We start from the raw sequence: 72,089 nt of genomic DNA on the forward strand, positions 1-72,089 counted from the left end.
AAGAATTGTATGGGACCTTATTCATCCTTTGCTCAGCAAAGGATATAATTTATATCTGGACAACTTTTACAACAGTGTCCCATTGCTAAAAGTTCTCTCGTCCAGATCCACATTTGCGTGTGAGACAATCCACAAAAATCAGAATGGCCTCCCCAAAACTTTGCTGGCTCAGACACTAAAATAGGGAGAGAGCAGAGCTGTCTGCAGCGACGATCTGCTGCTCCTGAAATATCAAGATAAAAGGGATGTCCTTATACTGACCAGCAGTCATGACAGTAGCTGCAGCCTTGTTCCTGTATCCACCACCCAAGTCCCCAAACCATTTTGCATACAGGAGTACAACAAATATATGGGTGTCAATGACCTATCTGCTTAGGTAATAAAACCATACAACACCATGCGCAAGACAAAGGTGTGGTATTAGAAGCTTTCTGTCCATCTTACACGGATTGCTCTATATAACGCCTTCGTCCTCTGCAGATATGCTGCCAGTAGGGGTACTTTCCTGCAACTTCAGGAAAAAGTAATTAAGGCCCTGCTATTTGCTGACCGGGAAGAGGAGGGCAGTTCATCTGGTCCTTCCGTCAGCAGGATAATTCCCGGCCAGCATTTCCCCACAGAAACCCCCCTCACTGAAAAAAATAGAGCCCCCCCCCAAAAAAAAATGATGGGTTTGTGCCAAGCAAGGCACTTGTAAGGACACCACATACCAATGTGAGATGTGTCCCACAAAGCCCGGTCGGTACATGAAACAATGTTTCAAAATATGGTATATCACACCTCCTTAGATTTTTAATTTATTTATTATTTAGCCACCTTTTCTTTCTCACATATTGGCCGTGACAATTATTATTTTTTAGTGACCAGTCCGATTTAAAATTTGTAAAAAGAAAAACTAAAACAGGACTAAAAATTCTCACTATACCAAGAACCCAAGGTAGTGTCTATCTCACCTAGGTTGCAAATCTGGGTGAGAACAATACATCCAGATGTGATTGGTTGTCTGAGCAAATTTTTTTTGCTGAGGCCTTTGATTTATTTTTTGGGCTGGATTTTATGGAATTGGAGTAGGTTGGTAGTGGGACCTGTCATTCTTTCTAATAATATTTTTTTTTATATAGCACCAACATATTCCGCAGCACTTTAGAATTCAGGGGGTACATTGTACAGCAGACAATATTAGACATTACATAGTGACAAAACAAATATACAATTGAAACAAGAGGAGTGAGGACCCTGCTCGCAAGCGCTTACAATTTATGAGGAAATAAGCAAGACACAAAATGTAAAAAATGCTTGTTTAGTACAATGGCCCAGCCATCTTTTATACACATGGGGTAGTACACATAAAGCTGCATGAGCCCGTCACCAGCCAGTGTGTGTATAACAGACATGAAGTGCATTGGGGTGCAAGGAGTGTGGGGGATACTGCTGAATGAGGGGGTCTAGTTCTCATGGTTAATGTTAAAGGGGGGCAGGGTAAGTAGTCGGATAAGGGAATGTTATAGGCCTGTCTAAAAATATGTGTTTTCAGGGCACGTTAAAACTATGGATATTGGGAATTAATCTGATTGTCTGTGGTAGGGCATTTCAGAGGACTGGTGCAGCACGAGAAAAATTTTGGAGATGAGAGTGGGAGGTTCGGATTTTGGTGGATGTTAATCCAAGGTTTTTGGCGGAATGTAGAGAATGAGTAGGGTGGTAGACAGAGATGAGGGAGGAGATGTAAGGTGGTGCAGCACTGTGGAGAGCTTTTTGGGTGAGTTTAATAAGTTTGAATTTGACTCCGAAGGGTATGGGCAACCAGTGCAGTGACTGTCAGAGGGTAGAGGCATTCGTGTAGCGGTTGGTCAGAGCCTGGCTTCTGAATTAAGGATAGATTGGAGAGGGGAGAGTTTAGTGAGGGGAAGAACGATTAGTAATGAGTTAAAATAGTTGAGACTAGAGTGAATCAGAGCAACAATGGGAGTTCCGGCTGTTTCCACAGTAAGAAAAGGCCGGATTCTGGAGATGTTTTTGAGGTAAAAGTGACAGGAGTGTGTAAGTGATTGGATGTGTGAAGTAAAGCAAAGATCTGAGTAAAAAATAACCCCTCTGCCTCCATTGCGGGTTTTCCAGGTTGTCCTCCTCAGAAACTTAAATTAAAGTAATTAAAAGTTCTTACTATGCCCCTAGATGAATACCTAGAGGGGCGTCACTTCACAAATTAAAAATTCTCACTATAACCCTAGATGAATTCTTTGAGGGGCTTAGTTTCCAAAATGGGGCCACTTTTCTGGGCTTTCTAATATTTTGACACTCCAGAGCCTCTGTTTTTATGAGACAGGGCAGTAAATGCCACCATAGTAGGCCTCAAATGTTGCATTGTGCGCTTTACCTTCTGGGTCCTGCCATGTGCTCAAACAGCAGTTTATGACCACAAATGGGATATTGCTGTACTCAGGAGAATTTATGTAACAAATTGTGTGGTGATTTTCTCCTAATACCCCTAACTAAAATTAAAAAATATTGGCCTGAAACAACAAATTATTGGAAAAATGAATTTTCATGCCCCAAATCTAATAAATTCCATGAAACACCTGTGGGGTCAAAAATGGGCACAACACTCCTAGATTAATTCTTTGAGGGGTGTAGTTTCAAAAATGGGGTTTCTAATATTTTGACAACCCAGAACCTCTGTTTTCATGACACAGGGCAGTAAATGCCACCATAGTTGGCCTCAAATGTTGCATGGTGCTCTTTACCTTCTGAGCCCTGCCATGTCCTTAAACAGCAGTTCATGACCACATATGGTTTATTACGTATTCGGGAGAAATTGCATAACAAACTGTGGCTCCTTTAACCCCTTGTGAAAAAGATGAATTTAGGGCTAAAGCAACATTTTCTTTGAAAATGGCCCACTGTATGAAAAACCTGTGGGGTAAAAAAGCTCACCACACCACTTGAAAAATTGCTTGAGGGGTTTCATTTTCAAAATGTGGTAATTTGTTGGGGGTTTCCACTATACTGGTACCTCAGGGGCTCTTCAAATGTGTCATGGCACCTGAAAACGATTCCAGCAAAATCAGCACTCCAAAAGCCAAATGGTGTTCCTTCCCTTCTGATCCCTGCCGTATGTCCAAACAGCAGTTTATGACTACATTTGGAGTATTTCCATACTCTGGAGAAGTTGCTTTACAAATGTTGGCGTGCTTTTTCTCCTTTATTTGTTAAAATGCCCAATTCGCATAAAATCTATGAAACAACTGTGGGGTTAAAAAACTGACTACACCTCTAGATGAGTTCCTTGTTGGGTGTAGTTTCTAAAATGGTTTCTTTTTTGGGGTGTTTCCTTTGTTTTGGCACCACAAGACCTCTTCTAATCTGACATGGTGCCTAAAATATATTCTGAAAAAAAGAAGGCCCTAAAATCCACTAGTTGCTACATTGCTCCTGAGACCTGTGTTTCAGTCCAGTACCACAATAGGGCTACATGTGGGATATTTCTAAAAACTGCGGAATCAGGGCAATAAATATTCAGTTGTGCTTCCTCAGTAAAATATTCAGTGTTACAGAAAAAATTGATTAAAATTGCATTTTTTAAATAATACATTTGCATATTTCCATTCCACTTTGCTTTAATTCCTTTGAAACGCCTAAAGGGTTAAGAAACTTTCTAAATGTTGTTTTAAATACCTGGAGGGGTGCAGTTTTTAAAATGGGGCGATTTATGGGGGTTTCTAAGATATAGGTCCCTCAAAGTCACTTCAGAACTGAACTGGTCTCTAAAAAAAATTCTTGAAAATGTGAGAAATTGCTGCTAAACTTATAAGCCTTGTAATGTCCTAGGAAAATAAAAGGAAATTCAAAAAACAATGCCACCATAGACATATGGGAAATGTTAATTATTAACTATTTTGTGTGATATAACTATCTGTCTTACAAGCAGATACATTTAAATTGAGAAAAATGCAAATTTGTGCAAATTTTCACCAAATTTTGGGGTTATTTACAAATAAGGAATGAATTCATTGACCAAATTTTACCCCTGACAGAAAGTTCAATGTGTTACGAGAAAACAATCTCAGAATCGCTTGAATTGGGTTAAGCATTCTTTATTACAACATAAAGTGATATGTCAGATTTTAAAAATGGGGCTTTGTCATTTAGTCCAAAAGTGGCTGCGGCGGGAATGGGTTAAACAAAATAACCCATCAACAGCCATTTTAAGCATAGTTTCTGGCTGGATTGTTTCTTCAATTCCATGTTGATACGTATAGTTCTCGATGATGCCATTGCGCCGCTTGCGTAGCTCAGCTCCAGCAGACTTAGTCAGAAAAGACCAGGCCTGCATTGCTAGAGGACTGTGCGTGAACGGGATCAGGTGAGTATATAAAGTTTATTTTTTATCTACAGGGGACTCTATCTACAGGCTGGCTTTATCTACAGGGGACTCTATATACAGGGGATTCTGGGATGGCAGTATCTACAGGGTGTGTGTGTGTGTGTGGGACACAGTGTATGGGGGCTTTTATAATCAGGGACAAAGTGAATGGCGCTATTATATTTAGGGGTGTAGTGTGTGGCACCATGAGAATTTTATCTTCATTTATAGGTGTGAAAATGTTTGAAAAATGGGAAGCTGGAGATATCTGAGCACCAAACTGCATGGGCCGTGGCCGGGAGAAGTCATAATTAGGTCCTGACCGGATGGAGAAGAAAAGAGAAAAAGAACGAACTCCAATATGAGATGTCACCTGTGAGTCACTCAATTTAAATGTTTATTCTGCCTCTCATCAGTACTGTAGTCACTGTATGATCTGCAGCGAGATGATGGTTGGTATGATTTTTTTTTTTATGTGAAACCTCAACTCCCAGCATATCCTTACCATTTTTCGGGTCATGCTGGGAGCTTATGGCATGGGTTACACTGAATTTTCAAATGATCTTTGTACTGAGCTGTATTTGTGCTGGTACTGTATTTATGTACTAAGCTTGGGTCTGGTTCTGTATTTATGTACTAAGATTGGTTCTGGCGCTGCATATATATATTGAGCTTGGTTCTGGTGCTCTATATATGTACCGTGTTTGTTCTGGTGCTGTATATATGTACTGAGCTTGGTTCTGGTGCTAAATTTATGCACATAGCTTTGTTATGATGCTGTATGTATGGCAGAGCTTCGTACTGGTGCTGTGATTATATAGGATATATTTATAATAACAAAATTTCAAGGCAGATAGAATTGTTGCAATTCATTGTCTATTTAATGGGAAACTGTCAGGTAGTTTTAACCCCTAAAACCGCCACCCTGCAATAATACACGACCTGACCATATTTCCAAACATTTCCCTGTATGTTTTTTTCAGATGCAGCAATATCTATAAATAAAACTTTTAAAAACAGCGCACGCTATATGCTAATTACTCATTAAAGGGTGATGTTGCGGTGCCGCTATCCTGAAAAGTCACACAGATGTGACTCCAAACCCATCATTCCATGCTTGGTTGAAATATTTCTCACTGTTCTACATCCCTACCAGTCTCCTCGAGCTTTCTCAGATGCGCCATTGCCTTGTACTCCATGGGCAGGCACCGTACAGCGAGGTGTACTTGCAACAGCGCATCCGCAAGAATTAGATGAGGCTGGTAGTGATGTAGAACAGCCAGGTGGATCTCAGTCAACATCAGGGGGCGCCATCTAAATTTTTACCTCAGGCAGAAGAAAAGCTAGAATCGACCCTGAGTGACACTTATCCTTTTACTCGAACCTGATATAGACTCCATTCACTGTTGATCGTGTCGACCAATCTCTTTATTAAACTTGCAATATTAAATCCTCACAGTAGATTAATCAAAGTAATTCTATTAACTATTGGCTTTGACCAGTCTGTTTTTTTACAGGACCGTACTATGCCTGATGACATTAGAAGGGTGAAAATTGTAACTCAGGTTGAAGTGGCTCTTGGTGAATCATGGGCCTTGGCATCTTTAGACACAGCAAAGGCCTTTGATTTCCTGGAATCGTCATTTCTATAGAAGGTTTTGAAAAATTTTACTTTGGTCCGCAGTTCATCAAATGGATTATTTTATTATACTATGAACCACATGCTAAGCTCTTTCTTAATGGTATGTACTCTCTATTTTTCCCGCTACTCAGAGGCACAAGACAAAGCTGTCACCTCTCCCTCCTATTATTTATTTTGACCATTGAATCTTTGGCACTTAGAATTAGACCATATTCCCTTTAGAATGCTGTTCGAATAGGCCCACATTTTATTTGTGTCCCAAACAGCTTCTACCTTACCACATGCCACAGATGCCATTGTTTTTTTTTGGCCAGTATTACAGGCCAGAAAAATAACAAAGTCCCCATTAAGGATGGGAATTTTCTCACACCCTTACAAGTGTTCTGAGCATGCTCTGTGCCATGTGTAGAATCACTGTGCAGGGAGGTGGAGGTTTTGTCAATGTTGTGATCCTGTGTTATCTGCCTTTCGCTGTATAATACAGGTGTTGCCTGTGATTATAATAAAATAGATGCTAAAAAATTATCTCTACAAAACAGGGCTCACTGGTTTGAGTACAATTTCAAGATTTCAGGAATTTTAAACAAAATGTTTTAAAAATATGTTTCATAAAAATTTAAACAATAGGTTGTTTTATGATATTGCATTCACTACAGGTCTGCATGTTGAGGACAGAAATTATATGTGATGTGTTATTCCTGTAAATTGTTCTCTATTCTGACAACAATGGGCCTAATTTATCAAGACTGTCTAAAAAGAAAATGTTTTTTTGCCCATTGAAACCTATCACAGTGCAGCAATTTTTCCAGAGCAGATAAAGAAATGAAAGTTCTAATGAGCTCTAATTGGTTTATTTTAACAACAAGGCAAGTTTTACTAAAGAGTAGGATTGCCACCAGTCTGGTAAACCACCGGCCTGGCCATTATTAACACTGGAAGCCGATGCAGGTAAAAACTAACATTTCAGACAACAGAAACCGCCATTATTTTTGCATGGCCCACCAAGCCTAGGAATGTCAGCAACATCAGGACTTGATCCAGTGTCTGATTGTCACTGGTGGGAGATTGCTGAGGGCAAGACACACATTCAGCGGCCAAACATGTGCACACTGCCTTCCTGCACAGCCTCGAAGGTTAAGAGCGGAGATCGGAGGAGGATACTAACTGAGTTACTGTGAGTTATTGTCTGGGGCTCCCAAACCTGGCAAAAGTGACAAATCACATACAGTGTGAAGTAAAGTCTTCAAAATCACACTAACTTTTACCTATGTTATGGTGTATTAACATTTGCTTTTGTTTTTGTGGTGTTTTTTTTGCTGTGATTTGTGCAAAACTTCTGGGGAAAAAAAGGACACAAAACCGGCACCTTAAAATTCAAACTAGACCTGGCTGATATTTTCAGTGGCAAAGGCGGCAACCATTCCAATAAGGCGTTGTGTCTCTTAAAAATGGAAAGTTTCTGCAAATAGTAACCCAGTAAATTAAACATTTTTAAGGCCAAAAATGTCCGCTCTCAAATATTTTTTAAATTAAGTGTTAGTTTGGTATTTCCTAATATAATGTTATTCTCAAAAACACCTTCAAATAGAAGCAAAGACTTAGGCCGCATGCACACAAACGTGTTTTTGCGGCCGCAATTCACCCGCAAATCTGCGGGTAAATTGCGGTCCCATTCATTTTTATAGGTCCATGCACACGACCGTGGTTTCCACGGTCCGTGCATTGCCCAGGAGACTGGATCGCAAAAAGATAGGACGTGTCTTATTACAGCCGTATTTTGCGGTCCAGGCAGATTGAAATGAAAGAACATGGCCATGTGCACGACCCGCGATTTTCGGGGGCCCGTGGATCACACTCCGCGGCCGTCCATTTTCGCCAAAGATATTCTCTGCGTTTAAAGATATTTTTTAATTACAAAAATATATTTTCCTGTAATTTTTTTAAAAATAATTGGAAAAATAGTCAGCAAAAATACACGGCAATAAAACAAGAACAACAGCATGTGCGAACATGCGTTGCATGGTCATTGACAGGTTAAAGATTTGTTTTTACAGGTTTAAGACTTGTTTTCTATTGGTCAGTATTAAAAAAAATCTTATGATGGAATACCTACAATGGAGAATAAGTCATCCATTCGATTGCATCTGAATCATCTGCAATATCCTTTAACCCTTTCCGGCAAAATGACGTGCCTGGCACTTCGGGATTGTAAGTGATTTAGTGCAAGCTTACATATCAGGCACGTCGGTAGTTTAAACTGTCACTGTGTCAAGCGACACAGTGACAGAACCGGCAACTAAGCTCTAAAGCAGAGTTGCCAGGCAGGAGATGCCGGTATGGGACCAATCAGAATGGTCCTGTGCCGGCGATCACAGTGATTGGCCAGTCCGTACTGACTGGCCAATCACAGTGCAGAAGGATTGTTTTGACAGCATCTCCTGCTCTATCAAGCTCACTTGTGTCCCGGAGCTTGACAGAGCCAGACGCTTCAATACAATTAAAGTTAAAATAAAGCTGGCGATCAGCCCCCTCACCAGCTGCTAAACCACCACAACCACCATCAGTGTCACCAGATCTGTCACCAGACCTGTCCCCAGCTGTATACTCCTAGATTGCCCACTGCCCGAGGTCCCGGTTAGGTAGCAATGACACCTCTCATTTCGAATTTGGTAGGTAGGTAGGGTATCCCCACTTTTAAATACAGCAGGGTCACTGGTGGAAGCTCTGCTTCCGTTGTTCAGTTGGGATTGGCCTATTTTTTTTATATTTACAAAAAAAATGACAAAAATTTTGGCCAGTCACTCCTGTACTATTATAAATATAAAATATTGCCCAAAGGCTTTATACCGCTGATAAGGCATACAAAATGTTATGCTCAGATACGGACTCAGTAAGGAAAGATGATGTACAGTTTGTGCTTTCATCTGATTCTGTATCTAACAAAACTGACTCTGAACCCCTCGCCCACCCGTTTGGTGCCGAAGAGTCGCAGGTCCTGCTATGCCCGAGTTGTCATGGGTAGCTGCAGACAATTATAGCCCCTAAGTGACTGATTTTAGAGCCTATTGATTTTTTATCTCTTTTTTTTTTTTCTGACTCCCTAATAAATTTGATGGTTGAGCAGATGAACATTTATGCTGCTCAGTTTACCTCCCAAAATCTTACTCCTACTATGCCAGAGGCCAAAATTTGACTCCAAGAAATGCAGCAGAGCTGCGTACATTTTGGGGCATATTTTTAAGTTTTGGCATTATAAAAAAGCCAATTATTAGAGATTACTGGTCCCCCGATATATTATATAGCACCCCTCTCTACCACTGAATAATGAGCAAGACACGCTTTGAGGCGATATTTAAATTTCTGCATTTTAATGACAACGGTCGCTGCCCACCCCCAGATGCCCTAAATTTTAACCAACTCTTCAAAATAAGGCCAATAATTGACCATTATTGTCAGACATTTTCCCAATATTATACCCCTATACAAAATATTGCTGTGGATGTATCCCTTGTCTGTTTTAAGGTAAGGCTCAGGTTTAGACAGTACCTCCCAATCAAAAGGAGCCGGTACGGTATTAAATTGTACAAAATCTGTGAGAGTGCCACTGGGTATACCCATCGCTTCAGAGTTTATGAGGGAAAGAACTCTAAAATTGATCCCCCTGAATGCTCCCCTTCCTTGGAGTCAGTGGGAAGATTGTGTGGGGCCTTGTGCTTTACAAAGGGTACCATTTATACATAGACAATTTCTATAATAGTGTCCGTTTGTTCAAAGCCCTTTCGATGCACATTGGCCTGTGGCACAATCTGGAAAAACCAGAAAGGCCTCCCCAAAACTCTTCTGGGGCAGTCGTTAAGGGTGGGAGAGAGCAGTGCCATCTGCAGTGAAGTTATGCTACTCCTCAGATACAGAGACAAAAGAGATGTCCTGATCCTGACCACCATTCATGATGGCAGCAGCAGCCTTGTTCCTGTACGCAGGTCCACCACCCAAGCCCTCAAACCCCTGTGCGTAAAGGAGTACAATAAATGTATGGGTGGTGTTGATTAAGTCATCAAGTCATACAGCGCCATGCACAAAAAAAAGGTATGGTATAAAAAGTTCTCTGTCCACCTGACACAAATAGCACTATACAACGCCTTTGTTTTTACAGATATGTTGGCGGTAGGGATAGGTTCCTACAATTTCAGGAAAGGGTAATCAAATCCCTGCTATTTGCTGACCAGTAAGTGGAGGGCAGTACATCTAGCAGCAATGGCAGCAGTATTATTCCCAGCTAACATTTCATCACAGAACTCCCCCCCCCATTGAAAAAAAACAGAGGCCCCAAAAAAGATTCCACTTGTTCTCAAAACATGGCATTAGGAAGGACACAAGCTATATGTGCGAAACGTGCCCCACAAGCCACGGATTGTATCTTCAGTGTTTTAAAATTTCCCACACTTTAGATTTTTAATTAGCTTTTTTTTTTTTAATTCTTTATCCACCCTTCTGTCTTGCACATACCATTTTTTTTTTCATTGACAAGCCCCTTCACTCATTTTAATATTAGTAAAGCCCCCAAATATACTAAATATTCTTACTATACCCAGTACACTATACCCTGTAGGCAGTTGGAATAGTAAAGCTGGGTGAGAGGATACAATGCAGAGTAGATGTGTTATCTCAGAAAAATAGTTTTTTTGCAGAGGTTTTTAATAAATGTCATTCTGGGCTGCATTTTATGGAATGGTGGGTAGGTTGGCAGTGGGACCCCCATTCCACCTCCTTCCAGTGTGGGATTTCCAGGTTGCCCACTACACAATTAATAATTCTCACTATACCCCTAGATGAATACCATGAGAGGTGTCAGTTCACAAACTAAAAATTCCCACTGTACACCTCTAGATGAATACCATGTGAGATGTCCATCATATTCTAACAATTCTCATTATACCCTTAGTTGAATTCTATGAGGTGTGTAATTTCCAAAATTGGGTTATTTCTGTGGGGTTTATAATATTTTTAAACCTCAAATCCTCTGTAATCATGGCACAATGTGATAAATACCACCATAGTAGGCCTCAAATATTGCTGTAACGTCCGCAGCCGAGGACCGTTGCTCTTACTCACCCCTCGACGGCCTCGACCGCAGACTTCCATGTTCTGGCCGGCGCCACCCTCCCAGTAGACGCCAGCGCTCACGTCTGTCCAGCTCTGCACTGTCACTTCATGCCTTAGCGTTGTTGAGTATTCCCATGTTAGTCTTAGCAAATAGTCCCTTCCTTAGTGTTATCCTGTTCACATAGTACTTTCTCCCTCCTGTGCCCTACCGTGTGCCTAAACACCAGTTTCCGTCCACATATGAGGTGTTGCCATAATCTGTAGAAATTGTGTACAAACCTTTGGCATGCTATTTCTCCTATTACGCCTTAGGAAAAAAAATTAGGACTAAAACCACATATTATTGGAGAAAATTAGATTTTTCATTTTTCATGAACCATTTCTAACAAACACCTGTGGGACAAATTTATTAGGCCACTAGATTCATTCCTTTATGAGTGTAGATTCGAAAATGGCCTCATTTTTGGGGGTTTACACTGTATTGATACCACAGGGGCTCTGCAAATGCAACATGGTGGCCTAAAACCATTCCAGCAATATCTGTGCTCCAAAAGCCAAAGAGCCTCGCTGTGTGCCAATACAGCAGTTTACGACCACATAAGGGGTATTTCCGTGTTCAGGAGAAATTGTGCAACAAATTGTGTGGTGTTTTCTCTCCTATTACTTCTTGCGAAAATGTAAAATATGGGGCAAATGTGACGTTTTAGTGGAAAAATTGCAGTTTCTCATTTTCATGGCCCAGTGTTAATAACTTTTATGTAACACGTGTGGTGTCAAAATGATAACTATACCCCAGAGAAATTCCTTGAGGGGTTTAGTTTCCATTGTACAAGGGGATTTCCATTGTACTGGTACTTTAGGAGCTCAACAAATGCGACATTGTGCCTGCAAACTAGTCCACAAAATCTTGCCACCAAAAGCCAAATAGCACTCTGTCTATTCAGAGCCCAGCCATGTGCCAATACAGCAGTTTACAACCACATATGGGGTATTTCTGAGTTCAGGGGAAATTGCGTAACAATTTTTGGGGTGCTTTTTTTCCTATAATTCTTGTGAAAATAAAAATTTGGGACAAAAGTGACGTTTTAGTTTAAAAAATGGAAATTATCATTTGTACAGTAACTTCTATGAAACGAGAAGTTCACCCTGTGGGGTGAAAACGATCACTATGCCCCTAGATAAATTCCTTGAAAGGGTGTAGTTTCCAAATTGGGGTCATTTTTTGGGAGTTTCCTTTGAACTGGTACAAATGTGACATGGTGTCTAAAAACACCCTAATAAAATCGAGGCCCTAAAATACATAAGGTGCTCCTTCAATTCTGAGGACTGTGTTTGAGTCAACTGGCGCACTAGGGCCACATATGCGATATTTCTACAAACTGCAGAATCAGGATTATAAAATATTGAGCTTTGCTTTGTTGTAAACCCTTGCTTTATTGCATAAATAAATTTATACAAATGAAAAATCTGCAAAAAAAAATAAACATTTAGAAATTTCACCTCCATGTAGCCTTAATTCCTGAATGCAATTTTAAATAATATGAAGGGTGTAGTTTCTAAAATGGGGTTAATTATGGGGGGCTTTCTATTATATTGGTCCCTCAAAGCCAGTTCAGAACTTAACTGGTCGCTAAAACATAGGTTTTGGAAATGTTCTTGAAAATGTGAGAAATTGCTGCCTTGTAATATCCTAGAAAATAAAATGATTCTGTAAAGGATCTGCCAGGCACTACGTCTGTGGATACTCCCAGGATTAATCAATCGACACCTGAGGCCAGACCTCTTAGACTGACACCTGCTCCCACCAATCAGGGTGGCAGGCTCAGGAGTGGGAGAGCCTATCGCGGCCTGGTCAGTCGGAGTTAGCTCCGCCCCCTGTCCATTTATACCTGCCGTTTTCTCTTCCTCATTGCTTGTGATTCTTCCTGGTTTCCTGGCCCCACTGCTGCCTTGCTCCAGCCTGCTTCTGCCGTGCTTCAGCCTTGCTTCAGTTCCCACTTATCCTGCTTCGCTCTGCCCCCGGCTTGCTTCCTGCTTCGTGCTCTGCGTTTGTATACTTCATTACATCCTGATCCTGACTGCTCGTTCACCACTCCGTTCCCTCACGGTGTTCCGTGGGCTACTGCCCCTTCCCTTGCTTGTTCCCTGTTTGTATCCCCTTGCACTTAGTCAGCGTAGGGACCACCGCCAAGTTGTACCCCGTCACCTAGGGCAGGTCGTTGCAAGTAGGCAGGGACAGGGCGGTGGGTAGATTAGGGCTCACTTGTTCCCTTCACCTCCTTCCGCCATTACATAATCACAAGCCCATACCTAGTCTACCATTTCTCCTACGCTGACGCTATCATGGACCCCCTTGAGACCCTGACCCAGCAGATGCAGGGCCTCTCCCTACAGGTCCAGGCCCTGACTCAGAGGGTCAACCAGTCTGACGCTGCCATAGTAGTACCCCTCACCTCACCTCTAGAACCTGACCTCAAGTTACCTGACCGGTTCTCAGGGGACCGTAAGACTTTTCTCTCCTTCCTGGAGAGTTGCAGACTTTACTTCCGTCTAAAACCTCACTCCTCAGGTTCCGAGAACCAGCGGGTGGGAATCATTATATCCCGACTCCAGGAAGGGCCCCAAGAGTGGGCCTTCTCCTTGGCTCCTGACGCCCATGAACTTTCCTCCGTTGATCGTTTTTTCTCTGCCCTTGGACTCATTTACGACGAGACTGACAGGACTGCCTTAGCCGAGAGTCAGCTGGTGACCTTACGTCAGGGTAGGAGACCTGTTGAGGAATACTGTTCTGATTTTAGAAAGTGGTGCGTAGCTTCTCGGTGGAACGACCCGGCCCTAAGGTGCCAGTTTAGGTTAGGATTATCTGACGCCCTGAAGGATCTGCTTGTTAGCTACCCCTCTTCTGACTCCCTAGACCAGGTTATGGCCCTAGCAGTACGACTTGACCGACGTCTCAGGGAACGTCAGCTTGAACGTTTCAGTGTTTTCCCCTCTGACTTCCCTGCGATCCCCCCCGAGGTCCCGTCTCCTCGCTCTTCCACGGAAGACTCGGAGGTACCTATGCAACTCAGGGCCTCCATGTCCCCTCGACAACGTAGAGAGTTCCGCAGGAAGAATGGTCTCTGCTTCTATTGTGGGGATGACAAGCATCAACTGAACACCTGTCCCAGGCGCAAGAATAAGCAGCCGGAAAACTTCCGCGCCTAAGTGATCATCGGGGAGGTCACTTGGGCGCACAGGTATTTCCTGTTAATATGAAACGCAATAAAATTTTGCTTCCCTTTCAGGTCTCATTTGCTGGCCGGTCTGCCACTGGCAGTGCCTTCGTGGATTCTGGCTCATCTGCTAATATCATGTCTGTGGAATTTGCTATGTCTCTAAAAATGCCTTTTATTGATTTGCCTTATCCTGTCCCGGTAGTGGGTATCGACTCCACTCCTCTTGCTAATGGTTATTTTACGCAGCATACTCCTGTTTTTGAACTCCTTGTTGGCTCCATGCATTTGGAGCAGTGCTCTGTACTGGTGATGCAGGGATTATCGTCCGATCTGGTATTAGGTCTTCCCTGGTTGCAGCTGCATAATCCCACGTTTGATTGGAATACTGGGGATCTCACCAAATGGGGTAGTGAATGCCTGACGTCATGTCTTTCGGTTAACTCTATTTCTCCCCGTGAGGAGGTAAACACGCTACCTGAGTTTGTTCAGGACTTCGCTGATGTTTTTTCTAAGGAGGCCTCCGAGGTGTTGCCCCCTCATAGAGATTACGATTGCGCCATCGATTTGGTACCAGGTGCTAAGCTTCCTAAGGGTAGGATATTTAATCTTTCATGTCCTGAACGTGAAGCCATGAGGGAGTATATCCAAGAATGCCTGGCCAAGGGTTTCATTCGCCCCTCGACTTCTCCTGTAGGTGCTGGCTTCTTCTTCGTGGGGAAGAAGGATGGTGGTCTTAGGCCGTGCATTGACTATCGGAACTTGAATAAGGTCACAGTAAGGAACCAGTATCCCCTTCCTTTGATTCCGGATCTTTTTAATCAGGTTCAGGGGGCCCAATGGTTCTCTAAGTTCGATCTACGGGGGGCATATAACCTTATCCGCATCAAAGAGGGGGATGAGTGGAAGACTGCGTTCAACACGCCCGAAGGTCATTTCGAATACCTGGTCATGCCCTTTGGGTTGTGTAATGCCCTTGCTGTCTTCCAGAATTTTATTAATGAAATTCTGAGAGAGTACCTGGGAAATTTTCTTGTAGTGTACCTTGATGACATACTGGTGTTTTCCAAGGACTGGTCCTCCCACGTGGAGCATGTCAGGAAGGTCCTCCAGGTCCTCCGGGAAAATAATCTGTTTGCGAAAACCGAAAAATGTGTGTTTGGGGTACAGGAGATACCATTTTTGGGTCAAATCCTCACTCCTCATGAATTCCGCATGGACCCTGCCAAGGTTCAGGCTGTGGCGGAATGGGTCCAACCTGCCTCCCTGAAGGCGCTACAGTGTTTTTTGGGGTTCGCTAACTATTACAGGAGATTTATTGCCAACTTCTCGGTCGTCGCTAAGCCTCTTATGGACCTCACTCGCAAGGGTGCTGATGTCCTCCACTGGCCTCCTGAGGCCGTCCAGGCTTTTGAGACCCTCAAGAAGTGCTTTATCTCGGCCCCCGTGCTGGTTCAGCCCAACCAAAGGGAGCCATTTATTGTGGAGGTTGACGCATCCGAGGTGGGAGTGGGGGCCGTCTTGTCCCAGGGTACCAGCTCCCTCACCCATCTCCGCCCCTGTGCTTACTTCTCTAGGAAGTTTTCGCCCACGGAGAGTAACTATGATATTGGCAACCGCGAACTTTTAGCCATTAAATGGGCTTTTGAAGAGTGGCGTCACTTCCTGGAGGGGGCCAGACACCAGGTAACGGTCCTTACTGACTACAAGAATCTGGTTTTCCTAGAATCTGCCCGGAGGCTTAATCCTAGACAAGCTCGATGGGCGCTATTCTTTACCAGATTTAACTTCTTGGTTACCTATAGGGCTGGGTCCAAAAATATTAAGGCTGATGCACTGTCACGTAGTTTCATGGCCAATCCTCCTTCTGAGAAGGATCCTGCTTGTATTTTACCCCCTGGTATAATCGTTTCTGCCACTGATTCTGATTTAGCCTCTGACATTGTGGCTGATCAAGGTTCAGCTCCCGGGAACCTCCCTGGGGACAAGCTGTTTGTCCCCCTGCAATACCGGCTAAGGGTACTCAGGGAAAACCATGACTCCGCACTATCTGGTCATCCTGGCATCTTGGGTACCAAACACCTCATTACCAGGAACTATTGGTGGCCTTGGTTGCCTAAGGACGTTAGGGCTTACGTCGCCGCCTGTGAGGTTTGTGCTAGGTCCAAGACCCCTAGGTCCCGACCTGCGGGCTTACTACGTTCTTTGCCCATTCCCCAGAGACCTTGGACCCATATCTCCATGGATTTTATCACCGATTTGCCTCCATCTCAGGGCAAGTCGGTGGTGTGGGTGGTAGTAGACCGCTTCAGCAAGATGTGCCACTTTGTGCCCCTTAAGAAACTACCTAACGCCAAGACGTTAGCTTCTTTGTTTGTTAAACACATTCTGCGTCTCCATGGGGCCCCAGTCAATATCGTTTCTGACAGAGGGGTACAATTTGTTTCCTTATATTGGAGAGCTTTTTGTAAAAAGTTGGAGATTGATCTGTCCTTCTCCTCCGCCTTCCATCCCGAAACTAATGGCCAAACGGAAAGGACTAATCAATCCCTGGAACAATATTTAAGGTGTTTCATCTCTGACTGTCAATTTGATTGGGTCTCATTCCTTCCCCTCGCCGAATTTTCCCTGAATAACCGGGTCAGTAACTCGTCAGGGGTCTCCCCGTTTTTCTGTAATTTCGGGTTTAATCCACGGTTCTCCTCCGTTTCTCCTGGTTGTTCCAATAATCCCGAGTTAGAGGACGTTCATCGGGAACTGTGCACAGTCTGGGCCCAGGTTCAGAAGAACCTAGAGGCGTCCCAGAGCGTACAAAAGATTCAGGCTGATAGAAGACGTTCTGCTAACCCCCGGTTTGTCGTCGGGGATCTGGTGTGGTTGTCGTCTAGGAACTTTGCTCCCCGATTTATTGGGCCTTATAAGGTCATTGAAGTCCTCAACCCTGTATCCTTCCGTCTGGAGCTGCCCCCATCCTTTCGCATACACGACGTCTTTCATGCCTCCCTCCTTAAACGCTGCTCCCCGTCCTGGTCCCCCTCGAGGAAACCTCCTGTTCCCGTTCTCACCCCTGAGGGGGTGGAATTCGAGGTGGCCAAGATCGTGGACAGTAGGATGATCCAGGGATCCCTCCAGTACCTGGTCCATTGGAGAGGATACGGGCCGGAGGAGAGGACTTGGGTACCTGCTCGAGATGTTCACGCTAGGGTATTGGTCAGGAGGTTCCACCTTCTCTTCCCCACTAAACCGGGTCCTCTTAGTAAGGGTCCGGTGGCCCCTCATAAAAGGGGGAGTACTGTAAAGGATCTGCCAGGCACTACGTCTGTGGATACTCCCAGGATTAATCAATCGACACCTGAGGCCAGACCTCTTAGACTGACACCTGCTCTTACCAATCAGGGTGGCAGGCTCAGGAGTGGGAGAGCCTATCGCAGCCTGGTCCGTCGGAGTTAGCTCCGCTCCCTGTCCATTTATACCTGCCGTTTTCTCTTCCTCATTGCTTGTGATTCTTCCTGGTTTCCTGGCCCCACTGCTGCCTTGCTCCAGCCTGCTTCTGCCGTGCTTCAGCCTTGCTTCAGTTCCCGCTTATCCTGCTTCGCTCTGCCCCCGGCTTGCTTCCTGCTCCGTGCTCTGCGTTTGTATACTTCATTACATCCTGATCCTGACTGCTCGTTCACCACTCCGTTCCCTCACGGTGTTCCGTGGGCTACTGCCCCTTCCCTTGCTTGTTCCCTGTTTGTATCCCCTTGCACTTAGTCAGCGTAGGGACCGCCGCCAAGTTGTACCCCGTCGCCTAGGGCGGTTCGTTGCAAGTAGGCAGGGACAGGGCGGTGGGTAGATTAGGGCTCACTTGTTCCCTTCACCTCCTTCCGCCATTACAGATTCCAACATAAAGTAAACATGTGGTAAATGTTAACTATCTTGTGTGGTATAACTGTCTTACAAGCAGAATAATTGACATTTTAAAAATTTCGCATTTTTCAATGATTAAACGCAAATCATAATGGCAAAAATTTACCACCAACATAAAGTACAATGTGTCATGAATAAACAATCTCAGAATCACCTGGATAGAGAAATGCATTCTAAAGTTATTACCACATAAAGTTACAAATGTCAGATTAGAAAAATAGGGTTTCGGCTTTAACTGGTTGCCGACACAGGACGAGAATGCTCGTCCTGAGCGGCGAGTACTTCGCGCATTAGGACGAGCATTCTCGTCCTGTGTGACAGCCGTCTGTGCGCGCGATCGAGAGCGGGGCAACGGCTGTAATATACAGCCACGGTCCGCTCTGACAGCGGAGAGGAGAGAAACATCTTCTCTCCGCCGTTAACCCTTTGAATGCTGCGATGAAAGCTGATATCGGCATTCAAGGAGAGGGGACTGCACTTTGATCGCGTCACAGAAGATAACTGTGACGCAATCAAAGCCCATAACTCGTATGGCCAGACAGCCCAGGGTCCATTGAAGGACCCCAGGGCTGTCTGAACATATTTCCTGTTGTTAGGGCTTACTGAGGTATGCCCTAACAACTGCCTGTGCACAATCAGTACACAGGCTAATGTACTGGCATATAGATCTATGCCAGTACATTACAGTTACAAAATAAAAATCTAAATGATAAATCCCTTTATGGGATTAAAAAAAAAGTTAAATGAATGTAAAATTTTTTTATGATAAATAAAAAGTAAAAAAATACACAGAAACACATATTTTTTTATAATAAATAAACTTTTTAAAATATAAGTCCCAAAACTGGAAATAACATAGACATATTTGGTATTGTCATGACCGTAACAACCTGTACAACAAATGTATAACATTATTTATGATGATCGGTGTATGGTGTAAAAAAAAAATATTAAAACTGCTGCGGAACTGCTTTTTTTCTGCATTTTCGGCAAAATAAAAATGTATAGAAATTAAACGATAATGTATTTGTATCAAAAGTACAACTCGTCCCGCAAAAAACAAAGTCTCATACAACTATGTCGTAGAAAAAATAAAAGAGTTATGAGCGTCGGGATGCAAAGAGGGAAATCTAAAAAAAATGCTCTGTCCTCAAGGCCAAAATTGGCTGTGTCCTTAAGGGGTTAAGGCAAAAACTGGCAATGATGGCAAGGGGTTAAAGGGGTGCCCCCATTACAAATATAATAACAAATAGTTCATTCAATATAATTGCATTGCTGATCTTTCGATTTTCTTAACATTTTATGCTGGGTTTTAATGGTTTACAAATGTAATGTTTTTTATGGAAATATAGCAATGTGTTTTTTTTTATTCACTGTTTGCACTAAAGGTCATCTTACACGGCCTGAACTGGGCCGTGTAAACGAGCGCGATCAATGAGATAGCTCGTTGATCGGCGCTCATTTGCTCCTTTCACAAGGAGCTATGTATGGGGACGAGCGCTCGTTACTCTGATCACTCGTCCCCATACATTATTATTATGCCAGCAGCACGTCTCCCTGTATACACAGGAAGATATGCTGCCAACAACGATAATATTTTTCATTTTTAAAACGATACGATCAGCAGATGAACGAGCATTTGCTCGTTCATCTGCTGATCGCTGCCCTGTTTACAAAGACCAATTATCGGAAACGAGCGTTTGCCCAATAATTGGCCCGTGTAAAAGGGCCTTAAAAAGGCTCTGTCACCAGATTATAAGTGCCCTATCTCCTACATAATCTGATCGGCACTGTAATGTAGATAATAACAGTGTTTTTTATTTTGAAAAACGATCCTTTTTGAGCAAGTTATGAACAAGTTTAGATTTATGCTAATTCGTTTCTTAATGCCCAACTGGGCATTTTTCAACGTTTGACCAAGTGGGCGTTGTAAAGAGAAGTGTATGACGCTGAACAATCAGCGTCATACACTTCTCTCCATTCATGTCCATCTGTACTCACAGCACAGCGTGATCTCGCGAGAGCACTCTGTGCAGTCACATACACCCACATTAACTTTACTGAAGTGTCTTGAAAGTGAATAGAGATTGCCTCCAGCCAGGACACAATATCTATTCACACTCCCGACACCTCTGTAAAGTTTCTGTGGAACTTACTCACACAGCACATAGTGATCTCGCTAGATCATGCTGTGCTGTCATTCACAGTGTGATCTAACGAGATCACGCTGTGCTGTGTGAGTAAAGCCAGATTCACACGAGCGTGTGCGATTTGCGCACGCAAAAAAAGGCGGCGTTTTGCGTGTGCAAAAGGCACTTTACACCTATCTGTTATCAAAAATAGATATTGGGATGCACTCCTCAATCAATTGGCGTGGTGCTAGTAAGGTAGGGACGAGAATCCCACAATATTGGAAATATATAACCCCAGCACACACAGAGGTACGCAAAAGATCCAGATGCAAACAAATTTAAGTTTTATTGCAACAAAAGATGGTACAGTTGAGGTGGAAAGCGACTTGGTAAAGACGTTTCGGCCGAACCTCGGCCTTTGTCACGGTCGCTGTAAGACGATATCACTGGTATGGGTTGTCCACCGGATATTCCCTGTGTGTCCCAGATAGGTGTGTCATTATATTTCACGCAGCCGCCATCATTATGACACTCCGTTTGGATGTTTGTAAACAGAAAAGCACGTGGTGCTATTCTGTTTCCAAACATACTTTTGACTGCTGTTGCACGAATAACGCGCGTCCCACGGAAGTGCTTCCGTGTAGTGCGTGTGATTTTCACGCACCCATTGACTTCAATGGGTGCGTGATGCGCGAAAAACGCAGAAAATAGCGGACTCACTGCACTGCCTCATAGACTTGCATAGGTCCGTGCGACACGCGTGAAAAACACGCGGGTGGCACGGACGTATATCGCGTTCGTGTAAATCTGCCCTAAGTCCCACACAAACTTTACAGAAGTGTCAGGCGTGTGAATAGACATCCTGGCTGAAGGCAATGTCTATTCACTCTCAAGACACTTCAGTAAAGTTAATGTGGGTGTATGCAGTGGCGTAACTACCGCGGTAGCAGCCGTAGCGGCCGCTACGGGGCCCGGGGCTTGAGGTGGCCCGTGCCGCCAGCCGACACGCCCATCCAAATGCCCGGTGGCGCCGCTAGCAGCCGTTACGGCTGCTACAGCGGTAGCGCCGCTACTGTGGGGCCCGCGCCGCCGAGCCTTACACAGGCCCTCTCATGCCTGTAGGTGTCGCTAGCACCGGAGGGGGCCCCAGTGCTAGCAGCAGCCAAATACATGTATTAGCACTGAATGGCCGGGCATGTTCCGTGCCTGACCATCCAGTGCCTTACAATGACACTGATTGGCTAGGCTTCCATGCTTGGAAGGTGCTGATTGGCGGGGCAAGTCATTCTGCCCCGCCAATCAGCGTCATTGGAGGACGCTCGTTCAGCTCCTGCAGACATGCTCAGAAGAGAGCATGTCTGACTGCATCGCCAGTGAACAGAGTGGGAACTGGAGCATGTGAGTATGTCAAGTTTATATATTTTTTTCCTCATAAAAATGTGAATGGCATTATCTATAGTGGGGGGGTCTATCTACAGGGGGGGTCGTCTTTATGTGGGCTATTATATATAGGGGGTCTATATGTGGGGCAGTAGCTACAGGGGGGTCTATATGTGGGGGGGGTGGGCCACTATATACAGGGGGGTCTATATGTGGGGGTGTGGGCCACTATATACAGGGGGCTCTATATGTGGGGGTGTGGGCCACTATATACAGGGGGCTCTATATGTGGGCCATTATATACAGGGGGGTCTATATGTGGGGGTGTGGGCCACTATATACAGGGGGCTCTATATGTGGGCCATTATATACAGGGGGGTCTATATGTGGGCCACTATATACAGGGGGGGTCTATATGTGGGGCCCTAGCTACAGGGGAGGTCTGTATGTAGGGATGTGGGCCACTATCTACAGGGGGGTCTATATGTGGGGCAGTATATGTGAGACACTATACAGGGGTGGGCTATATGTAAAGCACTATCTAAAGGGGAGCTATTTTTTAGGGTACTTTCTATAGGGGTGGGCTATGTGTGGGACACTATATACAGGGGGAGCTATATGTGAGACACTATCTACAGAGGTGGGCTATACGTGGAGCACTAACTATAGGGGAAGCTATATGTATGGCAGCACGGTGGCTCAGTGGTCTGCACTATTGCCTTGCAGCTCTGGAGTCCATATGTGGGCACTATCTACAGGGGCTTCTATGTAGGTCACTATCTACAGGGGGCACTATCTACAGGGGGCACGGTGTGTGTGTGTGTGTGTGACAGTTATATTTAGATGTGTTGAGAATTTTAACTTTGTTTATAGGTGCAGAAATGTTTTAAAAGTGAGAAGCTGAAGACATCTAAACGGAAGACTGCAGAAATGGGTCATGACCGGGAGAAATCCATCATAGATGTCTGAACCGGAGGGAGAAGAAAAGAACTAGAATCTGAGACGTCACCGGTGAGTCACTTAATGTAAATGTTTATTCTGCCTCAAATCAGTATTGTAGTCACTGTATTATCTGCAGCGAGATGATGGTGGTATGATTTTTTTTTGTGAAACCGCATCTCCCAGCATATCCTTACCATTGTTCCAGCCATGCTGGGAGCTGTAGTTTTATGCCATACAAACCTATACGCAGTGGCGTAACTTCCGCTATAGCAGCCGTAGCGACTTCTACGGGGCCTGCAGCATGAGGGGGACCCTCCCATGGCCGCAGGCTCCGCTAGCAGCCGCTATGGCTGCTACAGCGCGACGCCACTGAAGGGGTTGTTCCTACAAAAGACATGCATCCCCCATCCACAGGATAGGGGATACATGTGGGATCGCTGGCATTGATAGGGAGAACGGGGGACCGAAAGTCCCCCCTAAGTTCTCCATGACAAACCTCGGACTTCCGGGGTCTGTGTCGGCAGCTCCATGGAAATGACTTGCGCGCCGATCGCGCTTGTGCGCATGCGTGACCGGCGCTCCTTTCATTTTTATTGAACTGCGCAGACGCCGGAAGTCTGAGGTTCGTCATGGAGAACTTCAGGGGACTTTCGGTCCCCCGTTCTCCTTATCGCTGCCAGCGATCACACATGTATCCCCTATCCTGTGGATAGGGGATGCATGTCTTTTGTAGGACAAACTATAGGCCGTTTTTTTTTGGGGGGGGGGCTATATGGCGTTATCTACAGAGGGGGTCTGTATGGCGCTATCTACAGGGGGGCTGTATGGCATTATCTACAGGGGGCTGTGTATGGTGCTATCTATAGGGGGGCGCTGTGTGGTGGAATCTATAGGGAGGCACTATCTACAAGGGGGGGGGTAGTGTGATACCCAGCAGAGGGGGGGCCCCAGTCAAAAGTTTGCAATGGGGCCCAGTCTTTCCTAGTTACGCCCCTGGGTGTATGTGACAGCACAGCGTGCTCTCGCGAGATCACGCTGTGCTGTGAGTACAAATGGACATGAATTGAGAGAAATGTATGACGCTGATTGGTCAGCGTCATACACTTCTCCTTACAACGCCCACTTGGTCAAAAGTTAAAAAACACCCAGTTGGGCATTAAGAAACTAATTAGCATAAATCTAAACTTGTTCATAACTTGCTAAAAAATTATCGTTTTTCAAAACACCACTGTTGTTATCTACATTACAGCGCGGATCAGATTATGTAGGAAATAGGGCACTTATAATGTGGTGACAGAGCCTCTTTAAGTGCATCTTTGTTACCTTAGAATGCATGTAACTGGGCCAACACCTTGTTGTTTTTAATCAAACGAGAAAAAAAACTAATCTCAAACCATGTTGTGTCGTAATTAACTGGGACTTATCTGACGCACTAATGTCTGAAGATATCAAGATGTTATGTCAATGTCCTTGGCTCTTTCAAAATACCAGCGATATCTACAGCAATATAACTGATATGAAATCTATTTTCCAAGTTTTGTTAGATATGTGTATGTGGTATGTTAAATACCTTAGAGTCTAAACAAAAAGAAAAAAATATTAAAAGGCTTGAATTCCACCTGTGGTTTTTGGTGCAGTTAAATGCATTAAAAGCTGTATGTTTGATTAAAGTCTAAGGGCATGTTCACACAGGGCCGATACGCTGCGTAAAAGTACACAGCGTATCCGCCCTGGACCCCGCAGGGAATTCTGGACGAAAATCCACCACAAATTGTGGTCCATCTTTGCGAGCAGAATGCCTGTTGCAAAAAACAGCAGACTAAAATAAACCTACAAGTAGTCATGGCGACGCCTCCCACTGATGTTCTTTAGCCCGGCCTCCTGGGATGATGTTTCATCCCTGTGATTCGCTGCAGCAGTCACATGGGATGAAACGGCATCCCAGGAGGCCCAGGCTACACAGAGAATCAGAGAGATCTGGATACGTTTTTTATTTTTTGGAGTTGCGTTTTTTGCGGCAGAATGAAAGCTTTTTTGCTGTAAGAATCGCACATTTTTTTTACCACCCCATTGAATTCAATGGGGGAAACTCGCAACAGAAAAACAGCGATTCCGCAGCATAAATTGACATGCTACCTATTAAAAAGACAAAACAAAGGTCTATTTATGAACGGCTTTTCGGCTGAATTTATACGCAGCGTTGGGATGAGATTTGTTTAAATCTCATCCACTCTGCTGCTACGGTATTATGCTGTGGATTTATTTTGCGGAAAATCCACAGCATTTATGCTACGTGTGAACATACCTTTGCAGTGATGATTTTATTTTCCAACCAGAAAATCTTTGAATTGCAATCTTTCAGAGCACAAAGGCTCCCTTCTTCATGCTAGTAAACTAATAAATAAATGGCAGAATGGCCTCAGCATTTACAGATGTTATAGGGTTAGTCCACAGCTGGCGTAAATACTGCGGACTTTCCGTACTTTGTTGCGGAAAATCTGCAGCATAATACCCTAGCAGAGATGTGAATGAGAGTTCAAGAAATCTCCTCCACACGCTGCGTACGACATTCCACAGACAAATTGACCTGCGGAGCAGTTTTTAAGGCCGCAGCATGTCAATAGTGTTTGCGTAACACCCGCTATTTTGTTGCGGCCATTCCACAAAAAGTCTGCAACAGTCAAGTGTTGTGACTTTTGCAGCAAAATCACAACGATTACGCCGCAAAAATCGCAACTTAAAAAAACAAAAAACCTTATACTTACCCCTGACTTTCTGGAGGCCGGCCTCCTGGGATGACGTTTCATCCCATGGGACTGCTGCAGCCAATCATAGGCTGTAGCGGCGGACACATGGGATGAAACGTCATCCCAGGATGCCGGCCTGGATGACGGCAGAGGGCTGGCCTCCTGGGATCACGCTTCATCCCATGTGACCGCCGCTGCAGCCAATCACAGGCTGTAGTGGTGTCCTGAACAGGCTGGCTAATTCCCCAGTTTTCCACAGCGGACATTCCAGACGAAAAACTGCACCACAATTTGGTGCGGTTTTCCTCCCGGAATTCCCTGCAACCATCAGGGCGGATACGCTGTGTACCTTTACGCAGCGTATCCGCCCTGTGTGAACTTAGTCATGTAGAGACATTGTACAGAACATAGGGCGATACATCATTAAGATAAACCAGAGTAATAAATCAAAGCATTTTGTAGCAAATGGAGGGCAAGGGAGGTAATGTCTTCGGGTATGTGCACTCCTAGTGTTTTCAGGCGTATCTCGGGGCGTTTACACCTCGAAAAACGCCTGAAAAAACGGAAGCAGAACACCTCCAAACATCTGCCCTTTGATTTCAATGGGAAATATGGTGTTCTGTTCCTACGGGGCATTTTTTTACGCCTCATTTTCTAAAAACGGCACGTAAATAGATGCCCGTGAAAAAGAAGTGCAAGTCACTTCTTGGGCCATTTTTGGAGCCATTTTTTATTGACTCTATAGAAACACTGCTCCAAAAATGGCCGTAAAAAACGCTGCGAAAAACGAGCGTTGCTAAAAAAAAGTCTGAAAATCAGGAGCTGTTTTCCCTTGAAAACAGCTCCGTATTTTCAGATGTTTTTGATTTTGTGTGTGCACATACCCTTAAAAAAAATTTTTCGCGACACCCGTCCTTTAAAGAGAAAGTCTCATGTATTGAACTTTAGCTTAATTAATTAGATGTAAGGGTAAGGCCACACGGTGCAGTCACGGTGCGTTTATGTGGCGTTTTTAAACTGCAACAAGTCATTTTTCAATAGAAGTCAATGATGAAATTTTTGTTATGGACAGACTGCTGCTATTATATTACAATGTGTTTTTGTGTAGTTAACTGCATCTTTATAATGTTCGACCGCATGCAGATAATGACCGCACTGCCAAAGTTGTTGCTGAACTGCTTGTGTTTTTGCTAACCGTTCTGCAATGCATTGTAATGAACTATATACAGGAAGCACCTAACAAACTTCAACATGGGTGAAAACTATGTCATCAGTTATTTCCTTTAAAAATGCAACAGAACTGCAGCATTACAGAGAAAAAAAAAAACACATGCAGTTGACCGCATGTGGTTTTCAAACGCAACAAAACCGCGTCAACGACGCACCGTGTGGCCTTACCCTAAGGCCTCATTTACACGAGCGTGTGCGTTTTGCGCGCGTAAAAAACACAGCGTATTGCGCGCGTTGCCATTGCGTTTGGCATGCGTATACGCAGCGTTGTTGCGTTTTAAACGCGCGCACGACCAGCGTTTGCAACGCACGTAAAAAACGCAGAGGTCGTTAAGGCGAGGCCAGCCTACAAATAGGCCTGCTGGCCCAACCCCTGCTTGCTGGAAAACAGGTTTTGCGCCTTAATTGCAGCCTCTGCATTAAACCCCAGTGTGTGTTTCTCCATTTGAGTCGTTATCGGCTTTGCAAGGCACAGTTATGCCTTCTCAGTCGCTGGCATGTGTGCTACTTGCGTGGATGATCTTGCGTCGTTTTGGGAACCGTCGACCCATGCTGCAGCACCAGACGCGTGGAAGATGTCGCATTTGGGTTCATCCACTTGTGGCCCAACGAACCACCAAAGGGCATTTTCATACTCTGTATGAGGACTTACGCCGGCACCCCGAAAAATTTAGAGCGTTCTGCCGCTTGTCTGTGACCACATTTGATCTTCTGCTTGAGCAGATTCGCCGAGGCCTCACCTACCAGAATACCAACATGAGACGCTGCATTTCCCCTGAGGAACGTCTGCTTGTGACCTTGAGGTATGTGTGCACTTGCAATTACTTAGTCAATGAGGCTGTCAGTTTTACCAGCCCCCCCCCCCCCCCCCCCCATAACATGTGCTGTGGCTTTCTTTTTCTTTCTCTTTGCTTTCTAGATTTCTGGCCACAGGCAATAGTTATTATTCGTTACATTTCGAATTTCTTTTGGGAGTGACCACCATTTCGTTCATTGTCACATCCACCTGTGTCGTGTTGTGGCAGAGCTTAAAGAGGCTCTGTCACCAGATTTTGCAACCCCTATCTCCTATTGCAGCAGATCGGCGCTGCAATGGAGATAAGAGTAACGTTTTGTTTTTTTAAAAACGAGCATTTTTGGCCAAGTTATGACCGTTTTTATATTTATGTAAATGAGGCTTTCTAAAGTACAACTGGGCGTGTTTAAAGTAAAAGTACAACTGGGCGTGTATTGTGTTCGTTACATCTGGGCGTTTTTACTTCTTTTACTAGCTGGGCGTTGTGTATAGAAGTATCATCCACTTCTCTTCACAACGCCCAGCTTCTGGCAGTGCACAGACACAGCGTGTTCTCGAGAGATCACGCTGTGACGTCACTCACTTCCTGCCCCAGGTCCTGCATCGTGTCGGACCAGCGAGGACACATCGGCACCAGAGGCTACAGTTGATTCTGCAGCAGCATCGGCGTTTGCAGGTAAGTCGATGTAGCTACTTACCTGCAAACGCCGATGCTGCTGCAGAATCAACTGTAGCCTCTGGTGCCGATGTGTCCTCGCTGGTCCGACACGATGCAGGACCTGGGGCAGGAAGTGAGGCAACGGCCGGGAGACCGGACTGGAGGAAGCAGGAAGTTCATGGTAAGTAAGTATGAACGTTTTTTTTTGATTCACAGGTTGGTGTATATTGTGTTCGGCATTCACTGTCGAGGGTGCTGAAAGAGTTACTGCCGATCAGTTAGCTCTTTCAGCACCTTGGACAGTGACGGGCGTCGACTAGCCTCATCTCTATGATGGCGGCTGCGCGAAAATCACGCAGCCGCGCATCATACACGGATGATACACGGAGCTGTCAAGTGCCTTTTGCGCACGCAAAAGGCTGCGTTTTTTGCGCGCGCAAAACGCACACGCTCGTGTAAATCAGGCCTTAAAAAAACAAAACGTTACTCTTATCTCCATTGCAGCGCCGATCTGCTGCAATAGGAGATAGGGGTTGCAAAATCTGGTGACAGAGCCTCTTTAAAAAGCACGGTCATGCCTCAGCCCACGACAGAGCAGTGGCTACGAATTTGGGAGGGATTTCTTACAGCAAGTCAATTTCCTAACTGCATTGGTGCCCTAGACGGCAAACACATTCGGGTGAAAAAGCCCCCACGCAGTGGCTCGCGATACTATAATTACAAGCAGTTTTTTTCTATGGTATTGTTGGCCTTGGCGGACACAAATTATTGTTTCACTATTGTTGACATAGGCTCGTATGGAAGCTCTGCAGATGCCCGCATATTCCGTTCATCAAGAATGGGGAAGCGACTCTTGAATAATCGCCTGGCGGTGCCGGAACCTTCCATCCTCCCTGGCTCCAGCGGACCCCCAATCCCGTATGTCATCGTGGCGGATGAGGGGTTTGACCTCACAAGACAAGTCATGCGGCCTTTTGCAAGAATGGGCTTGGATGATCGTCGCCGCATGTTCAATCTCCGCCTAGGCCGAGCTCGTAGATGTGTGGAGTGTGCCTTTGGCATTATGTCAAACAGGTGGCGTGTGTTTCTGACGACAATGCAATTGTCCATGCAGAATGTGACACGTGTTATACAAGCGTGTGTCGTTCTGCATAACTTCTGCCGCATTCATGATGCAAGCTTTGATGCAGAATATATCCTAACACATGCAGCCACCAGCGACACTGTCCCGGCTATGCCTCTCGGCCGATCTCTCACATCCGGCCTTCGAGTGCGGGATACTTTGGCGGCATATTTTGAGTGCCCATCAAGAGCCGCACCATGGGGCCGTGATGACATTTGAAGGGTTGTCTATTTTTTGGAAGCTTCAGGACACAGGTCCCAAGTGGCCAGTGTTTGTTGTTTTATGTTTTGTTTGGGTAGGGTTAGGGACTCGCAAAACATGAGGACCCTTGACGCGGGTTGCGAGCTTACATCTGTGGGGGTTTGATCAGGACATTTGCCATTGGGAAACACGTTTTCAGGAGATAGAATGATGGGCGGCCAAAAGTTAGGCTACTCCAATTGCGACTGTCCTTAGTGTGCCTAGAGTCACATGACAGCACCCAAACGTTTTCATCTCTTGCAAACAATGTCAAAGCCCGATAGATGAACTAAAACCTCATAACACGTGTGCATGCATTGGGGGCCAAAGCCCAGCAGTGTGTGAGTGTATAGTCGAAAGAAATGTGGGGCAAATATTGTGTTGAGGGGTGTGAAATAAAAACAACACGCATTAGAAACAATAAACAACCATGTTTATGTGTTTCTTCTTCACACTAGCTAAACCTGGTGTTGACACAACCTCAAAAATACATTTTCAACAAAATAACACCAACATGGTGGAAAATACATAAAGGTGAATAGTTGCCCGCCCTTCAAAAATCCAGCTGCCAACTTGGAGCACACCAACACGCTCACAGGTGTTGGTAGTGGTGGCCCGGGGAGGAATAAGCGGGCATTTCAGCACCACTATGCTGGACCTGGAGCTGCGGAGGATGTTGCTCGCCAGCATAGTGGTGCTGATGTTGGCCCTGGTAAGTTGGGGCAGGGAAAGGGGGAGGCATAGGGCGCATATAGGGGTGGGGCCGTGCGTTCGGGGTGGGGGGGTGATAAGGTGCCGGCAAATGTGGCGTGGTGGCCGGCATGGCAAATCCACGCCACTGTTCTATTGCCGTGAAGCAGTGGTGCGGATTGTGGGGGGGGGTGTGGAGGCATCGATCAACGTGATGATCGACGCATGGTGCCGGGCCATCCTTTCCATAGGGACCAGCCTTAGGAGGGGAACAATGCCCCGGGCAAAAAAGTCCTGTCCGTCCTCATCTGCGGCTCGGCTCAGGTACTCCAAAACCCGCGTATCCACTTGGCCGCTGGCGGTGGGCTGTGGAGCTCGGCGGCGGTGAGTTGGTATTCGCGGAGGGGCGCTCCTCAGCCAGAGAGGCCACGGCCCGTGCAGACTGTACAGGGGCAGGGTCCAGGGGTGTAGGCTCCGGGCTAAGGGGCAGGTCAGGGCCAGCAGGATGTTGCAGCTGAGACTCTGCATAGTCGGTGTCCTCCGCTGTGTCCTCCAAATTGTCGGTGGTTCTGGAATGGGAAAACAGCGTTAGAACACAATAGAGATCATTACCCACAACAACAAGATGGTAAACAGGACCTGGACGACAAAACAATAGACACATGCAAAAGCACAATTTCTTACGTCCGCATCTCAATAATGTCCTTCAAGAACATCAGCTGCTTCATGTATATATATGGGCGCTTTCGCGAGGCCCCATCTCCGCTGCGTCCTTTGTCCCCCATTTCCCGACGGAACTCGGGAACGCATACAGGGCCACAGTACTTTAATAGGGATGACATTGCATCGCTTAAAAACACATGGTACTCACCCATCCTACTGCAGTCCCGGATTCGGCCACTCTCCCATTCCGCACCAAAAAGAGCCTTGGCGATCTCCTCCCAGGCATCCTCCTTGGCCGTGCGGTCGTGGTACGACTCCGCACGGGTGTCCCATATCGCAGTTTGGGCCTGGACCAGGCTGATGAGGCGCTCCACATCCAGCCCACGCGGCATGCCTGCAGATCTCTGGCCAGTCTACTCTCTCTTCACACAGGCTGGCCCACTCGCAGAGAATACGCAAGCACTTCCTGGTTTGTGTTTGCTTGCTCCAGCTTTATAAACTCTTTCGCATGGACATAACAAGTGATGCGTGAAAATCGCGCATGCAACGCAGGAGCATCCGTGTGGCATGTGTGGTTTTCACGCACCCATTGACTTCAATGGGTGCGTGATGCGCGAGAAACGCACGATTTTAGAACATGTCGTGAGTTTTACGCAACGCACTCGCGCAGCGCAAAAATCACGGACTGTCTGCACTGTCCCATAGCGTAATATAGGTGCGTACGACACGCGTGAAAACCACGCGCGTATATTATGCTCGTGTAATTGATGCCTAAATCTGTAGAAGAGAAATAATGTGTTTGTTCTTTTTTAACACCTTAAGGACACAGCCATCATTTGTTTTTTCATTTTCGTTTTTCCTCCACGCCTTTCACTAGCCATGACTTTTAGCATTTTTTGGCGACATTGTTTTTTGCAGTGCAAGTTGTAGTTTTTCATGGCACCATTTAATGTACCACATAATGTACTGGGAAACTGAAAAAAAAGTATTTGTATGGTGGAATGGGCAAAAAACTAAGATTACTCTGTATTTTGGGGGGTTTCAATTTTGTGGCTTCCATCAGGCTGTAAAAACTACATGTTCACTTTATTCTTTGGGTTGATATGATTATGGTGATCCAAATTTGTGTGTTTTTTTATGTTTTACCATATTTATACAAAAAGGTTTAGCTAAAAAGAAAAAATGTTGTGTCATAATCTGAGAGCAATAACTTTTTTATTTTTTAGTTGATAGCAATATTAGGGCTTATTTTTGCGGGGAGAGCTGTAGTCTTTATTGGTACCATTTTGGGATACATGTCATTTTTTCATCACTTTTTATTCCATTTTTGTGGGAGTTAAGGTGACCAAAGAATAGCAGTTTGGGTGTTTTTTTGTTTTTTTACAGGAAGGGGTTAAGAGCAGGGGTGCACAGAAATCAGAGGGCCCTATCGCTGACTGAAAGGTCCGACAAATATACAAGGTTTTTTTTCCGTTAATGTTCACTGTAATTTTACAGCAGATCTTGATAAAGGGAGCTCTGTTATTACTGATGCAGCGTATGAATGGTGTGCCAGTATCTCTCTCCTACGCAGCGAGTAACAGATTAGGAGGCACTCCCTATTGAGGAAGCAGTTTTTTATTTTTTGCATTACATTAGGGGGACAGGGAGGGGTTGAAATTGTAATATTATTTTTTATTTTTTTTGTACATTATAAAAATTGGAATTTACATTTTTTGGTACTAGGGGACTTGAACAAGCAATCGTTTGATACATTAGGGGGAAAAGGGGGTATTGAATTTTTTATATTTTTTATACATTATGAAAATGTGTATTTACCTTTTTCTGTACTTTTTTTTTATTTCCCACCTGGGGAATTGAACAAGTGAGCATTTGATTGCTGGTACCAAGCACTGCATTACTTTAGGGGCAAAGGGTGGTATTAATCTTTTTATAGTTTAAATTTTTATTACATTATAAAAACTGTATTTAGCTTTTTTGCTTTTTTTTTAGTCCCACTAGGGGACTTGAACAAGCGATGTATTGCAGTGCATTGAGATATTTACCATCTCCTATTGAGAATAGTAGCTGAAATATTGCCGATCGTGTTGTGGGGGTGAGATAGGCTGACCAAGGATTATCTCAGCCAACACCCAGTGAGTACGGAGCTTGCACAGCCATTGAGCCTGCTCCATATTACCCCTTGGTGGTTGTGACATACAATTGTCACATGTCGCCAAGGGGTTAAAGGGGTTATCCGGGGACCAAATAGTTGCATTTCAATAATATATTTATGTGAAACGGAGTAACCTACTAATGTACTTTAATTTAAAATTCTGTATTAAATGGTGCAGTTCAAACCTCATGAATTGTTCCCGGAGGTCCTGGAGCTTTTCTAATAATGATGACGCTCGGACACGGCACCACATGACTGGGGCTTGTTTTATGTGCTGTTCGTGAACATGACTACAAGGGGCTGTCACATTGCCTATTGCTTGAGCCCCAAGCAGAGTATCAGCTAGCGCTTTGCTCGACTCCAGCCCTGCTCCCGACGTCTAGATTTGGTCAATTCAGGGGTTTCCTATCGCTGGAGTTCCCGAGCAGAGTATCAGCTGATGCTCTGCCTGGGGACTACCAGCACTTCTGCCAACATCACTGTCACTGTCCATATATGGACAGTTACGTCGGCAGCAGTACTGGAGTCCCTGAGCAGAGCATCAGCTGATGCTCTGCCTGAGGACTCCAGGACTTCTGCCCACGTCGCTGTCACTGTCCATATATGGACAGTGACGTTGGCAGCAATACTGGAGTCCCTGAGCAGAGCATCAGCTGATGCTCTGCCCGGGGACTCCAGCTCTGCTCCCGATGTCACTGTCCATATATGGTCAGTGACTTCAGGGGTTTCCTATCGCTGGAATTCCCATGCAGAGCAGGGCTTGTAGTCACTCCAAGCACTCGGTAATAATCGGAAGTTCCCGAGTGCAAACAAAATAAAGCACATTCATGAGAACATTGAAAGCGACCACAAAGCCATACTATGGTTGGGATGTGACTTTTCCCGACCATAGCCAAAATAATGGGTTATGGTGTGATCCAAGGGCAACCAGTAACACAAAAAAACTTCTGACAGAGGCATGGTAATAATATATCTTTATAACAGTACATTTTAGAAAATGACATGTAATTGCACAAATGTATAACTGCCATTTATGGACACATTTAACTGTATTTTAGTTCGTGGGAAAACCCCTTTAACTGGTTAAGGACACACCCAATTTTGTCCTTGAGGACCAACATTTTTATTATATTTCCCTCTTTGCATCCCGGCATTCATAACGGTTTCATTTTTTGTCCGACGTACCTGTATGAGACTTTGTTTTTCACGGGACAAGTTGTACTTTATGCAGGTACCATTTTTTGGTACATTTACATTATCATTTAATTTCTATACATTTTTATTTGGCAAAAACGTAGAAAAAAGCAGTTCCTCTTTAGTTTTCTTTATTTATTTTTTTACACCATACACCGATCATCATAAATAATATTATACATTTATTTTACTGGTTGTTATGGACGTGGCAATACCAAATATGCATATATTATTATATTATTTAATGTTTTGGGACTTATATTTTGAAAAGTTTATTTATTCTAAAAAATTGTATTTCTGTGTATTTTTTTTACTATTTTTTTATTTTATTTAGCAAAACTTTTTTTTGTTAATTTAACTTTTTTTCTTAATCCCATAGAGGGATTTTTCATTTTGATTTAGATTTTTGAACTTTAATGTACCGGCATACAGTATATCTATATTCCAGTACATTAGCCTGTGTTCTGATTGTACACAGGCAGTTGTTATGGCATACCTAAGTATGCCCTAACAACAGGAAATATGGTCAGACAGCCCTGGGGTCCTTCAATGGACCATGGGCTGTCTGCCCATACCAGGTATAGCCATTGATCACGTGACAGGGATTTTCTGTGACGCGACCAAAGGGGAGACCCCCTTCTCACTTTAGCTTTGAATGCCGCGATCAGCTTTGATCGCGGCATTCAAGGGGTTAAAGGCAGTGAGAAGAGGTTTCTCTTTTCTTTGCCAATAGAGTGGGGCTGCGGCTTTGTATTACAGCCCTTACAGCTGCTGCCCCGGTCATCATGGCGCGCGGACACTGGCTGTTACACAGGACGGGAATACTCATCCTGATGCGCGAAGTACCCGCCGCTCAGGACGAGTATTCTCTTCCTGTGTCGGCAACCAGTTAATCTTTAAGTCCCAGCTTCTTGACTAGCCTGGAATGTCACTCAGCGTTCAGGGGCTTTGTGAATACATCTGCGATCATGTCTTTAGGTTGTAGAAGAAAAGATGATCCAGCGCTGATGGTAATTTAAAAGGGAAATGAGAGTCCCATGTTTATTGTAGAAAAATCTTAAAATCGGAGGGGAGACGCAGTCCCAAGGTTCAAGTAGTCAGGGTAGATACCCAAGCCTACGCGTTTCGAACGCAATCTGCGTTCTTAATCATGGCAAGATTTCTTGCCATGATTAAGAACGCAGATTGCGTTCGAAACGCGTAGGCTTGGGTATCTACCCTGACTACTTGCACCTTGGGACTGCGTCTCCCCTCCGATTTTAAGATGTTTCTACAATAAACATGGGACTCTCATTTCCCTTTTAAATTACCATCAGCGCTGGATCATCTTTTCTTCTACGTTGCTGTTTCTTACCGCGGGCCGTCGCGGGGATCCGAGTGACGCTGCTGGAGACGCAGACCGGCGAGCTGGAGGTTCTCTCCCTGTTTCTATTAAATGTCTTTAGTTTGGCAGTACTGCAAGTACAGAAGTTCTTGTTCTTGAACATCCTTCAGAAAATTGAACTTCACAGAAATGTTTGGTTCTAGGATTAACCCTTTCCTTCTCTGCAAGTGCGAGGCATCCTTGGTTGTCTTCAAAGACCTTTTGTTAAAGAGGCTCGGTCACCACATTATAAGTGGCCTATCTTGTACATGATATGATCCGCGCTGTAATGTAGATTACAGCAGTGCTTTTTATTTAGAAAAACGATCATTTTTGATGGAGTTATGACCTATATTAGCTTTATGCTAATGAGTTTCTTAATGAACAACTGGGCGTGTTTTACTTTTTGGCCAAGTGGGTATTGTACAGAGGAGTGTATGACGCTGACCAATCAGTGTCATACACTTCTCCCCATTAATTTACACAGCAATAGCGATATAGCTATTTCCCTATGTGCAGCCACATAAACACACTATAACGTTACTGCAGTGTCCTGACAATGAATATACATTACTTCCAGCCAGGACATGATGTCTGCTCAGAATCCTGTCACTTCTGTAGCGTCTCTGTGATATTTACAGCAAGGCAAGCGTAATCTCGTTTGAAATGACAGGTTACGTAGTAATCAATGTGAGATTACACTTGCCTTGCTGTAAATAAGTAGTGCTTTCCATGTGCCTTTTGCAGTTCTCTTATGTCTGATGTGGATAAATTGGTCATCCTCCACTAATAAGCTTATGGTGGTCACTGCCTGTCTATATTTCTTATCCCATTTCTGATAATTGATTTCTGGTCACTGCAGTAATAACCTTCTACAAGTTATCTCTGGATAGTAACATTTCCACTTTAAACTACCGTAGCTGGTAATTGTCACTGTTCAGTTTGGCCACTGTAAGTTTCAGCTCTGAGCAGCCAATCATCCTCCTTTAAATGTATAGACTGTGTTTCTTACTTGTATTTATGAGACTGGACCTCTAGAAGAGTGGCACCACTGAAATCAACCGCTGCCACCCTCCTCCTGCAGTATAATTGTACCTACATCTATAGGACGCAGATACAATTACATGCATAAGCGCTGCATAAGAGCTTTTCAATGATGCAAGTGGTGCGATGACGTCCTCACGCCGCTTGCATCGCTGAATGGCAGGGTAAGGCTCCCTGCAAATTCATATAGGTAAGCGGCGCATGTCGTCATGGTTCCACTAGCGTCGTTCAGCCCCTGCAGACCTGCTCATAAAAGAGCAGGCCTGCATTGCAAGAGGACGGTACAGGAACAGGATCAAGTGAGTATGTAAAGTTTTTTTTCCTCTAAAAAGTGTGTCACCATTATCTAGAAGGGGGGACTCTATCTACAGGGGTCACTATCTTCAGGGGGCTATATGTGGGGCACTATCTACAGGGAGAGGCTATATGAGGGGCACTATCTACAGGGGGGCTATATGTGGGACACTATCTACAGGTGGTCTTTATGTGGGGCACTATCCACAGGGGGGCAATATGTGAAGCACTATCTACAGGGTGCTGCATGTGGAGCACGATCTACAGGGGCTACAGTCTACAGGGGGGTCTATGTGGGCCACTATCTACAGAGAGTTCTATGTATGGCATTATTTACAGGGGGCACTATGGGGGGAACTATCTACCGTGTGTGTGTGTGTGTGTGTGTGTGTGTGTGTGTGTGTGTGTATGTGTGTGTGTGTGTATGGTGCTGTTATAATCAGGGACACAATGTATGGCGCTATTATAATTAGAGGTGCAGTGTATGGTGCTATTATATTTAGGGGCGTAGTGTGTGGCACCATGAGAATTTTATCTTGGTTTATAGGTGCAGAAATGTTTGAAAAGTGAGAAGCTGAAGAGATCTGAGTGGCAAACTGATGAAATGGGCTGTGGCCGGGAGAGTTCATCATAGAGATCTGGACCGCATAGAGAAAAAAAAGCAAAAGAATGACTAGAATCTGAGAAAACGTCACCTGTGAGTCACTCAATGTAAAGGTTTATTCTGCCTCTAATCAGTACTGTAGTCACTGTATGATCTGCAGCGATATGATGGGTGGTATGATTTAATTTTTGTGAAACAGCATCTTCCGGCATATTTTTACCATTGTACGTGCCATGCTGGGAGCTGTAGTTTAACGTAGTACAAACCTATACGGCATGGGTTGCACTAAATTGAGCTGCATTTTTACTGGTGTTGTATTTATGTACTGAGCTTGGTTCTGGTACTGTATTTATGTACTGAGCTTGGTTCTGGTGTTGTATTTATGTACTGATTTTGGTTATGGTGCTGTATTTATGTACTGAGCTTGGTTCTGGTGTTGTATTTATGTATTGATTTTTGTTATGGTGCTGTATTTATGTACTGAGCTTGGTTCTTGTGCTGTATTTATGTACTGAGCTTGGTTCTGGTGCTGTATTTATGTAGAGGGCTTGGTTCTAATACTGTATATATGTACTGCACTTGGTTCTGCTGTTGTATTTATGTAGTGAGCTTAGCTCTGGTATTGTATTTATGTACTGAGCTTGGCTCTGTCACGATCCTGGGGTATGTGAACCCACTAGGCTGCTCCGCTGTAGCGGAGTGGCAATTGACCAAACAATAGTCTATTCAAAGTCCATGCCAAGTCTTTAGACAAACACGAAGTGTAACAGAGGCTTTGGCACGGATGGAGCTTGACAAGGCAGATCATACCAGACGTGGCAGATGATACCAGACGTGGCAGATGATACCAGGCGTGGCAGATGACACACTTGACTACCTAACACCTAAAGGGTTAGGATCAGAAACAAACACAGGAAGCAGGATACTGGAACACTCGAAGCAGGAAACAACTAAGGGACCATTTGCAATATGAACAGGGGTAGACAACAACGCTCAGGCAAGGAGTGGAAGGGCAGAGCCCTTTTTCTAGTCCAAGATCATCTGGGGACTGGTTAGGGAACTTTTTGTACGTGCGCTCGCTGGCTCTTTAAGGCCTGGGACGAGCATGTGCGCACCCAATGAGACAGTCTAAAGCAGGACGGCTGCATGAGCTGGCATCTCCAAGGAGGTAGACGATGGCGAGAAGCCAGAGGTCTGCGGTCGCCACCGTCCAAAGGTGGGGAGCGGCGTTTTTGTACCCTTCTATACTGCCCCCTCTTCTTGAGTCCAGAGCATAAGAGGAATTTTTAATGAGGGTAGGGGCATTAAGGTTCTCTTCTGGCTCCCAAGACCTCTCCTCAGGACCCAACCCTTACCAGTCCACTAGATAGAAAGTCTTCCTCCTACTCTCTTGTAGTCCAGAATCTCCTTTACCTCGAAGACATCAGAAGAACTGCTGGGAGCAACTGCAGAACTATGAGATTTACTGTAGCGGTTCAGAACCACAGGCTTAAGGAGGAACACGTGGAATGAGTTGGGAATCCTGAAAGTAGGAGACAGCCGAAGTTTATAGGACACAGGGTTTATTTGTTACAAAACGTTGAAAGTACGAAGGAATCTGAGAGCAAATTTGTGAGATGGCATCTTGCGACGATTGTTTCTCGAGGATAGCCAGACCTTGGCTCCGGGGGATAATTGAGGAGGAGTCTTTCTTTTACTATCAGCACGCCTTTTCATGCAGTCCACTGCCTGAAGGATCGCAGACTTGGTTTGCTGCCAGATGTGAATGAAGGTCCTAAATGAAGAATTAGCTGCCTGATCTTGAGTCATGCCTGGCACATGAAGAGGAACTCATGGATGCTGACTGTATATAATGTAGAAAGGAGAAGAAGCCGTAGACTCACTTGTATGATTATTGTAAGAGAACTCCGCCCAAGGCAGAAGCTGTACCCAATTGTCATGTTGAGCAGAGACAAAATGACGAAGGTAATTCTCTAAAATTTGATTGGTCCTCCCCACTTGACCATTAGTGGTGATAGGCAGAATAGAAGTCCAGCTTCACATCTAGCAGGTTGCACAGGGCTCTCCAGACTTTGGATATGAACTGTACACCCCGATCGGAGACAATATGCAGAGGTAGTCAGTGCAAATGAAAGATGTGCAGAATGAACAGATTAGCCAGGTGAGGAGCAGACGGAAGACCAGTCAAAGGAACAAAATGTGCCATTTTAGAGAAACGATCCACCACTACCCAGACTGTAGTACATCCAGATGAAGGAGGAAGGGCTGTAATAAAGTCCATAGCGATATGCTGCCATGGGGCATCAGGGACAGGCAGGGTAGAAGCAGACCAGCAGGTTTGGAATGAGTAGACTTGTTTGAGGCACAGTTCGTATATGAGGAAACATAGTTGACAACATCTCTAGGCAGCGTGGGCCACCAGAAATGGAGAGATATCAAGTCCCGTGTCTTACAGACACCAGAGTGCCCAGCCAGTTTGGAGCTGTGTGGAGAATTCTCCTTTCTGCAAGACGAACAAAAGTCTTTCCGGGTGGAATGTTTCTAATTTGCAGAGGGTTAGCGGCAATAATCCTAGAAGGATATATGATATAGTGTCTCCTCAGAGTCATTAGTTTCAAATGATCGAGACAGAGCATCAGCCTTCACATTTTTGTCTGCAGGGCGGTAGTGGAGCAGGAATTGGAATCGAGCAAAAAACAGCGATCATCTGGCTTGGCGAGGATTTATTTTTTTTGCAGACTGTAGGTACGTGAGGTTCTTGTGATCTGTATAAATGATAATAGGATGCATAGCGCCCTCCAGCAAGTGTCTCCACTCCTCTAATGCCAACTTGATGGCCAGCAACTCCCGATGGAGTAGTTGCGCTCTGCAGAAAAGTATAATTTGGAAGGGAAACCACAAGCGACTGTCTTACCCTTGAAGTTTCTTTGAAACAGCAATGCTCCATCACCAACAGAAGACTAATCCACCTCCAGATATAACTGTCGAGACGCGTCAGGATGATGAAGAACTGAGGCTGAGGTTCAAAGCGGTCTTGAGGCTGGTTAATGTTGACTTTGCCTCCGGAGGTCAAACCTTGGCATTCACCCCCTTCTTCGTGAGAGCAGATATAGGAGCAGTCAGAGACGAGAAGTTTGGGATAAATTGCCGGTAGAAATGTGCAAATCCCAAAAATCGTTGTATAGACCGAAGACCCTGTGGACGTGGCCACTCTAAGACAGACTTCACCTTCTCTGGAGCCATCTGGAATCCAAGATCGGAGACAATGTAGCCCAGGAAGGGCAGAAAGTGCTCTTGAACACACATTTTTCGAGTTTAGCAAATAGGTAAGTGCCCCTTAACCGCAACAGGACTTGGCGAACATGCTTCCTTTGCGTCATCAGATCGGGTGAGTAGATCAGGATATCGTCCAAATAGATCACCACACAGACATACAACAGATCCCGGAAGATGTCATCAACGAATTCCTGGAACACAGCTGGAGCATTACACAATCCAAAGGGCATCACAAGGTATACGTAGTGACCGTCTCGGGTGTTGAATGCGGTTTTCCACTTGTTACCTTTGCGGATATGGATCAAGTTATAAGCCCCATGTAGTTCCAGTTTTGTGAACACCTTGGCCCCATAAATTCTGTCAAAGAGCTCTGAGATGAGCGGCAAGGGGTACTTGTTTTTGACCGTGATTTGGTTCAAACCTCCGTAATCGATACATGGACGAAGAGATCCATCTTTGTTCTTTACGAAGGAGAATCCAGCTCCGCCTGGGGAGGAAGATTTCCGGATGAACCCTCTCTCAAGGTTCTCCTTAACGTATGCCGACATGGCCTGGGTTTCCGGCAAAGAGGGAGGATAGACTCGTCCACGAGGGAGTGAAACGTCAGGGAGCGGTTCAATAGGACAATCGTAAGTACGATGGGGAGAAAGAGTCTCTGCCTCCTTCTTACTAAAGACGACCTTAAAGCTGGCTTAATGTGTGGGCAGATCAGAGAGTGACTGAGGCAGTGGAGGCAAGACAGGACGAACCTGTGGCAGGCAACGGTGACATTTGGATCCCCATTGGAGGATTTCTCCAAAACTCCAGTCGAGAACCGTAGCATGTAGACGAAGCGAAGGCAGGCCCAGCAGAGTAGGGTTGATAACTTTAGACAAAACAAGAAAGGCAATCTGTTCCGAGTGGAGGGCTCCGACTTGTACTGTCAGCGGTTCAGTGATGGACAAAATAGGATCGGGCAATGGTAGTCCATTCACAGAGGCAGCAGCCAGGGGTCTCTCCAGAGGGACCATGGGCAGATGTAGGCGATCCACTAGATCCTGCTGAATACAATTTGCAGCTGCTCCAGAATCAAGATAGGCAGAGGTGGTGTGCGATCTCTCTCCAGAGACAATGTTTACTTAAATAGATAATTTGGTCGAGGATTTGGCATTAGGCGTCATTCCACCTAGGGTTGTCCCTCCAACCAACCCTAGGTGTTGGAGTTTCCTGGCTTTTGTGGACATTGACGCACAAGATGACCTTTGAGGCCACAGTACAGACACAAACCTGAAGAGCATCTGTGTTGTTCCTCCTGATCGGACAATTTGATTCTATCCACTTGCATTGGCTCTTCAGGTGGAAAGACAGGAGAAGACAGCAAGGGTCTCTGGAATGAAGTTGCAAGTCTATAGGGTCGTCTCTCCCAGTGAACCTCCTGAGCCCGTTCCTCGACCCGGGTCGCCAACAGGACAAGGGCATCCAGGGTGGAAGGAAGATCGCTAGCTGCAAGTTCGTCCTTGATGTGTGTGGACAGACCTTACCAAAAAGTCGCCACTAAGGCCTCATTGTTCCACGCCATCTCCGCCGCGAGTGTACAAAAGGAGATGGCATACTCTCCTATGATTGACTCCCCTTGCTTGAGGGTTAGCAGAGAGGCAGCTGCAGAGGATGTTCGACCCAGTTCCTCGAACACTATATGAAAAGTCTCTAGAAACAATGATAGATCTGAGAATTCCGGGCCCTCACTGTAAAGGATCTGCCAGGCACAGCTTCGGGGTTAACTTCCATAGGTAATCAGTCTTCACCTGAGTCTATCTCTCTGAGACTGACTCCAGCTTCCACCACTCAGGCTGGCAGGCTTAGGAGTGGGAGAGCCTATCGCAGCCTGGCCAGACTCAGCTAGCTCCCGCCCTCTGTCTATTTATACCTGCCTTTCCTGTTCCTCCTTGCTTGTGATTCTTTCCGTGTGGTTTCCTGGCCCAGCTACAGCTCCTAACAATTTGATCCGCAGATACTAGGAGACCCTAGCAATTGGCAGGCATATGTTGAATATAGAAGGAACAAGATGTGCTTAGAGCACATCAAAACCAATTTCCCAATTGCTAAACAGTGTAGTTAAAATATAACTTTTATTATTTTGCTATTAAAGATGTCCATGGGGACATAACACTCAGCACGAACGGTTAAAATTAGTAGCCAATCTTGCTTCAGCACACGCTCTGTATTCACTCGGTCTGCATGTGTTGCCAGACGGAGTGTAAAATACTCAGTTGCCAAGTCTTATGTCAGCAGCTGCAGACTGCCGAACTATAGTGGATACGATATGGTATGCGTGCTCAGATTGCCAAGCAGGTTAGGCTTTTTAAAATAATAGATTTAGCCCCCCCGACATGTTTCGCTGTCAACACAGCGTCCTCAGGGGATCAAAACGTTTTGATCCCCTGAGGACGCTGTGTTGACAGCGAAACATGTCGGGGGGGCTAAATCTATTATTTTAAAAAGCCTAACCTGCTTGGCAATCTGAGCACGCATACCATATCGTATCCACTATACTTCGGCAGTCTGCAGCTGCTGACATAAGACTTGGCAACTGAGTATTTTACACTCCGTCTGGCAACACATGCAGACCGAGTGAATACAGAGCGTGTGCTGAAGCAAGATTGGCTACTAATTTTAACCGTTCGTGCTGAGTGTTATGTCCCCATGGACATCTTTAATAGCAAAATGATAAAAGTTATATTTTAACTACACTGTTTAGCAATTGGGAAATTGGTTTTGATGTGCTCTAAGCACATCTTGTTCCTTCTAACAATTTGATCCTGCTCCATTTTGACCCTGGCTATCTGACTACTCTTCTGCTCTGCGTTTGGTACCTCGTGCTCTCCTGGTTTGACTTGGCTCGTTCACCACTCTGTTGCTCACGGTGTTGCCGTGGGCAACTTCCCCTTTCCCTTTGCTTTATATTCCCTTGTATGTTTGTCTCGTGCACTTACTGAGCGTAGGGACCGCCGCCCGGTTGTACCCCGTCGCCTAGGGCGAGTCGTTGCAAGTAGGCAGGGACAGAGTGGCGGGTAGATTAGGGCTCACTTGTCCGTTTCCCTACCCCTATCATTACAGTCTGATTTGGTTTTAGGCCTTCCCTGGTTGCAGTTGCATAATCCCACGTTTGACTGGAATATTGGGGAGCTTACCAAATGGGGTAATGAATGCTTGACGTCATGTTTTGCTGTTAATTCTATTTCTCCCCCTGAGGAGGTGAACACGCTACCTGAGTTTGCTCAGGACTTCGCTGATGTTTTCTCTAAGTAGGCCTCCGAAGTGTTACCTCCTCATAGAGAATACGATTGCACTATCGAATTGGTACCAGGAGCTAAGCTTCCTAAGGGTAGGATATTTAATCTTTCTTGTCCCGAACGTGAAGCCATGAGAGAGTATATCCAGGAATGCCTGGCCAAGGGTTACATTCGCCCCTCTACTTCTCCGGTAGGTGCTGGCTTCTTCTTCGTAGGGAAGAAGGATGGTGGTCTTAGGCCATGCATTGACTACCGTAACCTGAATAAGGTCACTGTATGGAACCAGTATCCCCTTCCTTTGATTCCTGATCTCTTTAATCAGGTTCAGGGGGCCCAATGGTTCTCTAAGTTTGATCTACGGGGGGCGTATAACCTTATCCACATCAAAGAGGGGGATGAGTGGAAGACTGCGTTTAACACGCCCGAAGGTCATTTCGAATACCTCGTCATACCCTTTGGGTTGTGTAATGCGCCGGCGGTCTTCCAGAATTTCATAAATGAGATTTTGAGAGATTACCTGGGGATATTTCTTATAGTGTACCTTGATGACATACTGGTGTTTTCCAAGGACTGGCCCTCCCACATTGAGCATGTCAGGAAGGTGCTCCAGGTCCTTCGGGAAAACAAACTGTTTACAAAAACCGAAAAATGTGTGTTTGGGGTACAGGAGATACCATTTTTGGGTCAGATCCTCACTCCTCATGAATTCCGCATGGACCCCGCCAAGGTTCAGGCTGTGGCGGAATGGGTCCAACCTGCTTCCCTGAAGGCATTACAGTGTTTTTTGGGGTTCGCTAATTATTACAGGAGATTCATTGCTAACTTCTCGGTCATCGCTAAGCCTCTTACGGACCTCACTCGCAAAGGTGCTGATCTCCTCCACTGGTCTCCAGAGGCTGTTCAGGCTTTTGAGGTCCTTAAGAAATGCTTTATCTCGGCCCCGGTGCTGGTTCAGCCCAACCAAATGGAGCCATTTATCGTGGAAGTTGACGCATCCGAGGTGGGAGTGGGGGCTGTCTTGTCCCAGGGTACCAGGTCCCTCACCCATCTCCGCCCCTGTGCCTACTTCTCCAGGAAGTTTTCGCCCACTGAGAGTAACTATGATATTGGCAACCGCGAACTCTTAGCCATTAAATGGGCATTTGAAGAGTGGCGCCACTTCCTGGAGGGGGCTAGGCACCACAAGAATCTGGTTTTCCTAGAATCTGCCCGGAGGCTAAACCCGAGACAAGTTCGATGGGCGCTATTTTTTACCAGATTCAACTTTTTGGTTACCTATAGGGCTGGGTCTAAAAATATTAAGGCCGATGCACTGTCGCGTAGCTTCATGGCCAGCCCTCCTTCGGAGGAAGATCCTGCTTGTATTTTGCCTCCCGGTATAATCATTTCTTCTATTGATTCTGATTTAGTCTCTGAAATTGCAGCTGATCAAGGTTCAGCTCCCGGGAACCTTCCTGAGGACAAGCTGTTTGTTCCCCTGCAATACCGGCTTAGGGTACTTAGGGAAAATCATGACTCCGCACTATCTGGTCATCCAGGCATCCTGGGTACCAAACACCTCATTGCCAGAAACTATTGGTGGCCTGGCTTGCCTAAAGACGTTAAGGCCTACGTCGCCGCTTGTGAGGTTTGTGCTAGGTCCAAGACTCCGAGGTCCCGACCAGCGGGCTTACTACATTCGTTGCCCATTCCCCAGAGACCTTGGACACATATCTCCATGGATTTTATCACCGATTTGCCTCCATCCCAAGGCAAGTCGGTGGTGTGGGTGGTAGTAGACCGCTTCAGTAGGATGTGCCACTTTGTGCCCCTCAAGAAACTACCAAACGCCAAGACGTTAGCTACCTTGTTTGTCAAACACATCCTGCGTCTCCATGGGGTCCCTGTCAATATTGTTTCGGACAGAGGGGTACAATTTGTTTCTTTGCTTTGGAGAGCCTTCTGTAAGAAGTTGGAGATTGATCTGTCCTTCTCCTCTGCTTTCCATCCTGAAACCAATGGCCAAACTGAGAGGACTAATCAATCTCTAGAACAATATTTAAGGTGTTTTATCTCTGACTGTCAATATGATTGGGTCTCATTCATTCCCCTCGCTGAATTTTCCCTTAATAACCGGGTCAGTAACTCGTCAGGGGTCTCCCCCTTTTTCTGTAATTTTGGGTTTAATCCACGGTTCTCCTCCGTTTCACCTGGTAGTTCCAACAATCCCGAGGTAGAGGTCGTTCATCGGGAACTGTGCACAGTCTGGGCCCAGGTTCAGAAGAACCTAGAGGGGTCCCAGAGCGTACAAAAAACTCAGGCTGATAGAAAACGTTCTGCTAACCCCTTGTTTATGGTCGGGGATCTGGTGTGGTTATCATCTAGGAACTTGCGTCTTAAGGTCCCGTCCAAGAAGTTTGCTCCCCGGTTTATTGGGCCGTATAAGGTCATTGAAGTCCTCAATCCTGTCTCCTTCCGGCTGGAGTTACCCCCATCTTTTCATATACACGACGTGTTTCATGCCTCCCTCCTTAAACGCTGCTCCCCGTCCTTGGCTCCCTCGAGGAAACCTCCTGTTCCCGTTCTCACCCCTGAGGGGGTGGAATTCGAGGTGGCCAAGATTGTGGACAGCAAGATGGTCCAAGGCTACCTCCAGTACCTGGTCCATTGGAGAGGATACGGGCCTGAGGAGAGGACTTGGGTACCCGCCCGGGATGTTCACGCTGGGGTATTGGTCAGGAAGTTCCACCTTCGTTTCCCCAGTAAACCAGGTCCACTTAGAAAGGGTCCGGTGGCCCCTCATAAAAGGGGGGGGGGTACTGTAAAGGATCTGCCAGGCACAGCTTCGGGGTTAACTTCCATAGGTAATCAGTCTTCACCTGAGTCTATCTCTCTGAGACTGACTCCAGCTTCCACCACTCAGGCTGGCAGGCTTAGGAGTGGGAGAGCCTATCGCAGCCTGGCCAGACTCAGCTAGCTTCCGCCCTCTGTCTATTTATACCTGCCTTTCCTGTTCCTCCTTGCTTGTGATTCTTTCCGTGTAGTTTACTGGCCCAGCTACAGCTCCTAACAATTTGATCCTGCTCCATTTTGACCCTGGCTATCTGACTACTCTTCTGCTCTGCGTTTGGTACCTCGTGCTCTCCTGGTTTGACTTGGCTCGTTCACCACTCTGTTGCTCACGGTGTTGCCGTGGGCAACTTCCCCTTTCCCTTTGCTTTATATTCCCTTGTATGTTTGTCTCGTGCACTTACTGAGCGTAGGGACCGCCGCCCAGTTGTACCCCGTCGCCTAGGGTGGGTCGTTGCAAGTAGGCAGGGACAGAGTGGCGGGTAGATTAGGGCTCATTTGTCCGTTTCCCTACCCCTATCATTACACTCACGTTCCAAGATGGGGTTCGCCCATGCCACGGCTTTGCCAGAGAGGAGAGAAATAATGAATGCTATCTTGGCCTCATCAGAGGGGAAGAGATGAGCACGCAATCTAAAGTGGATCATACATTGATTAATGAAGCCTTTACAGGTCCTAGGATCCCCGTCGTAGCGGTAGAGGCAGCGAACTTGTAGATCCAGGACAGGCAGGAGGGGTAACTGGTAGTGAAATGGCAGCTGCATTTTGAGGAGGTACAGTAGGATGATCCAAACAGGTGATGATTGAATTTACCACCTGTAGGAGCTGATCCTGGCGTTCATGCAGGTCATGCATATCCGTTTGCATTACCTGAAATGCCGTCTTAGGCTGACCAGCGGGGTCCATGGCCTGAGCGTACTGTCACGATCCTCGGGTATGTGTACCCACTAGGCTGCTCCACCATAGCGGAGTGGCAGCTGGCCATACAATGGTCTATGCAAAGTCAATATCAATGTAAAGTCTTTAGTACCGGTAAGAGTCCAGTCAGACAGAAAATGTAACAGATGCTTTGGCGCAGATGGAGCTTGACGAGGCAGAGGATACCAAATGTGGTAGATTACACACTCGACTCCACCTAAAGGCTTAGGGCTCCGAGACAAACACAGCAACAGGATACAGGAAGCAGGATACGGGAACACAGGGAGCAGGAAACAACTAAGGGACCATTTGCAATACAAACATGGGTAGACAACAACAACAACGCTCAGGCAAGGAGTGGGAGGGCGGAGCCCTTTTTTTTGGATCCAGGAGGATCTGGGGATTGATTAGGGAACTTTTTGTATGTGCGCACGCTGGCACCTTAGGGCCTGGGACGAGAGCGCACATGTAACCTAGGAGACAGTCCAGAGCAGGACGGCCACGGGAGCTGGCGTCTCCGAGGAGGGAGATGCTGACGAGAAGCCAGAGGTCTGAGGTCGCAGCCGTCCTTAGGTGGGGAACGGCGGTGGTCCGCGACCCCGGCCGTTACAGGTTTTAGTACTTTACATATGTACTGAGCTTGGTTCTGGTGCAGTATTTATGCACTGAGCTTGGTTCTGGTGTATTTATGTACTGTGCTTGGTTCTCGTGTTGTATTTATCTATTGGGTTTTGTTCTGGTGTTGTATTTATGTACTGAGCTTGGTTCTAGTGTTGTATATATGTAATGAGCTTGTTTCTGGTGCTGTATTTATATATTGAGTTTAGTTCTGGTGCTGTATTTATGTACTGATCTTGGTTCTGGTACTGTATTTATGTATTGATTTTGTTTCTGGTGTTGTATTTATGTACTGATCTTGGTTCTGGTACTGTATTTATGTACTGAGCCTGATTCTGGCGCTGTATTTATGTACTGAGCTTAGTTCTGGTGCTGTATATACGTATTGAGCTTGGTTCTCGTGCCATATATATATATATATATATGTATGAGCTTGATTCTGGAGCTGTAATTATATAGGATATATTTATAATACCACAATTGCAGGGCAGATGGAATTGTTTTCAATTTGTTGTTAATGGGAACCTGTCAGGTAGTTTAACCCCTTAATGACCAAGCTTGTTTGGACCTTAATGACCAAGCCAGATTTGTCAAATCTGGTATGTCTGACTTTATCAGAGAATAACTCTGTGAAAGTTTTGAATATCCAAGTAATTCTGAAATTTGTTTTTTCTTCACATGTTGTACTTTATTTTAGTGGTAAAAGTAGACTGATAAGATTTGCGTAACTTAATTAAAAAATAGAAAAATGTAAGAAATTTTGTAAAAATGAAAATTTTTCCCTATTTTTAACTGCAATATGTCACATACGTATGTACAAACATACTGTACAATTTTTTTTATTAAATATATATTTCCATCTCTTTACTCTATTTTGGCAGCACTTTTGAAAAAATAAAATGTTTCAGAATTTAGAAGATTTACAAATTGAATAATAATTTAAGAAATTTTGAAGTACATTTTGTTTTCCTGCACCAAGCCAGGTTTTCAGAGGCTCATAGGTGTCAGAATGATGGAAACCCCCAGAAATGACCCCATTTTGAAAACTACTCCCGTTAAGGTATTGTAAGTTTTTTGACCCACGCAGTTTTTTTGTAAGAATTCATGCAAAGCAGGCGTAAAAAAATATAATTACAATATTTTCACAAATGTGTCATTTTAACCACTTTAGGACGCAGCCTAGTTTTGGCCTTAAAGAGGCTCTGTCACCAGATTCTCAAATCCCTATCTCCTATTGCATGTGATCGGCGCTGAAATGTAGATAACAGTAACGTTTTTTTTTTAAAAACGTTCATTTTTGGCCAAGTTATGAGCTATTTTATATATATATGCAAATGAGGTTTTAAATGGACAACTGGGCGTGGTTTTTTTCGTATGTCCAACTGGGCGTGTATTGTGTTTTTAACTGGGCGTGTTTACTTGTTTGACTAACTGGACGTTGTGAATAGAAGTGTATGATCCTGACGAATCAGTGACCAATCAGCATCATGCACTCCTCTCCATTCATTTACACAGCACATAGTGTTCTTACTAGAAGAAGGCTTAGAACATAAATATATATTCGTGGTATTGTATATCGTCTACCACCTAGACAATGTTGGCTTGGCAAGTATTCTCCGTAAATTATAACAAATAAACAAGATTGATCCGGAGTATATTTATAAAAAATAACTTTTACTTAAATTTCTTAAAACATAAGCATTTTTGCGACATGTGCGCATAAATTCAATTCATTCGTCACAGTTGTATGCGATTTTTCTGTTTTTTTTCAGTATGCATATACAACAATGTTAAAGACAGCAAAAATAGTCCACCTTTTTAGGGTTTCCTAATCCATATAGTTTCAATAATTTGTTAATTTCAGAGGTTCTCTCATAAGCACTTAGATGCTCTGTTTGTCATATAGGATATACAGGAGACATAAGATTTTTCGGGCAGTTGCCCTCCTACCCCTTTGTTTGTGGGATGATGGTGTTCCTTTCAGGAGTTGTCTGTAAAATCCTGGATTTAGTTGGACCTCTGAAGTAAGATAATTTTTCTCCCAATTTCTCTCCCAACGCGTTTCCTCTGACCCATTGATTCATCAGGGGAGATAGGTCATGAATGCTGCTTCGTTCTATTCCTTGGGAAGCTGCATGAAAATTAGATGTAGCTGTCTTGTACAGAGTATAGTTTGCTGTCAGCAAAACATGCTTGCAGTGGCAAGAGAATGGCCTCTCGGTTTGGAGGCAGAGTATCGGCGTCTGGTCCTGACGCCTGCTGTCACTACACTAAAGGATTCCCTGTCTCTTTTTATATAATCCATTTCCCTCCCACCCATACACACCTCCCAGGTGTGACACACCTCCCCAGTGACGTGTTTAGAAGAGGTAGGGGGGGGGTGTGTACTGAAGGGGGTGGGGACCCGCAGCGCCGCCGCCGACACAAGGAAAGATTTCCCTGTGTCTGAGGTGACACAAGCACGCCGCAGGCCTCCGTCCTATGTCCCCAGATCGTGCTCCCTAGACATCTCCTAGTGGAGGAGATGTACAGTAAGCGTCTGCATACAGCGATGGATATCATCGCTGCCTGCAGACGCGTAGTCAGGGGAACGGAGATAACTCCGCCCCCCATGGTGACGTCGCGGCCAGGGGTAGGTCGCGACGTAACCCAGGAGACCGATCAGCTGTGCAGCACCAGGCGTCTAAAATAGACGCCACTGGTCTGCACAGGGATCGGTATATACAGGCAGAGAAACTCTGCCTGCATTGGGGATGCGCGATCTAAGGGCAATGAGGGGTGTATGGTAGGTGGGGACCTTGTAATAGGACGGCTGAGTGTGGGGATTTGTATATTAAGACAGATCCAAGAATATGGCTTCCGTCTATCCCTAAGCACTACAGACCATTCTAAAGTGTTATGGAAAAGAGATGTTTTTTTGTACAAGGGAAAACAATAATCATAACTCAATGGTTTATCAAATAGAGGATATTGTCTGGCTAAGTTTTTGGTTTAAAACTATTCATTTCCATAGTACGTTATTTAAACACTAGAGCAAGCAAAGGTTACAGAACTGCAGAATATTCACACCATTAATGTTGTTATTTTCTTGTATAAATATATGTATTCTTATACCCTTAAGGTTATATATGTTATTACTTCCAATAGAGGAGTCATTTATAGGTTCTAGTCAGCGAGAAAGAAGTGAACTAAAGTGAAGGTGCAAGTTGTTTGCACCCCCAATTTAATTTAAATGTTTTCAAAGTATTTAGTGTTTTATTTTTACTTTTTATTTTTATTTTATTTTTTTTCCTTTATTTTTTTTTCCCTTATTTTTGATTGTTTTGATTTTTTTAGATTTTTTATTGGAATGGAGGAGTCAAGTGTTATCCTATTTAGACTGAAAAAATGAGTGGCTGGGACATGTATGTATAAGAGTGGACTCAGATGAAGCATCCGAAATCCAACTGTTCATTGAGCCCATTTGGTGCAGTTGATCTCATTTTAAAAATCCACTTGGACTCTCTCTGCAATAGGATTCTATCTAGATCTCCCCCTCTCACCGCGGGTTGTAGACACTCAAGTGTCGTAAATCGTAGACATTCTGGGTCCCCTTTATGTTTAAGCATGCACCTATATACAAACAACTAAAATTAATCAGAGTGCCCATGCAGGAATTTGTTATCCCATAAAAAGTTTCTCAAACTGCAGCACCAAAAATGTTGTTTATAAAATTACCTGTCCTTAGACTACATTGGAAAAACAATTAGGGAGCTCAGAAAAAGGGTACTCGAACATGTAGGGGATATCCTGCATGACAGAGACAAACCGGTCTCCCGGCATGTACATCTAAAACATAAAGGGGACCCAGAATGTCTACGATTTACGGGTCTGTAGTGCTTAGGGATAGACGGAAGCCATATTCTTGGATCTGTCTTAATATACAAATCCCCACACTCAGCCGTCCTATTACAAGGTCCCCACCTACCATACACCCCTCATTGCCCTTAGATCGCGCATCCCCAATGCAGGCAGAGTTTCTCTGCCTGTATATACCGATCCCTGTGCAGACCAGTGGCGTCTATTTTAGACGCCTGGTTCTGCACAGCTGATCGGTCTCCTGGGTTACGTCGCGACCTACCCCTGGCCGCGACGTCACCATGGGGGGCGGAGTTATCTCCGTTCCCCTGACTACGCGTCTGCAGGCAGCGATGATATCCATCGCTGTATGCAGACGCTTACTGTACATCTCCTCCACTAGGAGATGTCTAGGGAGCACGATCTGGGGACATAGGACGGAGGCCTGCGGCGTGCTTGTGTCACCTCAGACACAGGGAAATCTTTCCTTGTGTCGGCGGCGGCGGCGCTGCAGGTCCCCACCCCCTTCAGTACACACCCCCCCCCCTACCTCTTCTAAACACGTCACTGGGGAGGTGTGTCACACCTGGGAGGTGTGTATGGGTGGGAGGGAAATGGATTATATAAAAAGAGACAGGGAATCCTTTAGTGTAGTGACAGCAGAACATTGTTTATTAGAACATAAATAGCAATTTCTCATATTTTAAAGAAAATTTCAAAAGCCTTTTTTTTAAGGTACCTGTTCGGTTCTGAAGTGGCTTTGAGGGGCCTATGTATTAGAAACCCCGATAAAACACCCCATTTTAAAAAACTAGACCCCTCAAAGTATTCAAAATAGCATTTAGAAAGTTTTTAACCCTTCAGGCATTTCACAGGAATTAAAGCAAAGTGGAGGTGAAATTTGCAAATTTCATTTTTCTTGCTGAATTTCAATTTTATTCAATTTTTTTCTGTAACACAGAAGGTTTTACCAGAGAAATACTACTAAATATGTATTGTCAAGATTCTGCAGTTTTTAGAAATGTCCCACATGTGGCTCTAGTGTGCTCGTGGACTAAAACACAAGCCCCAGAAGCAAAGAAGCACCTAGTGCATTTTGAGGCCTCTTTTTTATTATAATATATTTTAGGCAGCATGTCAGGTTTGAAGAGGTGTTGAGGTGCCAAAACCATAGGACTCCCCCAATAGTGACCCCATTTTGGAAACTACACCCCTCAAGGAATTCAGCTATGGTTGTTGTTATCATATTGACCGCACAGTTTTTTCACAGCACCTATTTGAATTGGGCTGTCAAATTAAAAAAATGAAATTTTTTCCAATAAGATGTCATTTGTGATCAAAATTTCTTATTTTCACAGGGAATAAAATACCCCATTTTGTTGCCCAATTTGTCCTTAGTGCGGCAATACCCCATTTATAGTGATAAACTGCCGTTTGGGCCCATGGGAGGGCTCAGAAGGAAAGGAGCGCTATGTGTTTGTTGGAGTCCAGATTAGGCTGGATTGGTTTTTCGGGTGCCATGTCGCATTTGCAGAGCCCCAGAGGTATCAAAGCAATGGAAACCCACCAGAGGTGACCCCATTTTGGAAACTACACCCCTCAAGGAATTGATTTATGGTTGTTGTGACCATTTTGACCCAATAGTTATTTCACAGAACTTATTTGAATTGGGCTGGGAATTAAAACAAAATAAATTTTTTCCAAAAATATGCAGTTTTGGCTGAAAATTTCTTATTTTCACAAGAAATAAAATACCCCATTCTGTTGCGCAATTTGTCCTGAGTGCGGCAATACCCCATTTGTGGTGATAAACTGCCGTTTGGGCCCATGGGAGGGCTCTGAAGGAAAGGGCCACCATTCGGCCTACTGGGGATTTTCTGGTGCGAAGTCATGTATGCAGAAGCCCCTGAGGTACCAGTACAGTTGAAACCCGCAAGAAGTGACCCTGTTTTATAAACTACACCCCTTAAGGCATTCATCTAGAGGAGTAGTGAGCATTTTGACTGGAGACATACACCCCATAAACTGTAATGTGGGTTCTCACGGGTACGGTAATACCCTCAATGTGGCTGTTATCAGCTGCCTGGGCACACAGCAGGGCTCAGAGGGGAAAGACGAGGGGGGATAAACTGTGCGGAGTGCATCAGGGTAAGTAAAACTGGGGTAGATTAAAAATCAAGGGATGTATGATGCATGTTTACTGCACAAGCGGCATCTCTTTTGGGGCTATTGCTTATTCTCAGTGGCAGGGACGGGGTGAAGGAAGTGGCGCTCAGTGAGCCTTTTGACATCCTCTGACTCAAAGGATTCTCCAGGTGCGGGGGAGTCGAACAGGAGGTGCTCTATAATCTTCTTATATTGGAGGCAACTGAGCGTTCCCTGGGTCTTATAGAGCACAAAACTATTGTTAGTAGACATCTGTTTGAGGTAGATCGCTACCTTTTTATATCAGGCCCTAGTTTTGCGTTTGACCAGGTAAGGTTGTAAGACCTGGTCAGATAGATCGACTCCCCCCATGAACTTATTATAGTCCACCACGCAAACCGATTTCCTCTTATCAGAGGTAGCACACCTATCTCTCGCTGCCACTGTGGTGTCTTCATGCAGGGTGGTAAGCATGTACACCTCCTTTTTATCACTCCACTTGACAGCAAGCAACTGGTCACTTGCAAATGAGAGTGACGCACCCCTTTCTAATCGCCTGGACACCAGTTGTTGAGGGAAGCCGACTCTATTTTTATGCACCGTCCCACTGGCCCCTGTATTAGCAGCATGGAGGGACTTATACAAGGGGACACTGGTGTAGTAATTGTCGGTGTACACATGGTACCCTTTCTGTAGGAATGGCACCATGAGTTCCCAGACGATTTCCCACTAATGCCAACATCCTCTGGGCATCCTGGAGGATTAAGGTGGCGGTCCCTGCCCTCATAAATGAAAAAAAAGCCACAGGTGTAGCCCATTGTGTTCTCGCACACCTTATAAAGCTTCACACCGTATTGTGCTCTTTTGGAGGGGATGTATCGGCGAAATGATAGACGGCCCTTGAAGGACATATGGGACTCGTCTACCGCTATTTTTTGGCCTGGGGTGTATAAGTTTATAAATGACTCAGATAGGAGGGAGATAAGGGGTCTTAACTTGTTGAGGCGATCATGGCCTGGGTCACTTTTTGGGGGGATTTGTGAGTTGTCTGAAAAATGCATGAAACGCATTATAATCTCATGGCACGTTCGGGCCATGACAGCAACAAAAACAGGGCTGCTGTGGATAGCGCTGGTAGCCCAGTAAGAGCGGATAGAAGGTTTCCCCATGTTTAGGGTAATTCCCCCAAAAATTTAAATCTCACAGACGGTTGTGGGGATCCATCCTCTGGCATAGCAAGACCTGGGATTTTGGGTGGCAAATTACCTGGCATATAAATTTGTCTGCTGGACAATTCGTTCCAGAACCTGATCGCCTATAAACAAATTAAAAAAATTATAGGGGGTAAAATTTGCGACATCAGTGTTGATGCCTGGAATCGCTGTAAATGGTGGAATTTGGGGGGGAGAAAGAAACTGCAGGATCCGACATTGCGGGTGGGACTGCAGTACTAGGCCCTGCTCCTAACAAAAAAAAACAGAAGAAAAATACGGTAAACCACAGCTAATACCAGCAATTAAAACAGGGAAATCAGAAAAAAAAGGATCACGGATAATTACATGTAATCTGGTGTGATCACGTGTAATCTGGGGGTTATTACGGGTAAACTGGGGGGTAATTATGGGTAATATAGGAACAATGGCGAATATGTGGTGTATTTCACAGTATAATACAGCACAAGATTTGTATAGTACCTCTCTCTCTCACCTCTCACAATTTAACTACAGTGAGAGGAGGGAGGGAAACAGCACAAATCCTGTGCTGTATTTAATAAATATGGGACTATGGTCACTGTGATAGGTATATCACAGTGACCATATGATCAGAGACCAATTATGAGGGTATGTTCACACGGCTTATTTTCGGCCGTTTTTCAGGCCGTAAATGGAAGAAAAACGTCAGAAAAATCGGAAACAGAATGCCTCCAAACATCTGCCCATTGATTGCAATGGAAAAACGGCGTTCTGTTCCAATGGGCCGTTTTTCTTAAAAACGGCCGCATAAAAAAACGGCCACGAAAAAGAAGTGCAGGTCACTTCTTGGGACGTTTTTGGAGCAGTTTTTCATAGACTCTATTGAAAACAGCTCCAAAAACGGCCGTAAAAAACACTGTGACAATCGCGAGTGGCTTCAAAAGAATCTGAAAATCAGGAGCTGTTTTCCCTTGAAAACAGCTCCATATTTTCAGATGTTTTTGAGTTTGCGTGTGAACATACCCTAACGGTCCCAGATCAGTTTCTATTTACAGGCAGAATAGCTGCCTTAGACTGACAGTGGATTCGCGTGATATTTTCTTTTTTTCCCGGCGGTTAGGGGTAGGGGGGTCACGGGGGGGCGCCACGATCCATGGCAGCGGGGTTCTAAGAAGTAGTTATTTTTATCTCCTCTCACCAAACATACATGGTGAGAGGAGATAAAAAAAACTCATTTACATTGGTACATACACTACCGTTCAAAAGTTTGGGGTCACCCAGACAATTTTGTGTTTTCCATGAAAACTCACACTTATATTTATCAAATGAGTTGCAAAATGACTAGAAAATATAGTCAAGACATTGACAAGGTAAGACATAATGATTTTTATTTCAAATAATAATTTTCTCCTTCAAACTTTGCTTTCGTCAAAGAATGTGTAATGATAGGGGTAGGGAAACGGACAAGTGAGCCCTAATCTACCCGCCACTCTGTCCCTGCCTACTTGCAACGACCCGCCCTAGGCGACGGGGTACAACTGGGCGGCGGTCCCTACGCTCAGTAAGTGCACGAGACAAACATACAAGGGAATATAAAGCAAAGGGAAAGGGGCAGTTGCCCACGGCAACACCGTGAGCAACAGAGTGGTGAACGAGCCAAGTCAAACCAGGAGAGCACGAGGTACCAAACGCAGAGCAGAAGAGTAGTCAGAAAGCCAGGGTCAGTATGGAGCAGGATCAAATAGTAGGAGCTGTAGCTGGGCCAGGAAACCACACGGAAAGAATCACAAGCAAGGAGGAACAGGAAAGGCAGGTATAAATAGACAGAGGGCGGGAGCTAGCTGAGTCTGGCCAGGCTGCGATAGGCTCTCCCACTCCTAAGCCTGCCAGCCTGAGTGGTGGAAGCTGGAGTCAGTCTCAGAGAGACAGACTCAGGTGAAGACTGATTACCTCTGGAAGTTAACCCCAAAGCTGTGCCTGGCAGATCCTTTACAGTACCCCCCCTTTTATGAGGGGCCACCGGACCCTTTCTAAGTGGACCTGGTTTACTGGGGAAACGAAGGTGGAACTTCCTGACCAATACCCCAGCGTGAACATCCCGGGCGGGTACCCAAGTCCTCTCCTCAGGCACGTATCCTCTCCAATGGACCAGGTACTGGAGGGAGCCTTGGACCATCTTGCTGTCCACAATCTTGGCCACCTCGAATTCCACCCCCTCAGGGGTGAGAACGGGAACGGGAGGTTTCCTCGAGGGAGCCAAGGATGGGGAGCAGCGTTTAAGGAGGGAGGCATGAAACACGTCGTGTATACGAAAAGATGGGGGCAACTCCAGCCGGAAGGAGACAGGATTGAGGACTTCAATGACCTTATACGGCCCAATAAACCGGGGAGCAAACTTCTTGGACGGGACCTTAAGACGCAAGTTCCTAGACGGTAACCACACCAGATCCCCGACCATAAACAAGGGGTTAGCAGAACGTTTTCTATCAGCCTGAGTTTTTTGTACGCTCTGGGACGCCTCTAGGTTGTTCTGAACCTGGGCCCAGACAGTGCACAGTTCCCGATGAACGACCTCTACCTCGGGATTGTTGGAACTACCAGGTGAAACGGAGGAGAACCGTGGATTAAACCCAAAATTACAGAAAAAGGGGGAGACCCCTGACGAGTTACTGACCCCGTTATTAAGGGAAAATTCAGCGAGGGGAATGAATGAGACCCAATCATATTGACAGTCAGAGATAAAACACCTTAAATATTGTTCTAGAGATTGATTAGTCCTCTCAGTTTGGCCATTGGTTTCAGGATGGAAAGCAGAGGAGAAGGACAGATCAATCTCCAACTTCTTACAGAAGGCTCTCCAAAACAAAGAAACAAATTGTACCCCTCTGTCCGAAACAATATTGACAGGGACGCCATGTAGACGGAGGATGTGTTTGACAAACAAGGTAGCTAACGTCTTGGCGTTGGGTAGTTTCTTGAGGGGCACAAAGTGGCACATCTTACTGAAGCGGTCTACTACCACCCACACCACCGACTTGCCTTGGGATGGAGGCAAATCGGTGATAAAATCCATGGAGATATGGGTCCAAGGTCTCTGGGGAATGGGCAACGAACGTAGTAAGCCCGCTGGTCGGGACCTGGGAGTCTTGGACCTAGCACAAACCTCACAAGCGGCGACGTAGGCCTTAAAGTCTTTAGGCAACCCAGGCCACCAATAGTTTCTGGCAATGAGGTGTTTGGTACCCAGGATGCCTGGATGACCAGATAGTGCGGAGCCATGATTTTCCCTAAGTACCCTTAGCCGGTATTGCAGGGGAACAAACAGCTTGTCCACAGGAAGGTTCCCGGGAGCTGAACCTTGATCAGCTGCAATTTCAGAGACTAAATCAGAATCAATAGAAGAAATGATTATACCGGGAGGCAAAATACAAGCAGGATCTTGCTCCGAAGGAGGGCTGGCCATGAAGCTACGCGACAGTGCATCGGCCTTAATATTTTTAGACCCAGCCCTATAGGTAACCAAAAAGTTGAATCTGGTAAAACATAGCGCCCATCGAGCTTGTCTCGGGTTTAGCCTCCGGGCAGATTCTAGGAAAACCAGATTCTTGTGGTCGGTAAGGACCGTTACCTGGTGCCTAGCCCCCTCCAGGAAGTGGCGCCACTCTTCAAATGCCCATTTAATGGCTAAGAGTTCGCGGTTGCCAATATCATAGTTACTCTCAGTGGGCGAAAACTTCCTGGAGAAGTAGGCACAGGGGCGGAGATGGGTGACGAACCAGGTACCCTGGGACAAGACAGCCCCCACTCCCACCTCAGATGCGTCAACTTCCACGATAAATGGCTCCATTTGGTTGGGCTGAACCAGCATCGGGGCCGAGATAAAGCACTTCTTAAGGACCTCAAAAGCCTGGACAGCCTCTGGAGACCAGTGGAGGAGATCAGCACCTTTGCGAGTGAGGTCCGTAAGAGGCTTAGCGATGACCGAGAAGTTAGCAATGAATCTCCTGTAATAATTAGCGAACCCCAAAAAACACTGTAACGCCTTCAGGGAGGCAGGTTGGACCCATTCCGCCACAGCCTGAACCTTGGCGGGGTCCATGCGGAATTCATGAGGAGTGAGGATTTGACCCAAAAATGGTATCTCCTGTACCCCAAACACAAATTTTTCGGTTTTTGCAAACAGTTTGTTTTCCCGAAGGACTTGGAGGACCTTCCTGACATGCTCAATGTGGGAGGGCCAGTCCTTGGAAAACACCAGTATGTCATCAAGGTACACTACAAGAAATATCCCCAGGTAATCTCTCAAAATCTCATTTATGAAATTCTGGAAGACCGCCGGCGCATTACACAACCCAAAGGGCATGACGAGGTATTCGAAATGACCTTCAGGCGTGTTAAACGCAGTCTTCCACACATCCCCCTCTTTGATGCGGATAAGGTTATACGCCCCCCGTAGATCAAACTTAGAGAACCATTGGGCCCCCTGAACCTGATTAAAGAGATCAGGAATCAAAGGAAGGGGATACTGGTTCCTTACAGTGACCTTATTCAGGTTACGGTAGTCAATGCATGGCCTAAGAGCACCATCCTTCTTCCCTATGAAGAAGAAGCCAGCACCTACCAGAGAAGTAGAGGGGCGAATGTAACCCTTGGCCAGGCATTCCTGGATATACTCTCTCATGGCTTCACGTTCGGGACAAGAAAGATTAAATATCCTACCCTTAGGAAGCTTAGCTCCTGGTACCAATTCGATAGCGCAATCGTATTCTCTATGAGGAGGTAACACTTCGGAGGCCTCCTTAGAGAAAACATCAGCGAAGTCCCGAACAAACTCAGGTAGCGTGTTCACCTCCTCAGGGGGAGAAATAGAATTAACAGAAAAACATGACGTCAAACATTCATTACCCCATTTGGTAAGCTCCCCAGTATTCCAGTCAAACATGGGATTATGCAACTGCAACCAGGGAAGGCCTAAAACCAAATCGGACGATAATCCCTGCATCAACAGTACAGAGCACTGCTCCAAATGCATGGAGCCAACAAGGAGTTCAAAAACAGGGGTATGCTGTGTAAAATAACCATTAGCAAGAGGAGTGGAGTCGATACCCACTACCGGGACAGGTTTAGGCAAATCAATCAAAGGCATAGCAAGAGACATAGCAAATTCCACAGACATGATATTAGCAGAAGACCCTGAATCCACGAAGGCACTGCCGGTAGCAGACCTACCACCAAAAGAGACCTGAAAGGGAAGCAAGATCTTATTACGTTTCATATTTACGGGAAATACCTGTGCGCCCAAGTGACCTCCCCGATGATCACTTAGGCGCGGAAGTTCTCCGGCTGCTTTCTTACGCTTAGGACAGTTGTTCACTTGATGCTTGTCATCCCCACAGTAGAAGCAGAGACCATTCTTCCTGCGGAAATCTCTGCGTTGTTGGGGGGACACGAAGGCCCCGAGTTGCATAGGTACCTCTGAGTCTTCCGGGGAAGAACGAAGCAACGGAACCTCGGGAGGCATCATGGGGGAGTCGGAGGAGAAAACACATAAACGTTTGCGTTGTCGTTCCCTGAGACGTCGGTCAAGTCGTACCGCTAAAGCCATAACCTGGTCTAGGGAGTCAGAAGAGGGATAGCCAACTAGCAGGTCTTTCAGGGCATTCGACAGACCCACCCTGAACTGGCACCTTAAGGCAGGGTCATTCCACCGAGAAGCTACGCACCACTTCCTAAAGTCAGAACAATACTCCTCAACAGGTCTCTTACCCTGACGTAAGGTCACCAGCTGACTCTCGGCAAAGGCAGTCTTGTCAGTTTCGTCATAAATGAGTCCGAGAGCAGAAAAGAAAAGATCAACGGAGGAAAGTTCAGGGGCGTCAGGAGCCAAGGAGAAGGCCCATTCTTGGGGCCCGTCCTGGAGCCGGGACATAATTATACCCACTCGCTGGCTCTCAGAACCTGAGGAGTGGGGCTTTAAGCGAAAGTAAAGCCTGCAATTCTCCCGAAAGGAGAGAAAAGCCCTCCGGTCCCCTGAGAACCGGTCGGGCAACTTGAGGTGGGGTTCAGGAGTTGAGGTGAGGGGAACTACCAAGGTAGCATCAGGCTGGTTGACCTTCTGAGCCAGGGCCTGGACCTGTAGTGAGAGACCCTGCATTTGCTGAGCCAGGGTCTCAAGGGGGTCCATAGTAGTGTCAGGGACCAGGGTAGACTAGGTATATGGGCTTGTGATTATGTAATGATAGGGGTAGGGAAACGGACAAATGAGCCCTAATCTACCCACTACTCTGTCCCTGCCTACTTGCAACGACCCGCCCTAGGCGACGGGGTACAACTGGGCGGCGGTCCCTACGCTCAGTAAGTGCACGAGACAAACATACAAGGGAATATAAAGCAAAGGGAAAGGGGCAGTTGCCCACGGCAACACCGTGAGCAACAGAGTGGTGAACGAGCCAAGTCAAACCAGGAGAGCACGAGGTACCAAACGCAGAGCAGAAGAGTAGTCAGAAAGCCTGGGTCAGTATGGAGCAGGATCAAATAGTAGGAGCTGTAGCTGGGCCAGGAAACCACACGGAAAGAATCACAAGCAAGGAGGAACAGGAAAGGCAGGTATAAATAGACAGAGGGTGGGAACTAGCTGAGTCTGGCCAGGCTGCGATAGGCTCTCCCACTCCTAAGCCTGCCAGCCTGAGTGGTGGACGCTGGAGTCAGTCTCAGAGAGACAGACTCAGGTGAAGACTGATTACCTCTGGAAGTTAACCCCGAAGCTGTGCCTGGCAGATCCTTTACAGAATGCTCCATTTGCAGCAATTACAGCATTGCAGACCTTTGGCATTCTATCTGTTAATTTGCTGAGATAATCGGGAGAAATTTCACCCCATGCTTCCAGAAGCCCCTCCCACAAGTTGGATTGGCTTGATGGGCACTTCTTGCGTACCATAAGGTCAAGCTGCTCCCACAACAGCTCTATGGGGTTGAGATCTGGTGACTGCGCTGGCCACTCCATTACAGATAGAATACCAGCTACCTGCTTCTTCCCTAAATAGTTCTTGCATAATTTGGAGGTGTGCTTTGGGTCATTGTCCTGTTGTAGGATGAAATTGGCTCCAATCAAGCGCTGTCCACAGTGTATGGCATGGCGTTGCAAAATGGAGTGATAGCCTTCCTTATTCAAAATCCCTTTTACCTTGTACAAATCTCCCACTTTACCAGCACCAAAGCAACCCCAGACCATCATATTACCTCCACCATGATTGACAGATGGCGTCCGGCACTCTTCTAGCATCTTTTCAGCTGTTCTGCATTTCACAAATGTTCTTCTGTGTGATCCAAATACCTCAAACTTCGATTCGTCTGTCCATAACACTTTTTTCCAATCTTCCTCTGTCCAATGTCTGCTGTGTGCTTTTGCCCATATTAATCTTTTCCTTTTATTAGCCAGTCTCAGATATGGCTTTTTCTTTGCCACTCTGCCCTGAAGGCCAGCATCCCGGAGTCGCCTCTTCACTGTAGACGTTGACACTGGCGTTTTGCGGGTACTATTTAATAAAGCTGCCAGTTGAGGATCTGTGAGGCGTCTATTTCTCAAACTAGAGACTCTAATGTACTTGTCTTGTTGCTCAGTTGTGCAGTGGGGCCTCCCACTTCTCTTTCTACTCTGGTTAGAGTCTGTTTGTGCTGTCCTCTGAAGGGAGTAGTACACACCGTTGTAGGAAATCTTCAGTTTCTTGGCAATTTCTCGCATGGAATAGCCTTCATTTCTAAGAACAAGAATAGACTGTCGAGTTTCACATGAAAGCTCTCTTTTTCTAGCCATTTTGAGAGTTTAATCGAACCCACAAATGTAATGCTCCAGATTCTCAACTAGCTCAAAGGAAGGTCAGTTTTATAGCTCCTCTAAACAGCAAAACTGTTTACAGCGGTGCTAACATAATTGCACAAGGGGTTTCAAGTGTTTTCTAATCATCCATTAGCCTTCTAACACAGTTAGCAAACACAATGTACCATTAGAACACTGGAGTGATGGTTGCTGGAAATGGGCCTCTATACACCTATGTAGATATTGCATTAAAAAACAGACGTTTGCAGCTAGAATAGTAATTTAGCACATTAACATTGTATGGAGTGTATTTCTGATTAATTTAATGTTATCTTCATTGAAAAAAACTGTGCTTTTCTTGCAAAAATAAGGAAATTTCTAAGTGACCCTAAACTTTTGAACAGTAGTTTACATTGTAATGGCGATTGCCGGTATTCGTTCAAACAGCGGTCCCCAGTCACTACTCCAAGCCCTCAGCTACGTCCGGTAGCTGAGAGCAGGGAGCTAACCCTCCTCCCTGCGGCGCTACTTTATTCTGACGCAATGCCGTAAAAAGGCAATTGCATCGGAATAAAGCCCGTTAGTGGCTTCCGTAAAAACACTATGGGGTGGTCACTAATGGGTTAAACCCCTTGAACCGCCACCATATTTCCAAACATTCCCTCCACCAACTACACTGTGCGCAGTTCCCACACAGACCAGAACGAAGCTCGTTCGTAGAGCGAAATCCGGCGCCATTTTCATGTGGAACGGACGCCGCTGCCGGACAGTAAGATGACGACTTCCGGCCGCGGCTTCCGGCTATATGTTCAACGAAGTGAAAGCGCCGCGCAAGGAAGAGGAGCGTAGGGGGCAAGAACTTGTGTGTGTGTGTGTGTCTGTATGCAGCAGAGCTGAGTGTGCGTCTGTATGTAGCAGAGCTGAGTGTGTGTATGTCGTAGTGCTGAGTGTGTGTATGTAGCATAGCTGAGTATGTCTTTATGTAGCAGTGCTGGGTGTGTGTGTGTGTGTGTGTGTGTGCAGCAGAGCTGAGTGTGTGTGTCTGTATGTAGCAGAGCTGAGTGTGTGTGTGTGTGTGTGTAGCAGAGCTGAGTGCGTGTCTGTATGTATGTAACAGAGCTGAGTGTGTGTGTCTGGGTGTAGCAGTGCTGAGTGAGTGTGTGTGTGTGTGTGTGTGTGTGTGTGTGTAGCAATGCTGAGTGTGTGTGTAGCAGGGCTGAGTGTCTGTATGTAGCAGTGCTGTGTGTGTGTGTGTGCGTGTGTGTGTGTGTTCGCGTAGCAGAGCTGTGTGTGTAGTGTGCGCAGCAGAGCTGTGTCCTATCTTTGTGCAGCGGAGTATGCACGGGCTCCGCTGATCCTTCATATCCGCTTATCAGCTGTTTTGAAGAATCACCCCCCACACACACACACACACACACACACACACACACACACACACTCCCCCCAAACATGCAAAGTCAAGCATAATCAATCGTTTTTTGATGCGGTTTTTGGCATACCTAAGGGTATGTTCGCACGCAGTATTTTCAGCCGTTTTTCGGGCCGTAAACGTCCCGAAAAATGGCTTAAAAAATGAGAAGCAGAACGCCTACAAACATCTGCCCATTGGTTTCAATGGAAAATACGCCGTTCTGTTCCGACGGGGCGTTTCTTACGCGGCCGTTTTCCAAAAACAGCACGTTAAAAGACGCCCGCCAAAAAGTAGTGCATATCACTACTTGGGACGTTTTTGGAGCCGTTTTTCATTGACTCTATCCGCTCCAAAAACGAACGTAAAAAATGCTGGCAAAAACGCGAGTTTGATTAAAAAATGGCTGAAAATCAGGAGCGGTTTTCCCTTTGTTTAGTAAGCGTGTGAACATACCCTTAGCACTTTGGTGTGTCCTATAGCTTCTGCCAGCTGCATTTGTACAATCACACCCAAAATGGCAGCCGGACACTGCTTAGCAATTTGAAGACACCTTTTCCTGGCTTGTAGGAGGGGGGGGGATGAGATTCCCTCCCACATTTACGGCAGCTGTGAGTCAGGTTGCTTTGCCTTATTCACCTTGCTGTAATTCTGAGAAGTGCTCCCTCTGGTGGCCAACATAGGAAAACATGTCAAATTATTATTTGATTTTTAATACTTTCCACGATGTGGAAGAAAAAAAAAACAGCAAAAAACGTAAAAAATATAATAGAAATAAGTAACTTAAAAAAAAAGGTTTAATTCGCGACACATTCTCTTTAAACCACTCGCGATTTTGCGGCGTTTTTCTACAGCCGTTTATGGAGCTGTTTTCTATAGAGTCTATGAAAAACGGCTCCAAAAACATCCCAAGAAGTGACCTGCACTTCTTTTTCGCGGGCGTTTTTTTACGTGGCTGTTTTTCAAAATCACTGCGTAAAAAAACGGCTCATCGGAACAAAATGCAGTTTTTCCCATTGCAATCAATGGGCAGATGTTTGGAGGCGTTCTGCTTCCGATTTTTCGGCCGTTTTTCGTCCGTTTACGGCCCGAAAAACGGCCGAAATTAGCCCATGTGAACATACCCTAAGGCCGCTTGCAAACTAGCATAATACAGTGCTTTTTGCACCCATATTGCAGATTTAACACTTAGAACATTGAGCACCATAGGATCAGCATGCCATATTGGACTATTTGACCGTTAGCCAGGAAGGCATGTGTCAAATAAAAGGTATAGATGCATGTTGCAGGTATGCAAATATAAACTTCTCAGTAAAAAACAAAAAGCCGTAGTCACATTGGTGGTAGGTTGAGCCAATGCAAAAATACAAAGTCGGAGCATTTACAGTAAGGGGGCTAACACACAATTAAGCTAGGCATTGCACTGATAGACAGGGCGAATACTACAAAACAGTAGGTGGAGCAAATAGCCAAATCACTGACCTCAGCAGTCCCATGCCGTACTTTAGGCTGGGTTCACACGCGACTATTGTGAAATTACAAAACACATTGTTTTTTTGCGAAACTGTGGATTTTAGCCACTATATTGCGCTAATTGCAGCAAAAAAAGGAACAAAACTGCAGCTTGAAAACCCAGCCTGAAGTTGGGTTCCCACAGGTCGGTTCTGGAACCTGCAGCATCTTCCGCATTGTGGTGCAGTTTTTCTGAATTTTTGCTGCAGAATGCATCGCTGGGGTAAAAATAAAAACATCCATCCATATCCAAAAACACCCCCTCCCTATTTTCTACGCGTACTACGGCCTCCCAAGATGACGTTGCAGGTCATGTGACGCTGCAGCCTTTTATTAGCTGCAGCATCACATGGGATGAAACATCATCCCAGGAGGCTGGACTGCAGGAAAAAGGGAAGTTTACTGGGTAAGTATGATTTGTTTATTTTTTCCTGAGTGGCGATATTTGCGGCGGAATCGCTGCGAACACATGGCTTTCTGTTGCAGGTTTTGCAACCCCATTGAATTCAATGGGGAAAACCCGCAACAGATAATCAACGAAAAGGCAGCATAAATCAACATGCTGCGGATTTAAATTCCGCACCGCAGGTCAATTTATTAACGTTTACACTGCAGTTTATTTCTGCAACGTGGGCATGAGAGTTTCTAAATCTCATCCACTTTGCTGCTAATGTAAATGCTGCAGAATTTCTGCACAGAATTCTGTCGCAGAAATTCCGCAGCATTTACGCGACGTGGCCGACCTGATACTGGGTTTTCCCGGCGCAGTCAAGACACATTTTGACCACGATGTGTAAACCCAGAGTTATAGAACAGGGGACATATTCATATTCATGAAGCAGGGTTCACATGCTGAAAATCTCGTCAAAAACGACACGGTTATGCCACAATTTTTGGAAAATGGTGCGGTAAAAAAATGGATTTTGCCTGCTGCATGTGAAACCAGCCTTATGAATGCCGCAATTTTGTTTTAACTTTTCTTCTCACCTGCCCCAGCACATTAAATATAATCATACATTTCCCCCTGACATTACTCTTACTTTTAGGGGGGATTCACACGAGCGTGATTGGGCAGCGTGTAGACCGCGTGGTTTTCGCGCGGCACGCAATGCCCTATAGAAGTCTATGGGGCAGTACACACAGTCCGTGTATTTTGCGCAGCGTTTGTTCGCTGCGCAAAATACGCGACAGGTTCAATAACTTTGCGGATTTCACGCATCACGCACCCATTGAAGTCAATGGGTGCGTGAAAACCAGGCAGGTCGCACGGAAGCTCTTCCGTGCGAACTGCGTGTTTGCGCAACAGCTGTCAAAAGGATGAATGGAAACAGAAAAGCACCACGTGCTTTTCTGTTTCCAAGCAACCAAACGGAGTGTCTTTGCGAGGAGCGAACCCCGACAACCGAAGCTAACTTCACCGGGTTCGGCCAAACTCGTTTTGGCCGAACCCGGCAAAAAAATTTCCGGTCCGCGATGTCGGAAGACATTCACTGTGCATGGTGCTGAAAGAGTTAAACTGTTTCAGCACCATGGACAGTGACTTGCGATCCCAAAATACATGAACCTGTAAAAAAAAAACGAAGTTCTAACTTACCGATTACTCCTGTCTCCTTCCTGCAGTCCGACCTCCCGGGATGACACTTCAGTTCAAGTGACAGCTCCAGCCAATCACAGGCCAAGCACAGGCTGCAGCCAATCACAGGCTGCAGCGGTCACTTGGACTGCCGCGTCATCCAGGGAGGTGGGGCCCGATGTCAAGAGAGGCGCGTCACCAAGGACGCGTCACCAAGGCAACGGCCGGGAAGTTCTCGGTAAGTAGGAACTTTATCTTTTTTTTTTACAGGTTTTTCGCTGTTGTGTTCGGCATTCACTGTCGAGGGTGCTGAAAGAGTTAGCTCTTTCAGCACCTTGGACAGTGACGGGCGTCGACAAGCCTCATCACTATGATGCCGGCTGCGCGAAAATCACGCAGCCGCGCATCAGACACGCATGACACACGCAGCTGTCAAATGGTTTTTGCGCTCGCAAAACGCCGCGTTGTTTGCGCGCGCAAAAACGCAACGCTCGTGTGAATCTGCCCTTAGTAATACATTGCAGCCTAGAGTCTTTCACTCTCTCTGGACAAAGAAGATACATCGGCTCCAGGCGTCCAAAAGGTTAATATGCTCGTCTCTAGGGAGTTTACTATGCTTACCTGCACATGGTGATGCTGCTGCAAATTCAACTGTACCCTCTGACGCCTGGAGCTGATGTGTCTTCTCTCTTCCGACGCCAAGGTTGAAGGACCTGTGGGTGACGTCACGCTGTGTGTCTGCAGTGAAAGAAGCTGGGTGGGAACGATGAGAAATGTATGATGCTGATTTGTCAGCGTCATACACTTCTATTCACAACGCCCAGTTGGTAAAAACACAATACACGCCCAGTTGGTAAAAACACAATACACGCCCAGTTGGTAAAACGAGAAAACACGCCCAGTTATCCATTGAAAAGCTCATTTTCATAAATATAAAATTGCTCATAACTTGGGCAAAAATGATTGTTTTTAAAAAAACAACAACTTTGCAGTTATCTAAATTGCAGCGCCGATCACATTCAATCGGAGATAGGGATTTGATAATCTGGTGACAGAGCCTCTTTAACTTTAAATGTAGGTAGACTAAGGGTATGTGCACACAGTAGCTGTCATTTACGTCTGAAAAGACAGACTGTTTTCAGGAGAAAACAGCTGCCTCGTTTCAGACAAAAATGCTCCTCCTCGCATTTTGCAAGGCTTCTCTGACAGCCGTAAATTTTGAGCTGTGCTTCATTGAGTTCAATGAAGAACGGCTCAAATTACGTTTGAAAGAAGTGTCCTGCACTTCTTTTGACGAGGCAGTCAATTTACGTGTCGTAGTTTGACAGCTGTCAAACGACGACGCGTAAATGACAGGTTGTCTGCACAGTACGTCGGCAAACCCATTCAAATGAATGGGCAGATGTTTGCCGACGTATTGTAGCCCTATTTTCAGACGTCAAACGAGGCATAATACGCCTCGTTTACGTCTGAAAATAGGTCGTGTGAACCCAGCCTTAGGGTCGGCCACTGTTATTTATTAAGTTAACACAACCAAAATAATAACTTTTATTGACAGACATTAAAGAGGCTCTGCCACCACATTATAAGTGCCCTATCTCCTATATAAGGAGATCGGCGCTGTAATGTAGGTGACAGTAATGCTTTTTATTTAAAAAAACGATCTTTTTTCACAACGTTAGTTAGTAGTACTCAGAATCCTGACATGTCTGAATCTTTTTTGTGAGATTCCGGCAAGTGAAACCAAATCTCGTTTAGCTCCGTGATCTCGCGAGATTTGGTTTCACTTGCCGGAATCTCACAAAAAAAGAGTCAGAAGTACAACAAAGAAGTAGAAACGCCCCGATGTAACAAACACAATACACGCCCAGTTGTACTTTTACTTTAAACACGCCCAGTTGTACTTTAGAAAGCCTCATTTACATAAATATAAAAATGGTCATAACTTGGCCAAAAATGCTCGTTTAAAAAAAAACAAAAAACGTTACTCTTATCTCCATTGCAGCGCCGATCTGCTGCAATAGGAGATAGGGGTTGCAAAATCTGGTGACAGAGCCTCTTTAAAGAGGCTCTGTCACCAGATTTTGCAACCCCTATCTGCTATTGCAGCAGATCGGCGCTGCAATGTAGATTACAGTAACGTTTTTATTTTTAAAAAACGAGCATTTTTGGCCAAGTTATGACCATTTTCGTATTTATGCAAATGAGGCTTGCAAAAGTACAACTGGGCGTGTTGAAAAGTAAAAGTACAACTGGGCGTGTATTATGTGCGTACATCGGGGCGTTTTTACTACTTTTACTAGCTGGGCGCTCTGAAGAGAAGTATCATCCACTTCTCTTCAGAACGCCCAGCTTCTGCCAGATCACGCTGTGACGTCACTCACAGGTCCTGCATCGTGTCGGCCACATCGGCACCAGAGGCTACAGTTGATTCTGCAGCAGCATCAGCATTTGTAGGTAAGTAGCTACATCGACTTACCTGCAAACGCCGATGCTGCTGCAGAATCATCTGTAGCCTCTGGTGCCGATGTGTCCTCGCTCGTCTGACACGATGCAGGACCTGTGAGTGACGACACAGGGTGATCTCTTGAGAACACGGCTGTGTCTGCACTGCCAGAAGCTGGGCGTTCTGAAGAGAAGTGGATGATACTTCTATACACAACGCCCAGCTAGTAAAAGTAGTAAACACGCCCCGATGTACGCACATAATACACGCCCACTTGTACTTTGACTTTTCAACACGCCCAGTTGTACTTTTACTTTTCAACACACCCACTTGTACTTTTGCAAGTCTCATTTGCATAAATATAAAAATGGTCATTACTTGGCCAAAAATGCTTGTTTTTTAAAAATAAAAACGTTACTGTTATCTACATTGCAGCGCCGATCTGATGCAATAGCAGATAGGGGCTGCAAAATCTGGTGACAGAGCCTCTTTAAGTCAATCCAACAACACATTAACTCTCAGTCTGAAGTACCCGGATGCCAAGCAGTCCTTTGCAGGAGCATGTAAATAGACCGTTCATCATAGAAAAATCAAAAACTGTGACATTGCTTGATTTGTTGTTGTTATTTTTTTCATCTTAACCCGTTAGTGACCGGCCCATAGTGTTTCCACGTCGGTCACTAACGGACCTTATTCCAATGTCATAGACTTTTTACGTCGCGGCATCGGAATAAGTAAACAGAGCAGGGAGCTGTCAAATCTCCCTGCTCTTAGCTGCCAGATGTAGCTGAGGGCTGGGGGCGTCCCTGCTCGACCGATATAAGTATCGATCTCACCCGTTTAACCCCTCAGATGCGGTGCTGAATAGCGTGCACCGCATCCGAGTGGTTTTGGAGAGAGGGAGGGAGCTCCCTCTCATCCCACTGACACCCGGCGATAAGATCGTCGAGTGTCTGTTTCTCCGATGGCAGCCGGGGACCTAATAAAGGCCCCCAGGTCTGCCTGCAGTGAATACCTGCTAGGTCATGCCTCTGGCATGACCTAGCAGATGCCTGTCCGTTTTACACTGACAGGCATAATACACTGCAATACAGAAGTATTGCAGTGTATTATAAATGCGATCGGAGGATCGCATAGTGAAGTCCCCTACTGGGACTAGTAAAAAAGTTTCCATATTTTTGGACACCTAGCCCTTTAACCAATTGTCCTGTGAGACATATGTTTATGATAAGGAACTTATTACCAACCTAAAGGGTTATTCCCATCTTGTAAAGTGATGGCATATCGCTAGGATATGCCATCACTTAATGATCAGTGGGGATTCGATCTCTAGAACCCTCACCAATGAAGACCTGCCCCAGCTACCTGGCTGTGCAGGGAATTGCAGTGCGGCCTGAGGTCTGCCGTTCAGGGAAAAACAGTGAAGGGGACAGAAAGCAAAATCAGCACCATATCTCCTTCATTATTTATCTGGCACAGCTCAGTACTTTTAGTGATGGCTGTGCCCAGGAGCGTAGCTAAAGGCCCATGGGCTCTGATGCAAAAGTCCTTCTTGGGCCCCCCCAACTTCTCATGGACGACCGCCCGCAGCTTCTAGCTGTATCGCTGGGTCTCCTAAGTGACCCAACGATGCAATACTAGCATCCAGGGGTGTCACTAAAGTCTTAAAACATCAGGGGCAATAGCCCAAATATATATGTGCCCCCCCCCAAAAAAAAAACAACAACATCCTATAGCTACGGATATGATTAGATACAGT

Source organism: Rhinoderma darwinii, chromosome 3 (genome assembly GCF_050947455.1).
Source record: "Rhinoderma darwinii isolate aRhiDar2 chromosome 3, aRhiDar2.hap1, whole genome shotgun sequence".
In the NCBI taxonomy this organism is placed as follows: domain Eukaryota; kingdom Metazoa; phylum Chordata; class Amphibia; order Anura; family Rhinodermatidae; genus Rhinoderma; species Rhinoderma darwinii.